Genomic DNA, 72,089 nt, shown 5'->3' with positions numbered 1-72,089 from the left:
CTTTGCTGATCTTGGCTGGGCTTTCTCACCTGCCTGGGGCCTGGCCCCATTCTCTGTTCTCTCATTCTCCAGCTGTCTGTCCTGGCTTGTTCACAGGGTGGCGGCAAGCTTCCAATAGTGAGACTGCAGGCTCATAACGCTTCTTGAGGCTTAGGCTGGGCCTGGCATGCCATCCTTTTCACTGCATACAATTAGCCAAAGCAATCCAGGCCAGCCCAGATTCAAGGGCAAGGAAAAGAGATTGTATGTCTTGAAGGATGAAGTGCCAAGTTACATTGCAAAGGGTGTAGTAGAGAACCATTTCTACAAGCAACATCCAATAAAAGTTTAGGATGTTTAGAATGTTATTGAAGACACACTTTGTTAAAAGAGGGCAGAGTCATTGTAAGGAACAGGCCTGTCTTTCACAGTCTTTCTCTCTCTAGTTTGTTGGCAACAGGACTGAGGCTGGCTGGGTAACAGTACTTGTTTCTTTCTTTTTCTCTTTCTAGGTAAGTTCCAAGGTCTAGATTTGGGAAGAGAGAATGCTCCACTTTGACCTCAAATTTCATCCAACTTCTTTAATTTGCCTGATACCAGCGAGTTCTGAATTTGGTGGCCTATTGGGTCTTTCCTAGCCATTGACAATGTGAATACTTTGGATTTCATTTGTTTCATTGCCCCCCATCTTGAGAGCCCAAATGAGAGAGTGGATGATTCTTGGGCCCTTACCCCCAAATGTTATTAAAATTGTTTATCATCTGTCTTATCTCATCTGTAAGGACAGGAACCACATCTGCCTTGATTACCGCTATATCCCCAGCACCTAGCATACAGTGGTTGCTCAATAAATATATGCTAACTAATAAACATACTTGGCCAAAAATGTATGCTCCGATTTTGTTTTCCCTCTCAACAGTGACACATTGACAAACAGTAGAGGCAAAGTGGAAATCAAAGCCATACCTTGCTTCTGCCAAAAATATTTTGCAAAGCTTCCCTTGCCAGAGAACCCCATGTGGGAGTTTTCTCACAAAGCAATAAATAACAATTTACAGCCAGCCTCCGCAGGCACATTTCATTTTACTGGCTAAATATAAATGGGTAACCACAGACTTCTTCAAGGAGAACCACGCTGTGCCTTTCCATCTTCCCTGAGCTGGGCTCTGCCCCCTGCTCTTCCTGCCTCCTCCTTCCCCAGAAACAGCCCCCACGGGACCAACCACCCAGAGTCCTGGGGCTGAGGAAGGAGTAGTTCTGTCAACTGTTAATATGCTGTTGCTTTATCGCATCTTGAGGATAACATCATTCCTTAAGAGAAGGGTTATGTCTCAGAGGATCCCTCAGGGATGCCTGAAATTCTAAGGCCCCAGAAATTATGCAGAGCAGAAGATTAGCATTGCCCATAAGACACCATTGCTACATAGTGAAAAGAAAACTCCTGTTGCAGCTTTGCTGACTACTCCTCTCCTGTCACCTCCTGAAAGCATCTCCTTTGTCTTTCAGATTTTAGCTTTGGAGATTTCTCTTTAGGGAAGTTCCCCATGACCACCCGTTTCCCCATGTGGGGAAGCATCATGTGCACCCCTTTGCCCAAGACCTTGACACATGACTCTTAGAATTTGTGGTGGGGTGGGCCGGGTGCAGTGGCTCACGCCTGTAATCCCAGCACTTTGGGAGGCCGAGGCAGGCAGATCATGAGGTCAGGAGATCAAGACCATCCTGGCTAACACAGTGAAACCCCATCTCCACTAAAAATACAAAAAATTAGCCGGGCATGGAGGCGGGCGCCTGTAGTCCCAGCTACTCGGGAGGCTGAGGCAGGAGAATGGTGTGAATCCGGGTGGCAGAGATTGCAGTGAGCCGAGATCATGCCACTGCACTCCAGCCTGGGCAACAGAGTGAGACTCCGTCTCAAAAAAAAAAAAAAAGAATTTGTGGTGGGGTGTTTGTATCCCCCACCAGGCTTTGAGAACATCATGGGAAGTCATGTGTTATTTACCTTTGGACTGCCAGAGCCTAACACATAGCAGACCCTCCGCAAACTGTTCTGAATGAATGAATGAATGCACAAATGAATGAATACCTTGCCTCATGTTCTTTGTCCCCATCATGTTGTTTAGTTATCACTGCAAGTCTACAAATAAGAATGGTTACCCCCATGTATAGAAAACAACTGAGATCAAAGATAGCAGTTCAAGTTCACCCAGCAAGTCATTGGCAAGGCTGGGATTTGAGCCCTGAGTAGTCTCACTTTGAAACCCATCCTTCTTCCCATCCCTCAAGAGATCTTCAAGCCAATTAAAAGTGTTATGGCCCCAAATCGCACCCAGTAGACAGTTTTATGGCCCCAAATCCCACCCAGTAGACAGTATTGGTCTGCTATGGTGTTGCCTGAAAATCTGTTGGAAAAACCAGAAAGAAGCGAAGAAGATGGGGAGGGATTATAGATAGGTGAGGACTTACAGATAGGTGAGGACTAAGTTCTCTCACTACTTGTAAGTTTATGTTAAAATACAAATCTTGAGTGGCCTAAAAGAAAGCTAATTATTAAAGCACAGCCAGCCACAGTGACTGATCTTATTCCCACAGACTCCTTCCACATAGTCTGCAAGCACCATGACATCTCAAGAGCATGAGCCAAAATTCTGAGGAATAATAGCAAAACCTAGTGTAGACCAAGTAGACCCCTGCCACTTCTCCCTCCCTTGCCTATGGCAGACATCTCTAATTGATCACAGCACTGACCTTGGATGAGGCCTCAGAACCCTTCTCAATACAATGCTTTAAGCAGACTCTGCTCATCTGCTAGAATATCATGCCAGACAAAATCTTCCTGCCACTCCTGCAGTGAAACACACATTGTCTTAAGAATTCAGGTGTCTGACCTAAGTGTCTATCAACGGATGATTGAATAAAGATAATGTGGTATATATACACAATGCAATACTATTCAGCCATAAAAACAGACTGAAATTGACCAGGCAGAGTGGCTCACACTGTAATCCCAGCACTCTGGGAGGCTGAGATGGGAGGAACACTTGAACCCAAGAGTTCAAGACCAGCCTGGGAAACATAGTGAGACCTCATCTCTACAAAATTAGCCAGGTGTGGTGGTATGCACCTGTAGTCCCAGCTACTTGAGAGGCTGAGGTGGGAGGATCAATTGAGCCCAGGGGGTTGAGGCTGCAGTGAGTCAAAGTCACAACACTGCATTCCATGCTGGGTGACAGAACAAGACCCTGTCTCAAAAATTAAAAAAAAAAATGAAATTATATATTTTCCAGCAACATGGATGAAAACTGGATGTCATTATCTTAAGTAAAATAAGCCAGAACCAGAAAGACACATATCACATGTTCTGACTCATAAGTGAGTACTAAAAAACAAATGTGTATGCATGGACAGAGTGGAATGATAGAAAATGGAGACTTGGAAGGGTGAGGGGTTAAGGGAAGAGATATTGAGAAATTACCTAATGGGTGTTATTCAGATGATGGATACCCTAAGAGCCCTGACTTGACCACTATGCAATCTATGCCTGCAACAAAATTGCACTGTATCCTCATAAATTTATAGAAAAAAATTTTAAGAATTGAGGTGTCTCCTGTCCCATGACTGCATGATCAGAGACAAGTAACTTACCCTATCTGGCATCATTGTTTTCATACGTAAAATGGAGTTTATAATATCTGCGCCAAAATTGATTCAGGGAAGTAGATGGCCTCAAACTGCAGAAAATGACCATGTATGCAAGGTTAAATGAGTCTATAGTATTCTGGAAAAGGAGACTGACATCATTTGCATAAAACATTGACTAGAAAGTTGATAATGGTATCGAATCTACAAAGAAAAAAAGATGGGAAGAAATATCAAAAACACAAGCAGGGGAAAAACTGCTAGAGAAGTAGAAGTTCTAGGGACCGCCAGGCTGAGATTAACAGACAAAAGGAGTGAGTGAGGGTTCTGAGGGTCCAGAAGAATTTGCCAGTTATTGGGGCACAGGTCATATTTGGGGGCAGGTCACATTTGGGGACAGGCCATATTTGGGGGACAGGTCGTATTTGGGGGACAGGTCATATTTGGGGGACAGGTCGTATTTGGGGGACAGGTCGTATTTGGCGGGGAAGTAGAATTTGTTTGCTAGTGCTGCTGTAACAACGTACCATAACCTGGGGGGCTTAAACCACAGAAATTTTTCATCTCTCAGTTCTGGGGGCTAGAGGTTCAAGATCAAAGTATCAGCAGGGTTGGTTCCATCTGAGGGCTGTGAGGAAGAATCTGTTCCATGTTTCTCCCCTGGCTTCTGGTGTTTTGCCAGCAACTTTTGGCCTTCCTTGGCTTGTAAAAGCATCGCCCACATCTTTATCTTTACTTGACATTCTCCATGTGTGTATCTGTGTCCAAATTTCCCCTTTCTATAAGGACATCAGACATATTGCATTAGGGCCAACCCTAATGACCTCGTCTTAATTTGATTGTATCTGCAAAGACCCTATTTCCAAATCAAGTGATATTCCAAGGTACTGAAGGTTAGGACTTCAACATATGAATTAGAGAGTGTATTAGTCAGGGTTCTCTAGTGGAACAGGACTGCTAGGGTAGAGGTATATATGAAGGGGAGTTTATTAAGAGAATTGACTCACACGATCACAAGGTAAAGTCCCACAATAGGCCATCTGCAAGCTGAGGAGCAAGGAAGCCAGTTTGGGTCCTAAAACCTCAAAAGTAGGGAAGCCAACAGTGCAGGCTTCAGTCTGTGGCCGAAGGCCCAAGAGGCCCTGGCAAACCACTGGCATAAGTCCCAGAGTCCAAAAGCTGAAGAAGTTGGAGTCTGATGTTCGAGGGCAGGAAGTATCCAACACAGGAGAAGGATGAAGGCTGGAAGACTCAGTAAGTCCATTTTTCTCACCTCTTCTGCTTGCTTTATTCTAGCCATGCTGGTGATTGATTACATGGTGCCCACCTACACTGAGTGAGAGTGGGTCTGCCTCTTCCAGTCCACTGACTCAAACGTTAATCTCCTTTGGAAACACCCTCGCAAACACACCCAGAAACAATACTTTGCATCCTTCAATCCAATCAAGTTGACACTCAATATTAACCATCATGGAGGGAACACAGTTCAACCCATATCAGGGGACTGTAGACAGAACCATTTAGCATTTGGACCCTCCTTTTCCCCTGTCTGTGCCAAGTACCAGGAAAAGGCAACTACACCTGAACCAAAGCAGGAAATTGCACATGAGAGTCAGAGAAACACAAAGGCCCAGGTGGCTACTGACTCCTCAGAGGAAGGGGAGAGGCCCACTCTCATGAAACAAACTTTGGCACATTCCACACAGAAATGAATCCAATCTGCCTTAACCCACTATCACCAGTGGAAGCCTATTAATCACAGGAACCATTTTAGAAAATTAAAACCAGCCGTTTAATATTAATAATGGATTCGGATAAGCAGGGATTACTCCAGGCATGCAATGATATTTCAACAGTTGAAAATCTATTAATGTAATTACATAATATACTAAGAGTAGGAGAGAGTATCTATAGATATCTCAGTAGATGCATGTGATCAGTTGCATTCTTCCCAGTTTTTCATTCTCACCCCATCCACCCTTTTTGCTACATCCTTTGAGTTTCTTCCAACAGAAGCAGAGTAACCTCCCCCAATTTCACTGTTGTTGGGCTTAGCCACGGAACTTGCTTTAGCCTGTGGAAATTGGAACTAAGAGTGTCAGTGTGCCAGTTCCAAGCCTCGGCTTCATGGGATATCATTTGCTTCCACTTGTTCCCTCTTGTACTTCTATCACTCCCCGTCTTGACAACTGGTCCAAGGAAGATGAGACATTTGAAACAGCCCTAGATTCAACCTAAACTTAGAATCAAGCTAGATTAGCCAAACCTAGCCACACTACAAAAGTATGAGTGAGAAAAATAATTATTGTATCAAACCTGAATGTAGGCGATATGGTTTGCATCTGTGTCCCTGCCCAAATATCATGTCCATTTGTAATCCCCAATGTTGAAGGTGGGGCCTGGTGGGAGGTGATTGGATCATGGGCGTGGTTTCTAATGCTGTTCCCCATAGCTGTTCTCCTGATAGAGTTCTCATGAGATATGGTTGTTTTCAAGTGTGTAGTACCTACCCCTCGCTCTCCCTCCTGCTCCAGCCATGTGAAGTGACTCACTCCCACTTAGCCTTCCACCATGATTGTAAGTTCTCTGAGGCCTCCACAGAAGCCTAGCAGACCCTGCCATGCTTTCTGTACAGCCTGTGGAAACCAGGAACCAATTAAGCCTCTTTTCTTGATAAATTACCCAGTCTCCACTATTTTATAGTAATGTGAGAATGGACTAGTACAGAAGTGGTCATTACAAAATATTATGGTGACAATAGTTGACTGATGCAATGAAAACACATTTGGTAAAATTCAATGCCTGCATGACTTAAAACACTGTCATACAACTACTGGCAAACTGTGGTAAGCTACTAGTAGGAAAATGCTTCCTTAATTTAAAAAAGAAAAAAGTTTCTGCAAGAAACCTGAAGCAAGCATCATACTGGAAGGTAAAACATTAGAATTAGTCACATAAAAGTCAGGAACAAGACCAAGATGCCCACTTCCAGGGATATATTTTTCAAAAATAAGTCCTAGGCAATGAATAAAATAAGAAAAAATAAGAGGTATAAATATTAGAAGAAAAGAGACAAAAACGTTCTGATTTACAGGCATACAACTCAACCAAAAAAGCAGAGCCTGAACAAGCTTGGGTGCAGGTGGTTTATTTTGGAGGGGATCCCAGGAAACAGGACTTGGGAAGAAGGAGGATGGGTTTGGGAAGAAAGAAAAGCCACATAAATTTGTGTCCTGGTGTTGAGGTTGATCTTGTGGGAAGGGGACTCCCTTCCACCAGGACCCTGACACACATGCAGAAATCTCCCAGACTGTCCACCCAAAGGACAGGAGGTAGGAGCACTACGCTTTCAGTTTCTGATCCCTGCTGGTCAAAGGTTACTCTGGGGAACCCTGACTCCCCTGAACATCTGGGTTGCTCTTGCCCATGGGATAAGGGGTTTCCAAGGTTCTGTCAAAAGTCAGCATGAATGAATGTTTTAGGAAATGTTCCTGAGGGGCTGCAACACAGCCCGGAGAAGTTTGCACAGGGCCTGGGAACAGGAATTAAGGCAGTGAGAGCATGCACAGGAGCCTAAGCCACAGGGGGACCCTGGGGAGCAGGGCTCAGGCAGCTGGGGAAACAGTGAAGAAAGAGGATGTTTGGGAGAATGGAGCAGGGAGAAGGGCAAGCCCCTAGAAACGAGAAAGGCCACAGAGACTGCCTCTGGCATCTTCTTCTTCTGTCCACTCTGGTCCTCCTGCCCTCCTGCCCCACCCCCACCCCCTGCTGAGGCTCAGACATTTGGCCAAAATTCCCACCCTCTCCCCTTCTGGCTCCCACTTCACCTCACATTCCAACAAGAGCTCAGTCTGGTACAGAAATGCAATCCTCGCTTTTGGGCACAGGTATCGCAAAATCAGAGGCCTCCTCTAAAAACCTCAAATTTGTGTTTTGATTTGTTGACAAAGATAACTGGAGTTCCCCTGCAGCCAACATAAACTAACAGCAAGCCCTCCTGGAGGGAAATCCTTCCCTAATCCCCCAAGCCCAGTCTCAGCGGTTCTCATGCAGCCTTCCCGGAGAAAGGTCTTGGGCGGAGAGTCCTGGGTTCTAGCCCCAGCTGCAAACGGCCTCTTGGCTTGGTGACCCAGGGATAGTTACTTATCCTCCCTTGGCCACCATTTCCCAGCTGTGAAGTGAGAATAAGAATAAGACAACGCAGGCCAGCCCCTTCCTGTCCCACAGGGCTTGTGCAAAAGTACACAGTCCTGGAGTTTGAAAGCAAAGTGCTCAATGGGAAACCACAGCTTATTTCAATCACCTTTTTCAATTCAAAAACATTGACTGGTGCCTACCTTATGTTAGGTTATGTGCTAGGCATTGTGGGAGATTCTCACCCAACCAGGAGTCTGTCAACTCCCCTCTTTTCACCTGAACAGTTACCTTCATCCTCACTCAACCTCCACCCACCCCCATCCTTGCTACTAGCTCTAATCTGCATGCTCGACTGCATTCTGCCCCACCCCCATCAGAAACTCGCCCTGCCTTTCTTTCCATGAGTGTCTCCCTCTGTACCAGCTCTTACCTTTTACCCCTCAACTCTCATATTTTTCTCATTCTGGAGAAAAAGACAGCTTTGTCTTAGTCAAGTATCTCCCCAGCATTGTCAATCAAGTCACACTTTCAGTTCTCAACTTGATATGAACAATGAGACTTTTTCTGCTTTTTCTGTAAGGGGTCAGATAGTAAATACTTGAGGCTTTGCAGGCCATATGTTCTCCGCCACAACTACTCAACTCTGTCATTGTGGTGTGTATTAGTAAGGGTTCTCTAGAGGGACAGAACTAACAGGATAGATGTATATATAAAGGGAGTTTATTAAGGAGTATTGACTCACACGATCACAAAGCGTGAGGTTCCACAATAGGCCGTCTGCAAGCTGAGGAGCAAGGAAGCCAGTATGAGTCCCAACACCTCAAAAGTAGGGAAGCCGACAGTGCAGGCTTCAGTCTGTGGTCAAAGGTCCAAGAGTCCCAAAGCCAAAGAACTTGGAGTCCGATGTTCGAGGGCAGGAAGCAACCAGCACGGGAGAAAGATGGAGGCCAGAAGACTCAGCCAGTCTAGTCTTTCCGTGTTCTTCTGTCTGCTTTTTATTCTGGTCATGCCAGCAGCTGATTAGATGGTGCCCACCCAAAATTGAGGGTGGGTCTGCCTCTCCCAGTCCACTGACTCAAATGTTAATCTCCTTTGGCAACACCCTCACAGACACACGCAGGAACAATACTTCGCATCCTTCAATCCAATCAAATTCACACTCAATATTAACCACTACATAGTGCAAATGCAGCCACTGACAATTCATAAACACATAAACATGCTGTGTTCCAACAAAGCTTTACAAACACAGGCTGGATTTGGCCCACAGGCTGTAGTTTGGGGATCTCTGATCTAGGAAGTGCCTCTGAAACATTAATGTACACACAACTCACCTGGGGATCTTGTTAAAATGCAGTCTCTGATTCAATAGGTCTGGAGTGGCACCTATAATCTGCATTTCTAAGAAGCTCCAGGTGATGCTTGTGCCAGTGGTTTAAGGAGCAAGAAATCTTGATGACTTCTGTGATAGGCACATCTAACTCAGCTGCCAACCCAAACCTCTCCTCCCCTGCTGTCTTCTAATATAGAGGATGTAGAAGCCAAATAAGGGCTCTCTCATCTTCCCTTGCAGCCAAGCAGCCAGGTAAACCAGTTCTCATCAATATAATGAAAGCGAAACACTAAGGGTCTCTCAAGAGGTTCACCGTTGCACCCTTCTCCCCTTCCTGACTTCTCAATGATTTGGGAATTAAGAAAAAGGAGTGGCATTTGAGGCCCTAAATTTCACCCTTATTATTATAAAGGCTAAATTAATGGAGAGCATAGTTTATTATGAAATAGGCCTGTTAAATGAATCATAAGAGAAGGCAGATTTACCCATTCCAGGTTGACTGGGACAGGTCTCCCCATCTGGGTAGAGAGACGGGGTAAGACTTATGGCCCAAAATGGCAGAAGAGAACTGACACCTGCAAGTAGGCTATCTCTTAGAGGAAAACTCAAGTTGCTGAGCTTGGCAGGTTCAGTTTATTCTTCCCAAATTTAGCAGCCAGCTACATCACTCCACCTCCCCTGAGACAGAGTAAATAAAGGAGCAGAACAAAACTGGAGGTGAAGCAGAAGGAAGGGACCCATCATAAGTGGGACAGTCATATCACCATCCCACAAAGATCTCTAGCTTTTAGTTTCTTAACATATTGGACTTAAATTATCAAACTGGTCAAGAGGAGGTTTGCAGTCTGATAAAGAAGTCTCACACTCATGTTCATGAGACTGCAACACTACATTTTTGCCTTTTATATTTTCCTGGGAACACAAGTGAGCAATTTTCATTTTCCCCAACAAGGGTCTGAAAGGTCAGAAGAGTACATTAATTAAGCCTCAAGGTTATTCTGAACCCAAGGCCCGAAATTCATTCATCTATATTATTTATTTCCCAAATTATATCCAGCATGCTGTCCACATAACTAATCAGAGGATGTGAATGAATGATTAATTTGTTCAACAAATATTTAATGAGCATCTACTTTGTTCCAGGTATTGTTCTGAATGCTAAAGATGCAACAGTGAACCAAAAACACGAACATTTCTGCCCTCATGCAGCTCATATTCCAGTGGGGACAGGTAGACAAGAAACAATCATCATAATAAACAAGTCGTAGTTTTGAAGGTGATAAGCATCGTGGAAAAGAGAAAAAGTACAGCAGGGAGGTGGGATAAGGAGCACTGGGAGGAAGGGGGCATGTGGCACTTATCTTATAAAGGGGGGTGAGATAGATCTCTTCAGGAAGGGTGCCTTAAGCAGTGACTTGGAGTGAAGAGTTATCAGCGTAGATAATTGGAGAAATGTATCCCATGCACAGGACACAATCATTGCAAAAGCCCTGAGGTACAGGTGGGCTTGGTCTGTTCAATGAAGAATAGATTGGCTGGAGTGGAGTGAAAAAAAGGGTAGGCAGCTCAGGTAGGTAATGCAGGGCCAGTTAAAAAGGGGACTGTAACAGCCTACTCTTGCATTGCTATAAAGAAATACCCGAGACTGGGTAATTTATAAGAAAAGAGGTTTAATTGGCTCATAGCTCTGTAGGCTGTACAGGAAGCATAGCACCAGCATCTGCTTTTGGGGAAGCCTCAGGAAGCTTTTACTCATGGCAGAAGATGAAATGGGAGCAGGCACATCACATGGCTAGAGCAGGAGCAAGGGGTCGGGGAGGTGCCACACACGTTTAAATGATCAGATCTCATGAGAACTCACTCACTATTGCAAAGACAACACCAAGCCATGAAAGATCTGACCATATGACCCAAACACGTCCCACCAGACCCCACCTCCAGCACTGGGGATTACAATTCAATTTGGGTAGGGACAAATATCCAAACTACATCAGGGACCGTCTAGAGGAATGGATTTATGACTTGTGCTTTTATAGGATCACTCTGGCTGCTGTGTCAAGAACAGAAAGCAGGAGAGAAAGGGTGGAAACAAGAACCCCAAGGAAGAGGCTCTTGCAAGTGAGAGGAGACAGTGGCTCTGACCAGGTGACAGCAGTGGAGCAGGTGAGAAGGGTTTGAATACTAGACAAATTTCCAACATAGCACTAACAGGATTTCTTGGACAGTTGGACACAAAAAAGAAAAAGAGTCAAGTATTTCATGGTCGTTCTTGCATTGAGATTAAATGATAATAAGACACTTCATCTTGGGGACCTCAAGAATGTGAAAGTGAATAGGTTGGCATATTCTTTCCACAGAAAAACAAGAATTTAAGCAGCAAAAATGATTTTTTGAAAACATCACTTATAGTCTTTAGAATTGTTCTAAAGGCATACATAAGATGGAGAAATACTCATTCAAAGAAAGTCTACTAAATTTCAGCAAGGATGGCAAGAGTCTGTGGTATTTCAGTCATGAAGACAGAGGCTTCCTTTTCCCCCAGTTTAAAGCCTAGGGCTACACTTTCACCCTTGAGAGGGGCAGAGCTCCGTTGTTTCTCATGCCCTTCTAGCCCTATGTTGCAGAAGCTCTATTCTGAGTAGGTATGGATAAAAGGTCTGAGGACCCCTGCCCCTACTGAACCCCTATGGTGGAAGCCCTAGCCTAGATGCTGCAGGCTGAGCATACTGAGGCTCCAATCATCTTGGCCCCAGCTCATTCATCAAGTAGAGGTTTCACGCTTGCAGAGAAAGGCTGAGAAGAGGTTACCACTCCTTCCAATACTTGCTTGCAGAGGAAGGGAGAAACAGTCCACTGCCCCAACTCCAGGTCCTGTACAGTGGTGCAGATATTCTTCCCAGGGGAAGTGATAAGTCATAAGGATGAAGAACTCCACAACATTGTCTGGTGAAACTGACTTTTTTTGGAACTGAATGTGGAAAATTCCATGCCTAAGGGTGTTATTGAAAACAAGGAGATGTTGGTGAAGGGTAATCGAGAGGGTGCTGGTATCTCCATGATTATGGTAGCAACAGTATCAGTGAAATGGCAGAATGTCCAGAAGTTTGACAGAAACAAACAGCATGAAAGATAGCCAAGAAGAACCCTCTTGGGATCATAGCAATCCCTGAGGATCAAGAAGATTGTGCACATGCACTATGCACGCTCAGGAGCAATCAAACTGGAGATGGGCCAGACTTGTAAGCATTCCCCACACAACACACAGATTTATCAACAAAGAACAGCGGCCTCATAGACACAAGGAGTTTAAGCACAACCTCTGATAAAACACTGGCTAAACAATAAGCTACTATAACCCAGGGGAACTCTTAGAAAACTGGGCTTAAAAATAAATCCACACACATCCCTGGAAGTCTGGAAAAATGCATGTAAGCCCAGGACCATGCCCTTTCAGGAGTGATTGGAAAAGGAACCTCCAAGCTAGTCCCTGGCTGAATGTGGGGCCAAAACATAAACTCCCGGGACTGTAATAGCAACCTCTAAGCCCCCCCAAAAGAGAGAGGAGGCAAGAATCTATCAGGCTAAAGTAATGTAAGCACAACATCTGACCAATAAGTACCACCTGTGGATTCAAGGGTGATTCCTAGGTAGCCAGACTAAAAAATAAAAACAAGAAATGCAAATCAGAACATAAACATGAGAGGCTGCACAATGCAAGGAAAATAGACTTAACAAAGTTAGCTTAGCAAAGTTACCAAACAAAGAAACAAATTGCCAAACAAGCAACAACAGTAACATCAACCCCAGGGCAAGGAGAAAAGGAAATCAGTATCCAGAGCTGCTACAACATATTTTCTAAAATGTTCATTTTTCAACAAAAAAATTATGAACTATGCCAAGAAACAGAAAAGCATGACCTTGACCTTATACCTAGGGAAGAAAGCAGCAAAAAACAGAAATTACCTTTTAAAAAACCCAGATAATGAACATAGCAAACAAAGGCTTCAAAGTAGCTATTATAAATATGTTCAAACAACTTAAGAAAGCTATATTTAAAGAACTAAGGAAATTAAGATTGAAAAAAAGTCTCATTAAATAGAAAATATCAATTAAAATCAGATTTTTTTTTTTTTAAAACAGAGTCTCGCTCTGTCACCAGGCTGGAGTGCAATGTAGTGATCTCAGCTCACTGCAACCTCCACCTCCTGGGTTCAAGCAATTCTCCTGCCTCAGCCTCCCAAGTAGCTGGGATTACAGGTGCCCATCACCACGCCCGGCTAATTTTTGTATTTTTAGTAGAGACAGGGTTTCACCATGTTGGCCAGGATAGTCTCTATCTCCTGACTTTGTGATCTACCCACCTCCACCTCCCAAGCTGCTGGGGTTACAGGCATGAGCCACCGTGCCTGGCCCAGAAATTTTTAAAGAACCAAATGGAAAATATAGAGGGGAAAATGGACAAAATGAAAAATTCACTAGAGGGGCTCAACAGTAGATTTGAGCTGACAAAATAAAGAATCAGTGAACCTGAAGGTAGATCAATAGACACTATGCAATCTGGAGAAGAGAGGAAAAAGAATGAAAAGTGAACAGAGACTCAGAAAACTGTAGTACACCATTAAGTGCCCCAACATATGTGTAACAGGAGTAATGGAGTACCAGAAGGGGAGTAATGGAGTACCAGAAGAAGAGTAAAAAGAAAAGAGAAGAAAAAAATGTTCAGGGAAATAATGGCTGAATACTTCCCAAATTTGGTGAAAGACATTAATCTACACATCCAAAATGAACTACATATAGGATAAACAGAAAGAGATCCTTTCTCAGATACATCATAGTCAAAATATTGAAAACCAAATACAAAAGAAAAACTCAAAAACACTAAAAGAAAACCAATTCATCACATTCAAAGGACTTTCAATAAGATTAACAGCTTATTTCTCATTAGAAACAATGAAGGCAAGAAGCAGTAGAATGACATATTGAAACTCCTGGAAAAAAAAAAAACTGTCAACTAATAATTTTATATCTAGCAAAAATATCTTTCAAAAACAAAAGTAAAAGAAAGACATTCCCAGGTAAACAAAAGATGAAAGAGTTCATGGATAGCAGACCTGCATTATTAGAAATAATAGGCCAGGCACGGTGGCTCATGCCTGTAATCCCAGCACTTTGGGAGGCTGAGGCAGGCAGATCATGAGGTCAGGAGATCGAGGCCATCCTGGTTAACATGGTGAAACCCCGTCTCTACTAAAAATACAAAAAAAATGAGCCAGGCGTGGTGGTGGGCACCTATATTCCCAGCTACTTGGGAGGCTGAGGCAGGAGACTGGCGTGAACCTGGGAGGTGGAGTTTGCAGTGAGCCGAGATCGTGCCACTGCACTCCAGCCTAGGTGACAGAGCGAGACTCCCTCTCAAAAAAAAAAAAAAAAAGAAATAATATAGAAATTCTTTAGGCTAAGGCTAGTGACACTAGACAGTAATTCAAATCGATATGAAAAAACAAATTTCTAACAAAGGTAATTATATAGGTAATTATTAAAAGGCTGTATAATAACATATTTCTTCTATCTTTCTTTAACTGATATAAAAAGAAATCACATAAAAAATGATATGTATATAATTATATTGTTGGGCTTCTAATGTATAGAAATGCAATGTATTTGATGATAACAGCACAAAGCGGGCAGGTGGGACTAAATATATTTTTGAATAAAGAAATTAAACAAATGGTAACTGGGGTTCATAGGAAGAAATTAAAAAACAGAAATGGAAAATTAAAAGGCTAAGATAACAAATTCTATATTTAGATATTTGTTTTTCTTTCTTAGCTTATGTAAAAGACACAGATTTATTTTATTTATTTTTAATTTAACTTTTAAGTTAAAGGGTACATGTTCAGTTTCATTATATAGTTAAACTCATGTCACAGGGGTTTGTTGTACAGATTATTTTATCACTCAGGTGTTAAGCCTAGTACCCATTAATAATTTTTCCTTATCCTCCCTCCCCGATCCTCCACCCTCAGAAAGGCCCCAGTGTCTGTTGTTTCCCTCTGTGTATTCATGTGTTCTCACCATTTAGCTCCCACTTATAAGTGAGAACATGCAGTATTTGGTCTTCTGTTCCTGCATTACTTTCCTAAGGATAATGGCCTCCAGCTCCAACCATGTTCCTGCAAAGTTCATAACCTCATTCTTTTTTATAGATTCACAGTATTCCATGCTGTATATGTACCACATTTTTTTATCCAGTCTGCCACTACGGGCATTTAGGTTGATTTCATGTCTTTATTAGATATAATATATACAATAATAATAACATTAAAAGGGGGAAAGAAATGGAGCTATACAGGAGTAAAATTTCTGTATTTCATTGGTTATGTTACTGAAATCTGAAATCAATTTGATAATTTAAGCTGCATATTGTAAGACCTAGAGCAAGCATAATAATAATATATATAATAAAGATAATAATGATGATAATAATTTTTAAATACTATTAATCATTGACAACATGAAAATACCAGTCTTAAAAAATATACCCTTAATACAAAAGAAGGCAATAAAGGAGGAACAGAGGAATAAAAATAGACATATAGAAAACAAAAGCTAAATTGCATATGTAAATGTAGCCATGTTAATAATAACATTAAGTGTGAGTAAATTAAACTATCAAATCAAAAGGAGGAGACTGTGGGAGGGAAAAATTAATATCAACTATTGGCCATCTACAAAAGGCATACTTAACATTCAAAGGCACAAATAGGTTGAAAGTAAAAGGATGGAAAAGAGATGTATGATGCAAACTGCAGCCATAAGATAGCTGGAGTAGTTATACTATTATCAGACAAAATAGACTTTAAAACAGAAATTGCTACTGGAGACCAAAAAAACAGCTTATAAAGCATCAAGTTATCAGGAAGATATAACAATTAAAAACATATATGCACCTAACAATAAAGTACAAAAATACACGAAGCAAAAGCTGACAGAAATAAAGGGAGAAATAGACAATTCCACAATGATAATTAAAACTTTAACATATGACTTTGAATAATAGACAGACCAACCAAAAAAGATAAACAAGGAAAAAGAAGACTTACATAACACTATAAATCAACTAGACCTAACAGATAGCTATAAAATACTACATCCAACATGGCAGAATACACATTTTTCTCAAATGCACATGAGACAGTCTCTGGGATAGACTATATCCTATGTTATAAAAAAAATTTCAGGCCAGGCGCAGTGGCTCACGCCTGTAATCCCAACACTTTGGGAGGCCGAGGCAGGTGGATCAGGAGGTCAGGAGATCAAGATCATCCTGGCTAACACGGTGAAACCCCATCTCTACTAAAAATACAAAAAAATTAGCCAGGCGTGGTGGTGGGCACCTGTAGTCCCAGCAACTCGGGAGGCTGAGGCAGGAGAATGGCGTGAACCCAGGAGGCAGAGCTTGCAGTGAGCCAAGATTGCGCCTCTGCACTCCAGCCTGGGCGACAGTGCAAGACTCGGTCTCAAAAAAAAAAAATTTTTTTTCAATAAAGTTAAAAAGATTAAAATCATCCAAAATATGTTCTCTAACTATAATGAAATAATATTAGAAAGCCATAACAGAAGAACATCTGGGAAATTTGCTAATGTGAAAATTAAACAGCACACTCTTAAATAAACAATGGGTCAAAGAAGAAATCACAAAGAAAATCAGAAAATACTTCAAGATGAACAAAAATGAAACTATGACATACCAAAACCTATAAGATGCAGGTAAAGTAGTGCTCAGGGGAAAATTTGTAGCAATAAATGCCACTACTAAAACTCATCTCAAATAAATATCCTAGTCTTTTATTATAAGAAACACAAAATTAATAGAAAATAAAACCCAAAGCAAGCAGAAGGAAAAAATAATGAAGTTTATAGTGAAAATAAGTGGGAGAGATTACAGAAAAACAGAGAAAATCAAAGCAACAAAAAGGTGGTTCCTTGAAAGAGAACAAAATTGGCAAATCTCTAGCTAAATTGACCAAAAAAAAAAGAAACTCAAATTACAAAAATCATAATGAAAGAGGACACATTATAACCGACCTCACAGAAATGAAAAAGATTATAAGGGAAAATTAGGAACAACTGTTTATATCCAAAAATTCCACAACCTTGATGAAATAGATATTTCCTAGAAAGATACAAACTGCTAAAAAAAAAACTTAAGAAATAAAAAATCTGATAATTCAGGTGATTAAATTAATAACTTAAAACATTTCACAAAGTAAATCTCAAAGCAGATGACTTCAATGATGAATTCTACCAAATAGTTAGGAAATAATTAATATAAAAATTGGAAAGGATTCAAGGTTGGAAAAGATCAATTGAGGTCAGGAGCTCAAGACCAGCCTGGACAACACAGCAAGACCCTGCCTCTACAAAAATAATTTTTTGGTAATTAGCCAGGCATAGCGTTGCATGCCTGTGATCCTAACTATTTGGGTGGCTGAGGCAGGAGGATCTCTTGAGCCTAGGAGTTTGAGGTTACAGTGATCTATGACCACACCACTATACTCCAGCCTGGGTGATAGAGCAAGACCCATCTCTATAAAATAATAAAATAAAGTACATTTTAAAAATAAAAACCAAAGCAGAGAAAATATTTTCAAATTCATCCTACAAGGCCAGTTTTACTCTGATACCAAAATCATCACAAGAAAACCACAGACCAACATCCATTATGAATATTGATGCAAAAATCCTCAATAAAATGCAAACAAATCACATCCAGCAACATATAAAAGGAATTATAAGCCATAGCAGAGTGAGATGTATCTCAGGAAGACAAGGTTGTCTTGACATCTAAAAATCAATTAATGCAACATTGTATTAATAGGATGAAGAACAAAACCACATGATTATCTTTATAGACAGAGACAAAGCATTGAGAAAGCCCAACACTTTTCATAATAAAAAGAAAACACTCAACAAACTAGAAATAGAAGGAAACTTCCTCAACCTACCAAGTCGCATCTACAAGAAACCCATAGCTAACATCATATTTAAAGATGAAATGCTTTCTCCCTAAGGGAAGATCAGGAACAGAATAAGAATAGCTACTTTCATAACTTCTGTTCAACATTGTTGTATAAAGTCTAGCCAGGACAATTTGGCAAGAAAAAGAAATAAAGACATCCAGATTGAACAGGGAAAAGTAAAACTATACAGATGGTCTTGCATATTGAAAATGCTAAGTAACACACAGACACACACACACACACACATACACACACACACCATTAATTAGAACTAATAAATGAGTTCAGCAAAGTGAAAAAATAAAAGACCAATATACCAAAATCAATGGTATGGGCTTCCAATTTCTGATCTGGCATGTAAGAAACTTGGAAGTAACCACTCCCTCCTAACAACAAGTTAAAAACTAAACAAACTAAAAAAATCAACAACTTTTCTTAGACTTCTTTAACAGAAGTGAGGTCACAGGGCAAATTGCTTCCCCCAAAATTGAAAAGACAGACAGGGAAAAACCAAGAATCACAACTTACCAGAGCAGAAAACCATAAGCAAAAACCACCAAAGGAACCAGTGCCAAGATAAAAATGCCTGAACTGGAATTGTAGAATTCCTGGATGCTTAATGTGAACAAGTCTGAGAGTTTAAAATTCCAGGGGGCACCAAGCAGTGGGGTGGGGGGGGCACACTTTTGTGACCAATAGCTTGACCTGATTCTCAAAGTGAATATTAGAGAAAATTTCTCTCCCACTTTCAGAAAGGTGAAGGGAAAATGAACAATTTTTAAACATGCCAGAATATTCTCTTCTTAGATATGTTCTCAGGAGAAACTGTTAACCAGAGTCCAATCTTTTGGGGTTTGATTAGACCCTAACTGACTTATGGGAAGAGAAATATTCAACTCCAGCAACTCTAACCTTCGATATGGAAGATGAAAAATGCCCAGCTCAAGCCTACTCTAGCAATTCTGCGCCATTTAAGAGGGAGAAAGAGGAATTGAGAGGCATTTGTCAAGTCCAGAGGCCCAGGCAATAAAGATTGAGACCTATTATAGGACTATAGAATGCTTTCCTTCTACACAACTTACCATATTAACAAAGGCCTATATACAGAAGTTCCCTATATACACCACACCACATCTAGCTATCAAGAGAAAATTACAAGGCATATTAAAAGACAACACAGTTTGAAGAGACAGAACCATACTCGGGTATGGCAAGGATGTTGAAATGATCAGACTGGGAATCTAAAACAACTACAGTTAATATTCTAAGGGCTCTAATGAGTCAAGTAGACAGCATACAAGAACAGATGGGCAATGTGAACAGACTGATGAAAATTCTAAGAAAAAGCAATAAAGAAATGCTAGATATCAAAAACACTGTAACAGATATAGAGTGCTTTTGATGGGCTTATTAGTAGACAGGATACAGATGAGGAAAGAAGCTCTGAGCCTGAGAATAGCACAATAAAAATCTCCCAAACTGAAAAGCACAGAGAAAAAAATACCGAAAAAAATAGAATGGAATGATGTGACAACTACAAAAGGTGCAAATACACATAGTGGGAATATAGGAAGGAGGAGTAAGAAAGGAACAGAAGAAATATTTAAAACAAGAATAATTGATAACTTTCCCCCAAATTAAAGTCAGATAACAAACCACAGATCCAGAAAACTCAAAGAATACCAAGCAGGATAAATGCCAAAAAAAAAATACACCTAGGCATATCATATTCAAATTACAGACAATCAAAGATAAAGAATAAATTCTAAAAGAAGCCAAAGTGGGGCGGGGGGCGGGGGTCACCTTTATTAAGTGTCGTTGAGAGAAAGAACCTAGAATTCTGTACCTGATGAAATTATCTTCCAAAAGTGAAAGAAAAATAAAGACTTTATCCAGGCTAGGTACGGTGGCTTATGCCTGTAATCCCAGCAATTTGGGAGGCCAAGGCAGGCAGATCACTTGAGGCCAGGAGTTCAAGACCAGCCTGGGCCATATGGCAAAACCCCCTCTTTACTGAAAGTACAAAAATTAGCCGGGCATGGTGATGCATGCCTGTAATCCCAGCTACTCGAGTGACTGAGGCATGAGAATCGCTTGAACCCAGGAGGCAGAGGTTGCAGTGAGCCGAGATTGTGCCACTGCATTCCAGCCTGGGTGACACAGCAAGACTTTGTCTCAAAAAAAAAAAAAAAAAAGTTTCATGATTTTATGACGGAGATACAAAACCTGAAAAGCAATTTAAAAATGGAGGTACTGTATTGTCAGTAGACCTGCCTTACAAGAAATGTTTAAAGAAGTTCTTTAAAGAGAAGGACAATAATATAATTCAGAAATTTGGATCTACATAAAGAAAAGAAGAACATTAGAGAAGAAATAAGTAAAAGCAAAGCAAAACTTTTATTTTTCTTAGTCTTAATTGATCGAACAGATAACAGTTTGCTCAAAATAATAACAGTAATAATGGATTTGATTATGTATAAGTGAAACAAATGACAGCAATGTCACAAGGGATGGGAGGAAGGAATTGGGATAATTTTGTTATAAAGTATTTGTAATTCTCATAAAGTAGTATCATGAAATTTGAAAGAGAATTGGATTCATTGTAAATGTATATGGAAAACTCTAGGATAACAACTTAAAAAAGTAAAAGAAGAAATAAGTTTTAAAAAAGAAGTATAACATATTCTTTTTTTTTCATAGGTTATTGGTGTTTGGTTACATGAGTAAGTCCTTTAGTGGTGATTTGTGAGATTTTGGTGCACCCATCACCCAAGCACTATACACTGCACCCTATTTGTAGTCTTTTATCCCTCACCCCCCTCCCGTTCTTTCCCCCAAGTCCACAAAGTCAATTGTCTGATATTCTTTTAAAAAGAAAGATAACAGAATTATAAAATGTTCAATTAAAACCACAAAAAGAAGGAAAAGAGTGGAAGACAAATATAGGAACAAAGAATAATGGCAATAAATGGAAAACAGTAACAAATATGGTAGATATTAACCCCAACTATATCAATAATCATGTCAAACATTAATGGTCTGAACATATCAATTAAAAGATGGAGATTATCAGAGTGAGAAAAACAAGACTCAACTATATGTTATGTACAAGAAACTCTTTTTAAGTATAAAGACACATATAGATTAAAACTAAAGGGATGGAAAAACATATACCATGCTAACACCAATCAAAAGAAGGTGGGAGTAGCTAAATTAATTTCAGACAGAGTAGACTCCAGAGCAAGGAAAGTTATCAGAGATGAAGAAGAGACATTACAAAATGATAAAGGAGTCAACTCTCGTAGAAATTATAAGAATCCTTAACATCACTGCACCTAGCAAAAGGGCATCAAAAGGCCAGGTGCGGTGGCTCACACCTGTAATCCCAGCACTTTAGGAGGCTGAGGCAGGCAGATCATGAGGTCAGAAGATCGAGACCATCCTGGCTAACATGGTGAAACCCCATATCTACTAAAAATACGAAAAATTAGCCAGACGTGGTGGTGGGTGCCTGTAGTCCCAGCTACCAGAGAGGCTGAGGCAGGAGAATGGTGTGAACCTGGGAGGCAGAGCTTGCAGTGAGCTGAGATCATGCCACTGCACTCCAGCCTGGGCAACAGAGCGAGACTCTGTCAAAAAAAAAAAAAAAAAAGAGCATCAAAATACTTGAGGCAAAAACTTATAGAGCTGCAAGGAGAAATAGATAAATTTACTTTTATACTTGAAGACTTCAATACCTCTCTAGTAGAAATGGACATATCCAGCAGGCAAAAAAAATCAGTAAGGGCATTGTTTAATTCACACCACCACCAATCAATTAGACATAATGTACATCTATAGACTACTTCAGACAACAACAGCAAAACACTAATTCTTCTCAAATTCATATGGAACATTCACCAAGATAGACCACATTCTGGGCCACAAAACACCTCTTAATGAATTTAAGAGAATAAAAATCATACCACGTCTGCTTTCATTCTATACCAAATGGAATTAAAGTAGAAATCAATAAAAGAAGGATAGCTAAGAAATCTCAAAACAATTAAAGATTAAACAACACACTTCCAAATAACACGTAGGTCAAAAAAGAAGTCTCAAGAGAAATTTAAAAGTACTTTGAACAAAATGAAAATGAAAACACCACTTAAAATTTGTAAGATGTGGTAAAAGAAGTGCTTAGATAGTAATTTATAGCACTGAATACATATATTAGAAGAGAATAAAAACCTGAAATCCATAATCTAAGCTTCTACCTTAGAAAAAAGAAAAAAACAGCAAATTAAATCCAAAGTAGGCAAAAGAAAAGAAATAGTAAAATCAAAGTAGAAATCGATGAAATTGAGAACAGAACATCAATAAGGAAAAGCAATGAAACCAAAAGCTGTCTATTTTTAAATATCAATAAAATTCTTTAGCCCTTAGAATAAGAACAAAGAAAGAGGACACAAATTTATAATATCAGAAATGAAAGACGAAACATCACTGCAGATCCCTTAGACATTAAAAGAAGAAAATCTGACTGAAACTAATCCTTGACAAAAGAGTAAAGGCAATACAATGAAGAAAAGAGTGTTTTCAACAAATGATGCTAACACAACTGGCCATTCATTACCAAAAAAAAAAAAACATGAAGCTAGAGACAGACCTTATACCTGTCACAAAAATTAACTCAGAATTGATCACAGACCTAAATATAAAATGCAAAACTATAAAACTCCTAGAAGATAACATAGGAGAACATCTAGATGATGTCTGATGATGACTTTTTGATAAACACCAAAGGCACAATCCATTGAAAAAAAGAATTGATATGCTAAATTTTATTAAAATTAAAAACTTGTACACTATGAAAGACACTGCCCAGTTGAAAGATTGGTAAGAGATTTGAAAGACATTTCTCCAAAGAAGATATGCAAATGAACAATACGTATGTACAAAAGATGCTCAACATCATTAGTCATTAGAGAAATGAAAAATTAAAACTATAATGAGATATCATTCATGCCCACTAGGCTAGCTATAATCGAAGAGATTGGTAATAACAAGTGTTGGCAAAGATGTGGAGAAATTGGAATGCTTTTGTACTGTTGGAGGGAATGTAAAATGGTGCAGCCACTGTGGAAACAGTTTGACAGTTCCCCAAAATGCTAAGCATAGAGTAACCATATCCCCCACAATTTTACTCCAAGTATATACCCAAGAGAAATAAAAATATACATCCCTGCCAAAATTTGTTCATGAATGATTATAGCAGCATTATTCATAATATCCAAAAACTAGAAACAGGCCAAATGTCCATTAACTGATGAACAGATTAAACAAAATACAGTTTACCCATACAATAAAACATTATTTGGCAATAAATAGGAATTAAGTACAATCCACACTAAGTGAAAGAAAACATGCTTGAAAACCATGTACGTCCTTGAAAACACGCCAAGTGAAAGAAGCCAGTCACAAAATACTGCATAATGTATGATTCTATTTAAATGAAATGTGCAGAATAGGCAAATCTATAGACACAGAAAGATTTGTGGTTGCCTTAGACTGGGGAGAGGTTGTAGGGGAATGGGGAATGACTGTTAATGGGCATGAAGTTTTTTGGGGGGGTGATGAATATGTTCTAAGCTTACATTGCATTGATGGTTGCACAACCTTGTGAATATACCGAAAATCACTCAATTGTACACTTTCAGTGGGTGAAATTTATGGTACATGTATTGCATTTCAGAAAAGAGGTTTTTAAATGTTTATATTAAGATACTCCAATAATGAAATGCATAGACAGTCCAGCAGTAAAATGCTAACATACCCCAAATTTGAAAATAAGTCCACTTTCTTCAAATATTACTTATATCCATCCCTGACCCCTTCCCAAATCCCAGCTTACATTTTCTACTGCCTATGGAGCCCCCACCTGGATTTCCTGTTGGCCCCTATGCTCACAAATTGCCCTCAATCTCAGCCTTCTTTTAGGTGCCTCTTGCTGATGGTAGCCCCATTGTTTTTGCAATCTAGATCGAAAAACTCAGGACCATCTCTAAATCCTACATCTCCTTTGTTCATAAACCCAGGTGACTCTACCTCTAACCAAGTTTACTCATTCCTCTCTTCCCCTCCATGCCCACTGCTGCTGCTGCTCCCTCAGTCCAGACCATCGGTTTTCTTCCTGAATTAATGACATCCTCTAGCTTCTCCCATCAACCCTCACCCACGCCAGATTAACAGTCCCTGGAAAAGCACAGGTTACATCACACCAAAGCTCAACAACTGTAGGTGGCTGCCTGTGCTTATTGAATAAAGTCCAAGTTCTTTCATCTGGAAATTCAGGACTTCTATGATTTTGTTTTTTTTTATTTCCAAATCTGCCCCCCAATGATTCCCTTTACAAATGCTTTATACTGAAAACCATCTATTGGCCGGGTGCAGTGGCTCGCGCCTGTAATCCCAGCACTTTGGAAGGCCAAGGTGGGTGGATCACCTGAGGTCAGGACTTTGAAACCAGCCTGGCCAACACGGTGAAATGAAACCTCGTCCCTATTAAAAATACAAAAAGTAGTGGTGCGTGGTGGCGGGTGCCTGTAATCCAGCTACTCAGGAGGCTGAGGCAGGTGAACCGCTTGGACCCGGGAGGCAGAGGTTGCAGTGAGCTGAGGTCATGCCATTGCACTCCAGCCTGGGTGACAAGAGTGAAACTCCATCTCAAAAAAACGAAACTAACAAACAAAAAAGCCATCTATTGTTCCCTTTGAGTTTCACTAAACTCCCAATTCCTTGCTATCTTCTACCTAATACATCATTTCTCCTTGTCTATGAATGTCCAAATTCACGCTCAGGATCAGCCATGAATCTGAAGCAATACCCTCTTCTTTTAAGGTATCTTATACCAGTCATAACACAGAGCACTGTCCAGATATTTTAACTTTATGCACATTTATATATTTTATTGCTATCTCTAACCCGAGTTCTTTAGTCTTCATTCTGTCCCCTCTCTTCAATATGCATCCAAAATATAAAAATAAATAAATAAACATTTTTTAAAAGAAAAATTTTTTTTCCTAAGAGGGGGCCAAAAATATTTTTTTAAAAAGAAAAAACATTGCATCCAATCTTTGCTATGGGATTCTTGAGAGTCTAAACCGTGCTTGATTTGTAATTCTCAGAGTCTCTTGCACAGTGCCAGGCACTCAGTAGGTATTTAATAAAGGTTCATTAAAAACAAAGGAGGGAAGAAAAACAGAAGATATGCTTCCTGGCCTTGAGGAACATATAATCTCATGTGGAATCTGGGTGGAACTTACTCAGATGCAAACAGAATAAGGGAAGTATAACAATAAACGTGTCTCCAAGTGCTAGGTAGCACAACAGTGACATTTAATACAACTGTGGGGAACTGGAAGAGGCTACTGATTTGGGTGGGATTTTAATAGATAGATTTGGGGTGAAGAACAGTCCAGGTTGAGAGACTAACATCAACAAAACCCCAGGTAGAAAAGTGTCAAACATATTTGCAAGAAGTGAACCGTGGGATATGATTGATGAGTAGGCTCATGCTTGGGTGAAGGGAGACAGGGTTCTGTAAGTAGAGATAAGCCCTGAAAAGCATGTTGGAGACAGATCACAGAAACGGTTGAATCCCAGGATGGAAAGTTTGGACTTTATTTTGTGGGCAGTGAGGATCCCTGAAGATATTAGCTGAGCAACGAAAGAGCCCAAAAGTCAAAGGAGCCTGAAGGGCAGTTTCCTGTAAAGCAAAGAAAGCTGTGTTTTAGTGAATACTCAGCTGCTGATTTACCTGATTGGGTATTCAGCTGTGAGTGCCTCAAGAAATGGGGGTGGGGGAAGGTAATAGCGATTAAGTTTTGAAGGGACTTCAAAGAGTTCAGCTTACTTTTTTTTTTTTTTTAATTCTGAAAACCTCTGTTTTCTTAAAGTACACATAAGTTAACCAAAGATTCCAGGATAAGTTTCTGTTTGGATAATGTTTATTTTGGTACCTTGAAAGCTTGGCAGTTGCTTAGAAATTCAATTACAACTTGCCTTTAAACAAAACCACCCTTGGGAATGGTGGGTTTGAGCTGATCTCAATATATTAACTTGACATTATGAGGCAGTTATGCTGCAGGTTCAGAGGTTTGATTAAATCTTAAAGTGAACACAGAACAGGCGCCGAAAGCACACATTTTGTTTAATTGGCTCCTTTAGTAGAAGAGACAAAGGGAAAGAAACAGCAACATAAATGGAGGCTATTTTTATTGTCGTTTAAAGGGAGGCCTCCTCTGTGTCAAATGGGAAAACCTAGCGCCAGTGCCCAGGGCTTTTCTTCAAGACTGTGGATACACAGAGAAAACCACAGATTGACAGGGCTAGAAGGACACGGAGGCTCCAAGCCACAAATAAGCCTGTGGGGGAAGAGAGGAATGTTAAATGCTGACAAAGTGCTCAATCAAAACTTCAGCATGCTGTAGCAATTAGTCATTGTATACAACTCTTTAAATGAATTCAAATATTAACCCCAATAAGTGGCAGAGACATTTATTGCCCACTTGTAATAATAAAATGCTTTTCCACATTTTCCAGGCTGTCTGGTAGTTAGGTAGAAACCATGGGACTAGTTCTGGCCAAGGGACTAAGAGCAGAAATGAGGGATGTCAGTCGTAAGCATTTAGAAGTCAGCATTTAGGAGTTGGTGTTCTGCCTCATGTCCTCCTCTCTTCCCCTCTTACAGCTGTCTTGAAGGCCCCGTGTTCCAGCAATCAGCTGAGGGATGGTGAAGCACCTGTCAACTGAGGTTCCTGAGTGAGAAATAAACCTTAGTTGGGTCAAGACACTGAGATATTAGGGTTTATATGGACCACAGCATAGCCTAATCCATTATTACTAATTCATCCCCCAAATCCACTTTCTCCACTATGTTAGATCCCCTAAGTTTTGGCTGGACACACGGCTACCCAGAATAAAGACTGTATTTTTCCAACCTGCCTAGTGGCTGAGAGAAGGAATATGTTTAAAATCCAGCCAATGGGACATAAGTGGAAATATTGCCCCTTCCTTAAAGGAGCAGCAGTAATACATCTTTTGCTGCTCTTTCTCTCTTTTTTTTTTTTTTTTTTAAACACAAAGTCTCACTCTGTCACCCAGGCTGGAGTGCAGTGGTGTGATTTTGGCTCACTGCAACCTCCACCTCCTGGGCTCAAGTGATCCTCCCATCTCAGCCTCCCAAGTAGCTGGGACTACACTAGCTAATTTTTATATTTTTTGTAGAAATGGGGTTTTGCCATGTTGCCTAGGCTGGTCTCAAACTCCTGGGCACAAGCAATCCACCCGCCTCAGCCTCCCAAAGTGCTGGGATAACAGGCGTGAGCCTCCGCACCCAGCCTCTCCTCTTCTTTATCCTGCAACCTGGAATGTAGATGCTGCCATCTTTGACTAGCAGCCCAGGTCACAAATGGAAGAAGCAACAAGGTAGAAGAAACCAGAGTCCCTGATACCACAGAGCACCACCACCACTGTGGGCAGCCGGCTCAAAGTTTTACGTGAACAAGAAATAAATTTCTACCTTGTCTAAGTCATTGCTGTTTAGAATTTTCCATATATTCAGACATCTACCTAGCAGACTGCCTGGCTTTTTCACATCTTCTGCAAATATCTTGGGATGAGTGCCAAACAAGGTCAGAATCAACACTAGGACTACCCAGTAGAGTGGATAGTTTAGATGGATCACCAAGGCTTCCGATGAGTGCTTAACAACTCTTCAAGGAAAAGGATCCTGGAAGAAGCAGAAGATGTTTGAGGATGTGTGTATAGTTAGCAACAGAGGAGAATCTCTGACTTGCTTAGAAAATCAGTCCTACCTAGGAGGAAGAGACTGTAATTGTCCATTAAAATTTGAAATCTATTTCTCTTTCTCTTCTTGGCCCTTAGAAAAACTCCTAAGAGAAAAGCCACTCCCTCCCCCTGATTTGACTTCATTGTTACAGTTTTAGGTTTCCCACTTGGTGGTAGATGGAATTCTTTCCCCATTTTGAATGAAACTCATTGCTACTTATTTCCCAGGCTGTCATTCATTCCTTATGTTTTCTCTTCACAGTAAATAGTTCTTTCTAGAGAGTAAAGTCTCAGTGAGTGTGACCTTTCCTTATTCTTTGTGTCACTTTTGCTCTCATAATCCATGGTTTGATGCTGAGAACCCTCTTCTGCTATGGAATGAGATGATGCCTATATCTAGCGAATGACTACTAGAAGAAAAGCTCTATGAAGGCAGAGTTTTGTATCGATGTGTCTCTAGTATCTATAAAAGCACCTTGCATACAGTAGGAAATATATATATATATAATTTGCTGAATTTAATTGAGTTAATCTATAATAGCCTTCCCTACTTAACCTCACCAACATCCCACCACTTACCCTTGAGTCACCTCAGTTTGTGTGTGTCCAATGTACAGTAATATCTCAAGTGGCCAACAGCCAGAATCTGGAAAAAATAAATATTAAACTTAAATAAACTAATAGCCATCTCTTTTTTAAAGCAAACTTCTTATGCAGAATTTTAAGCAATGGGTAAATTAAGACAAGTTTATTACAAACCATAAAGCCTTGAAAATATGATGCTTCTTGTATACTAGTCAGCTCTATCTACAATCATGGTGCAATAAAAACCATCTCCCAAATTCAGTGGCACAGAATAACAAGCATTGATTCTCCGGCTAACACAAGTGCAAGTTGGCTGGCTTGTCTAATCTAATCCAGGCTCAGCTGGACTTTGTTCCAAGGTATAGGCCAGACCCAGATCTGCTCTTTCTGTCTCCATATTTTCCTTGTCCAGCAGTTACCCAGGGGATATTCTCATGGCAAAAAGCAAGAGCACAAGAAGATAAATCCAACACACAAGTATATTTCAAGCCTTGGTTTATGTCCTATCTGCTAACATCTCATCGGCCAAAGAAGGTCATATAATTGTGCTCAAAGTCAAGGGATTAGGGAGTACACTCTACCCAACATAACGCCATAATAAAGGAATGAATGTGCAAAACAGGAAGGGGAGAATTGAGACCAATGATTCACTTTATCACACTAGGTTTGAAAAATATCAGATATAAAATCAGGTCATTTTCTGTTATCAGTAAAACTCTATTAAACATTGTAAACTTTATAAGAAAACGAAATGGGGTATGAAGTCCCCAAACCTTAATAGTCCTTAAGTCTGGAATATATTCCTCTGTTTTTGAATGAACAATACATGTTGGGTAAAGGTGGTGAAGATGTGCCTTAGGTTCACATCCTCTCCCAACATGGTAGCACATTCTAGACTTCAGTTCTAACTTCGTCCTTACCCAAAGCTTTTAATTCTGCCCCTTGGTAAACCCTCCCAATAGAACAGTTCTCTGGGATAATAGTAGCAAATGGCAGAAAAGACAACTTGAGGCGTTTTATTTAAAACCTTCTTCCTGCAAAGGACACGAACTCATTCCTTTTTATGGCTGCATAGTATTCCACAGTGTGTATGTGCCACATTTCCTTTATCCAGTCTCTCACTGATGAGCATTTGAGTTGGTTCCAAGTCTTTGCTATGGATGAAGCTAGAAACCATCATTCTCAGCAAACTAACACTGGAATAGAAAACCAAACACCACATGTTCTCACTCGTAAGTGGGAGTTGAACAATGAGAACACATGGACACAGGGAGGGGAACATCACACACCGGAGCCTGTCAGGGGGTGAGAGGCAAGGGGAGGGATAGCATTAGGAGAAATACCTAATGTAGATGATAGGTTGATGGGTGCAGCAAACCACTGTGGCACATGTACTCATATGTAACAAAGCTGCACATTCTGCACAGGTATCCCAGAACTTTAAGTATAATAATAAAAAAAGAAAAAAACAAAAAACAAAAAGCTTCTTCCTGGTTGGGATGATGGTTTTGTGTCAGATTAAAATGAAAGTTCCTTGAATGCCAGAGGAAGGATTATAAAGTTATGGAGGGTTGGGGAATGTTAGAGACTCCCGACCCCGCCCCCCCATTGCATGAGCCCTTTGACATCTGACCCAACAAGTGGTCTTCAGCCTTGTTGGCTGCCAACTCCCTACTATAGTCACTCCAGGGATCTTTATGCTGGTATCCTCAGGCTGAATGTAGATAGAATTTAGGGAATCTTTGAACCTGGTGAGAAAAAGTTAACTAACATTTAACTAAACTAATATTTAGTTAACTAATGTGAACCAACACTTAACACCTCCTTCAGTTATGTGAGTAATGTAAGTAACAAACCACAGTGGTGTTAGCAATACCTGCAGCTTTGTTACATATAGAAATCAATCACACTTTTTTTCATATTTCATGACACTCATAGATATCTTTCGTAGGTGTCATTTGTGTTCAGGACGACTCTGAAAATGCAATAGTTATTTGATACACTGCTAGATCTGATTCTTTAATGTGTCATTAAAGAAACACATAGAGTACTACATCACAAATTTAGTTTTCTAATATATTTATATATCTATAATTGTAATCTAAGTATTTTGTTTCATGCATTGTTTCAATGAGAGAAGAGCAAGGCTCAGTACACTCTATGCAATGTGAAAAACTCAGAAGAGCCGTCCCAGCACCAAAGCTCCATGTAGGGAGATCTGAGGCCTTTATTGGGATTCCATTGCAGCCCAGTTTCTCCCAATGCCCCAGGATTCAATCCCCAGATCTCCAATAAATCCACATGCTAAACCTCATCTCAGATTCCACTTCTAGGGGACCCCAACCTGTAACACCCCCTCACTCCATTCCAGGGCCCTAAGCTACCAGACCTTAAACACAGCACTCTCTGATCTCCTGTTGACTGTCATATTTCAGCATCTACCACAGGGCCTGGCACAGAGGAGAAATTTAATAAATGTTTAATAAATGGAATTTAATCTGCGAATCTGACCAGCCTGCCAACAGTACCCTTCTTCAAGTCTCTAATAAGAATCTTGGCAGTCTGTAGGCTGTTTGCCAATGAGTTGAGCTAAAGAACTTGCTACCTGTTAGGAACAAAAGCCACCTGGGGATGCTTTCTGAGAGCAGTTAAAGGTCTTGGCAAGGATCTCAAGACACACAGTCAAGTACCAGATGGCCAATGTCAAGAGCTTTCTGCCCTGGCGATCGTGTCACCCCCAAATCCCAAGCCTCAGTGGAACCCAGTTAGAAGGATCTTGCACTCATAGGCACTCAGGCCAGGACACTGCTCTCATCAATGCACAGAGGGCTGCCCAAGGGACTTCTCCCTGAGGCTGATTCTTAGCGTTTAACCTTATTTTGCTTTATCATTAAATCTTCTAGTTTTTCATCATTTTGTTATTTTGCAGGTGCATGAAATCGCCATTTCGTTAGGTCACATGAGATCAAATATTGGCTATTTCATATATTCGACCTAAGAGTATACGGTAGCTTAATTTTTAATCATAAACATTCATCTTATTGTATCAAATATGTCCTATTTGCTTTTTAATTATATCAAGTTATACCATTTTACCATTTTATCACTTTATCCTTTAAAAATTTTTTCTTTTTAGCTTATTGAAGATATCCAGAACTTTATCCTTTTAATCTTTTTATTTTAGCTCGATTTGCCATTTTATTAATTAATTAAAAGGATTAGCATATTCTTTTAATTTACTATCATTTGCTATCAGCACAGCAATCCTAAAGCTGGGCTTCTACCCAGTTGTCCCCAGAGCCTTTGAGGGCTGCTTGGAATGTGACAATTGGTGTCCCCCTTAGGAAGGGGTTGTGCTTTCCTCCTGTCCACCTCTGTGCAGGCTCAAGTACTCTAAATAGGAAAAGATCAGATATTAATATATTAGCTTGGTGCTCTGTTTTAGAACAGTGGTTCTTAACTTTAGCTATATACTCAAAACACCTGAAAATTTTATAAAATACCAATGCCCAGTCATTCTCAATTACATGAGAATCTTGGGGTAACTCCAGACATCAATATCTTTTAAGCTCCCCAGGTTATTCCAATAGCAATCAACTTTCAAATCCATTGGTCTATAACTTTGCTATTCTAAATTGGTCTGTGGGCCAGTGACACCTGGGAACTTGTGAAAGCTACAGAACCTCAGGTTTCACTACAGTCTTGTTGAATCAGAGCCTACATTTAGCAAGATCCTCAGGGGATTTGTGTGCATGTTGAACTTTGAGAAGCATTGGTTTAAAACACATTTTGATAGGCTTTGCATGTTAACTCTTCTTTTTTTTTTCTTTGATGATTTGAGGATTCTGCATCTCAGATATTTGTAAAGTTAATCATTTCTATTCTTTTTAAATCTCCTATCAATAGGAAGAGATGATTTGGCTAATTCATGATAAAATATCTCTTTCCCAGGTAGGCTGAATTGTCTCTAGCATAGGAGATGGAGAGAGTTGAATTTACCAGAAGTCCTCCAGGAGAACATTATGTTTGTTTAGGTTTGCCTGAAGAAGCCTGCTGGGCCAGAACAGAGCCCCATGGGCAGAGTGACAGCAGATGCCAAGACTGGAGAGGAGGAAAAGCACTTCACTAAAACAAGGAAAGGAATTATTGGCTACCGAGAGGGGGCAGGAAAAAGAGAGAGAGAAGGGAGTGGGAGAGAGAGAGGCAGGGGAAGGAGGGGAGCTTTCAAAATTAGTTGAAGATGGTGCATGATCCCTCAAGCCTTCCATAAGAGTAATAAACTTTATGGGATGCATGGTGTGATGCATTTTGGAGAAAAAAACAGTGAAAGGTCTGCGTGTGTCCAGGTTTTTTACATAGGGACAAGATAGACATTTGGTGTTTGGATGCAGAAACCAGGACCAAGAGCACCATGAGGAAAACAGCCATCAATAATCCACAGAAATCACTTAGGAGATGCTTCATCAGAGGCCGTGAAACTGGGAGTTGAGTCCAGTTTATTTTGATGTATAGGGGCAGGGACACCTCAGCCAACGAGTGAGATAAATGTCCTACTTAATCCAGATTGCTGGAGATGAGATAGGTCCCCACTACTGCCAAAGGCCAAAGGCTGCCTAGAAATTGCAGGCTGGCTTCACTTGGGTTTGTTTTGGAAAAACAGGCAATTCCCGGCTTCTCCCAGAAACTCTTATCTCCAAATAATATTTCCAACCATGTTTCTAATTCCCAGAGGTCCCTGAGGACAGTGAGGGCTCTGCTCCATCTGACCTCCAGCTCCCTAAAAGCAGGCGCCATGCTTGCTCTTAAGGCCTTGGCTGAGAAGGGCCAGGGCTTCCACCCATCGATGGAATGCTGTACCTAGGGAGGGGTGTGTGTCTTCCTCTGAAGGGGAAAACCCAAGGTGAGGACTTGTTTCCCCTCACTGGGAGGAAGTTGGACAGTGTCTCCAACTTCTGAACCTCCTCCTGGCTTTGTCACTCAAACAAACTGATCATGCCCTTGCTGCAAGATGTGGTAGCAAGAAAGCCTTCTTCCTCCTCCTCTGCTCAGGGCTAGCCTGACCTTCATATCAGCGTGCTTCTCTTCAGACTGCTCATGCCTGGCCAAAACCCATCAGCAGCAAGCTCACCACTCTGGAGCCAGAAGGGGTGTTTAAAAAATTGTCCAGATGCTTAATTCTCTTCTTCCAGAAAAGTCCTTCTGTCTAATCCAGGTTATGAATTTGTTTCAGAACCCTGGTCTTGAAAATCTTTAAAGAATACTTATCAACATCACCCAGAAGTTTTCCCCTTACTCACCCACTCTCCAAACCCTCAACAATTATGCTATTCTAGGTTGGTTTTAGGGTGAGTTTGTAATAATACATAGATATTTTCTTTTATATTTTTTCCTTTCTTTTTTTCTCTTTTTTTATATGCTTTTATTTTTCCGTGATTTCAAACACAACTGAATTTCAAATGCACAAAGTAAGAATTATACGGGGGAAAAAAATCAGATACGATCATATATATATCACCTTTTCAAGGCTATTTCCATCCAGAATAACCTTGGTTTGCCAGGGCCAATAGAAAGAAGTCACAAAATCGCCTTTAGTCAAATTTGTGTGTTTGCTTTCTTCTATAATTCTAATACCTCCACCATCAAAGACTTGAGATAGCTGCCAAGGTGTTATATAATCAGTGCCAGTGTCTTCATTCATTCTACAACGAAGGCTGTCACTTCACCCTTGGAAGGTTGAACAGCAGCCAGGCAGAGGCGCTTCTCACTTCCCAGACAGGGCGGCCGGGCAGAGGCGCTCCTCACGTCCCAGACGATGGGGGGCCAGGCAGAGGCGCTCCTTACCTCCCAGACGGGGCAGCCAGGCAGAGGCGCTCCTCACTTCCTAGATGGGGTGGCGGCCGAGCAGAGGCGCTCCTCACATCCCAGACGGGGCGGCCGGGTAGAGACGCTCCTCACTTCCCAGACGGGGCGGCTGGGCAGAGACGCTCCTCACTTCCCAGACAGGGCGGCTGGGCAGAGGCGCTCCTCACTTCCTAGACGGGGTGGTGGCCGGGCAGAGGCGCTCCTCACGTCCCAGACGGGGCGGCCGGGCAGAGGCGCTCCTCACTTCCTAGATGGGGTGGTGGCCAGGCAGAGGCGCTCCTCACTTCCTAGATGGGGTGGCGGCAGGGCAGAGGCGCTCCTCACATCCCAGACGATGGGCAGCCGGGCAGAGGTGCTCCTCACATCCCAGACGGGGTGGCCAGGTAGAGATGCTCCTCACTTCCCAGACGGGGCGGCCAGGCAGAGATGCTCCTCACTTCCCAGACGGGGCGGCCAGGCAAAGGCGCTCCTCACTTCCTAGACGGGGTAGCCAGGCAGAGGCGCTCCTCACTTCCCAGACGGGGCTGCCGGGCAGAGGCGCTCCTCGCATTCCAGATGATGGGCGGCCGGGCAGAGGCGCTCCTCACTTCCCAGACGATGGGTGGCCGGGCAGAGGCGCTCCTCACATCCCAGATGATGGGCGGCCAGGCAGAGACGCTCCTCACTTCCTAGACGGGGTGGCAGCCGGGCAGAGGCTGTAATCTTAGCACTTTGGGAGGCCAAGGCAGGCGGCTGGGAGGTGGAGGTTGTAGCGAGCCGAGATCACACCACTGCACTCCAGCTTGGGCAACATTGAGCATCGAGTGAGCAAGACTCCGTCTGTAATCCCAGCACTTCGGGAGGCCAAGGCAGGCAGATCACTCGAGGTCAGGAGTTGGTGACCAGCCCAGCCAACACGGCGAAACCCCGTCTCCACCAAAAACACAAAAACCAGCTAGGCGTGGTGGTGTGCGCCTGCAATCCCAGGCACTCAGCAGGCCGAGGCAGGAGAATCATGGTAGCCCGAGGCAGGAAGGTTGCAGTGAGCTGAGACCATGCCACCTCACTCCAGCCTGGGCAAGAGAGGGAGACCGTCCCAACGAAAAAAGAAAGAGAGAAAGAGAGAGAGAGAGGAGAGAGAGAGGAGAGAGAGAGGAGAGAGACTATTTTTTCATTTCTTAATTGTGGTAACAATACACATTCCACACAATTTGACATTTTTAAGTGTAAGTTCAGTGGCATTAATGTTCTGGGCTGTGATTTGGAGTATTCTGTGTCCTATTTCCAGCAACTGCCTGCTTTGTTGCATTCCTCTAATTGACCAGAATGATACCTTTTTTTTTTTTTTTTGAGACAGAGTTTGCCCAGGCTGGAGTGCAGTGGTGTGATCTCAGCTCACCACAACCTCCACCTCCCAGGTTCAAGCAATTCTCCTGCCTCAGCCTCCCAAATAGCTAGGATTACAGGCATGCACCACCACACCCAGCTAATTTTTTGTATTTTTAGTAGAGACGGGGTTTCACCACGTTGGCCAGGCTGGTCCCAAACTCCTGACCTCAGGTGATCCACCTACCTCAGCCTCCCGAAGTGCTGGGATTACAGGTGTGAGCCACCACGCCCGGCCCAGAATGATTCTTTCTAATGAAAAGTTTACCTTCTAATAATGAAAAGTTTACCTTCTAATCTGACTTAGGCTCAACATCTTCTCTGCTGTCTTCATGTGTCCAGCCCTGACAGGGAAATATGTGCATCTCAGAGAATGCTCAATTATCTTTGGCTCTCTCTCTCTCTCTCTGTCTCTCTCAACAGGACCTGAGAGCTCAGCACTGACTCCTGCAATTTGATTCCTAGTCTGAATAGTTCTCTAAAGCATGTAGTATCTGCTTAAGTAGAGAAGGAAAGAAAGGTATTCCTGGCAGGCACATCATGAGGTAGAACACAGTGGCAGCTAACTACAAATTTAGTGCTCGAGGCACACTGTCTGGAATAGGACATAAAAGAGCTCTGAAACACAAATCTAAAGAGGGAAATTGGGATTGAAAATGAAGGTGCCAGAATAAGAGAACTAAGTGTTATCTTGAAGAAAATGAGGAGCCGTGAGAGGTATAAAATCAGTCTAAATCAGTCTGAATAGGGAAGAGTGTGTTCATAAAGACTTGCTGCGGTCTGAGTTTGAGACCCCTTGGGTCTAGGCTATCAGAGGTTACAGCAGGAGAGGAGGGACCCAGGGAGATTGTGGGTAAAACCCAGTGAAAGCTCAATCTAAAGAAGATGACTAGTGACTGGGTATGGAGGAGAAGCAAAGACTTTAAAGAAATCAAGGTCCAGACACAGAGAGACTGAGAGAATGGCAGGGAGCAAGTCACACAAAGGGACATCCAGCTGAAGAATTGGTGTGTACAATGGAGCAGATATTTGCCAGTGCCTGTCCATCTCTCCACACCAAAGGCTGCTCCTTAAAAGCCCCTGCAGCTCACTGCCTGGAGGCTTTCCTGAGTCAGGGAGCCCGCTCAGCCTACATACAGGGCAAACTTGGAGTGCTTGAGAGTTAACGTTCCCAGCCACACCCTTCAAACCATCATGGACAGGGAATGGTGGATAAATACCCCACTCCCTCCCCACTCACATGGGAAAACTCTAAGGTGTGTGTCCTATACTGGCTTCCAGAGTTCTCCAACAGCCTCAAGCCCCAGTTGCCCACATGGTAACTGACTTAATAGCACATTCTTCATTGGCTATCTTCCTTTCTCTGTCTACTGGAGTTTCCTCCATCTCCCAAATTAACCACTTACACCCTAATCTTTGTCTCTGGCCTGTTACTGGGAACCCAACCCAAGGGAAGGCTTGGTTGAGAACATAATCATCCTGTACTCCCCACCCCTCCCCCAACAATCTTCCAGAGTCTCTTGGCTTCCCCTCAGGGTGTAATCAGAGCCACTGGGCATCTACTAGAGTTGTCCAACACCAGGAGGCTAGGCCCGTCTCTTTCCCACTCCCAAGTTACTCTTCCTAGTCTAGTTAGCCAGCCAGAATCAAAAAAGATGCTACAGGTTTGGGCACTGAAGGGCTCCCACTGGGAGAGGCAGATGGCATTCTCTTATTAACTTGTCATGATGCCAAGATTGATTCGTTTCTTTTCATCAGACTGGAGTCTTTGAGGATGGTCTGTTCACCACCACAACAGCACTCCCCACTTCCCAACTCTAACGCATAGAAGAAAGAATATATTGTTTTGATTAGAGGAAAAGGGGGGTGATGTTGGTGCTGCTGGTGACAGTGCTGTGGCCTCCAGCTCCCCAGCCAGAATCACAGAGATGAATGGCCAGGGTTTGTTCATTAACTTAATTTGTTGCTGAGAAAAATAACACGTGACCTATTTGGCTCCTCTCTAAATCAGCCATTGAGGGGAATTAATGCTGACTCCAGGGGCTTATGGGAAATTAGTAAGGTGAAGAGAGGTCGGTCTGGATGCAAAGAAGAAATGCCAGACCAGTGGGACATGGTAACTAAGCTCAATCTCAGTCACTCCCAGGCTGAGTCAGGCCCTGAAGTTGGAGGTGCCACCACAGGGAAGCTGCCTTAGCTGTTGAAGGGGGTGGGTTGCAGGCTCTTGGAAGAGGTTCAACCATTCACTCAATCTGGTCCCTGACTTTGGGCTACCCATTCCTCAGCTTCTGTCAGGGATGATGACAGAACGTCCCCTTGCTTGGCATCATGGTGACTCCCCGGCTGGCATGCTGCCTCGCAGTCCCTTCCCTGCCCCTCTCTAGGGACCATAGGCATATTCCTGGTTCTCCTCTAATCCCTACAGGGTCCACAAGAGGCTAGAATAGGGCTGGGCAGAGATAGTTCAGGGCCTCTCAGCATAACCATAACTCAACACTACTTCTACCCCATCATGATCTTTCCCTGCTTATACAAGCCACTCTGGAGTCCTCTGCCAAGTGGGCAACAGGGCACTCCCCTCTGCTCAGGAGTTTCCAGGTGTCTCCATCAGCTGCACACATCTACAACCATCTGGATTTTTATCTAGAGGGCAGCCAGGAAGCAGGGAGCATTCTAAGCCACGACTTAGAATGGGATGCCATGGAACCTTCCCAATAAGTAAAGAAAAGCTTTGGGGAATTTAGAAAGCCCTTTTATAGCCCAACAACGCTTAGCTCTGGCAAGCACAAATCCTTGCCTTCCGCTATTGCTCTGAAAAGGGCTTTCTAGATAGCTTATACTGAGTGTGGAAGGCTAAACTCTAAGTCTTCTGTCCTCCCTGGGTTCTGTCTTCACCTGTGAATCATGGAATGGAGGCTTAGGAACAGCTAGAACTATCAGTGACAAGGATTACATCCTTGTGTGGAAGGGTTAGCATCATGTCTGGGCTGATGTAGGCTTGGGAATGACCTTGACCTTTCTCTTCTTATTGCCCTGTTTCTGCAGAGCTACAAGATAAATATAAAATCTTGAGTTGGCATTCAGGCCCTAGGCCTCACTGACTCAAGCAGTGTAGAAAGAGGGCAGAAAGCAAAGGCTGTGGTTGCTCTGTGTCAAGGTGACCCAAAAGCCCTGGGGCTCCTTGAGGCCAAGGAGGCTGTGCAGTTGGGTAATGCTGGCCTTGCTGAGGAGAACACGACATTGAGCTCCCTGTATCTCCTTTTCTGTATCCCTCTGTAAAGCTAAGTAACTGCCATGACTTAAATGTCCCCTCTAAAACTCATGCCGAAACTTAATCCCCAATGTGGCAGTATTGGGAAGTATGGCCTTTAAGAAGCTCTGCTCTCGGCCGGGCTTAGTAGCTCACACCTGTAATCCCCAGCACTTTGGGAGGCCGAGGTAGGTGGATCACGAGGTCAAGAGATCGAGACCATCCTGGCTAACACAGTGAAACCCTGTCTCTATTAAAAATATAAAAAATTAGCTGGGCGAGTGGTGGATGCCTATAGTCCCAGCTACTCAGGAGGCTGAGGCCGAAGAATGTCATGAACCCGGGAGGTGGAGCTTGCAGTGAGCCGAGATTGCTCCACTGCACTCCAGCCTGGGTGAGAGAGCGAGACTCCATCTCAAAAAAAAAAAAAAAAAAAAGAAGAAGAAGCTCTGCTCTCATGAATGGATCAATCCATTTATAAATTAATGGATTAATGGGTCATCGTAGGAGGGGAACTGGTAGCTTTATAAGAAGGAGGAGAGAAACCTGAGCTAGCACACTCAACCCCTCAACACGTGATGCTCTGCAGAGAGAGTCCCCATCAGCAAGAAGGCTCTCACCAGTTATGGCCCCCAACTTTGGACTTCAGTCCCCATAACTGTAAGAAATAAATTCCTTTTCTTTATAAATTACCCAGTTTCAGGTGTTCTAAGAAACAGAAAATGAACTAAAACAGTAACTACAGTAAACACAAGCCAATTGCATCTTGCGAGTCTCATTGCCAACTTGAATCATAACCATAATCATAGCCAATAGCATCACCATCTGAACACAATCAGGGCTGGTTCTCTAAGTGCTAAGCTGCTCCAAGGGAGGCACCATAGTCCAAGAAGAGGTTGTTTCTTCCCCACCTGACCACTGGCATCTACAGCCCCGCCAGCAGCTATACAGGGAGACTTTTGCCAGCTTTTTTCCCAGAGGAGAGTTCCCTGAAGTGAGTCCCATGTCTCTTGTTTTCCTTGCAGACTATACAGAGCCAAGCCTGGGAATGGGCACCCAGCCTCTCACTGACTGCCAAAGAGACACCCCTGGCTGATTTGGTCTTAGGAAGAGTTCTGCAGAAGGTACAACCTCCACTCACTGAGAAGACAGCAAATCTGTTGTGGTCTTAAAAATGAACATCTTCACTTACATATGCTCAGCACTTCACAGTTTGCAAAGCACTTTTACATTCATCATCAATGTGATCCATCATAAAAAATGTGAGGCATCTTTGTTCTGGTCTCTATTGTTGCCTTAGGCAGCCAAGGAGGGGGTTTTCCAGGCCTCTCTTGCTGGTTGCTCTAAGTCACTGCACTTGCTCAAGCTGGCATGGACACGTAGGAGGTCATGGTGAGGTTTGGAGGCTCCCTGAAGCTCCTGGTCTCCAACCTCAAAAATGTTCCAGGCTGCCAGCTCAATCTTGAGGGGAGAGAGACAAACCAAGCCCCAGTGTCACTAAGCTGACATCTAAAAGGGCAGGATGGCTACGATAGTCTACAGCCTTGAGAAATGAACTTAGCTCATGTTGTTATCAAGAAATGCCACAAGCGGACCCTGGAAATTTCAGCAGTAGTTCAGCCTCTCAGCTGGCAAGACAGCATCTAGGGAGTCTGGACCTCTCTCTGCTGAGTGCCATCAGAGCCAAAAAGACAATGGGAGTAGCACAGACACAACTGTGATTGTGTATGTTTGTGCCTGTGTGCATACACAAACATGCACACAATTATGTGTGTTTATGCTTATAAGTGAGCCTGAGTGTATATATAAGCATGTGTGTATGCAAGTTTGTGTGTGAATATATGTGTAAGCATGTGTGAGATGTGTGTATGTGTACGTGTGTGTGTGTGCAGGGGTCTCCAAAGGCCAACTTCAAACACACCTGAGACTTGAAAATCCAGTTGGTATTAGTGATAAGGAAAGTAAGAGACGGTCTCTCCCACCTCTAAAGGAGCAGACGAGGCCCTTGGTGAGACCCTCAGCTCATGCCAAGATCAAGCCTGCAGCCCTTGCTCTTGGAGACCATCAACCCTGTGGGGGAGGTGGATACACACCAAATAACTCAGATCCTAGGACTTCATGGGGACTGTTTCAGTTCAGAAACTGAATCAGGGTGAAGGAAGAACTTCCACAGGCGAGACTGTCCATGTGGCTGTCGGCCTGAGCCAGAGCTAATAGAATGTGGGAGAAGTCATCCTGCTTGCCAGGGACCTCTGACTGCTGCTGAGTCAGCCCATGAGATAGCAAACAGGACAGAGATCAGGAGCACGAAAGGGTCCAAGCCAGGTTTTATGTGAGAGAGAATAAGAATAAGGCTCGGTGAGGGCTAGGAAGGCAGGCACATGCTGGCGGGAGGACTGGCAAGCAACTCCCAACTCCTGTGGACTCAGCCCCTCCAAGAGGTAGTGTGCCAGGGCTGGTAGATCTGCTGTCTGTGGGCAGCAGTGACTACAGAGCCAGGGTTCTCAGCCTCCACCTCCCTGATTTCCATCAGTCACAGCCTGGCAGGAAAAACCATAGGCCCTGAGGCAAAATCGTCCCTAAATTTGTGGGGCGGTAATACTGAGAGGTGACAGCGTGCTGGCCGTCCTCATAGCCCTCTCTTGCTCTCGGTGCCTCCTCTGCCTGGGCTCCCACTTTGGCGGCACTTGAGGAGCCCTTCAGCCCACCGCTGCACTGTGGGAGCCCCTTTCTGGGCTGGCCAAGGCCGGAGCCTACTCCCTCAGGTTGCAGGGAGGTGTGGAGGGAGAGGTGCAAGCGGGAACCGGGGCTGCGTGTGGCGCTTGCGGGTCAGCTGGAGTTCTGGGTGGGCGTGGGCTTGGCGGGCCCTCCCCACTCAAAGCGGCCGGCCGGCCCTGCCGGCCCCGGGCAATGAGGGACTTAGCACCCGGACCAGTGGCTGCGGAGGGTGTACTGGGTCCCCCAGCAGTGCCAGCCCACCGGCGCTGCGCTTGATTTCTCACCAGGCCTTAGCTGCCTTCCTGCGGGGCAGGGCTCGGGACCTGCAGCCTGCCATGCCTGAGCCTCCCACCCCCTTCATGGGCTCCTGTGCAGCCGGAGCCTCCCCGACGAGCACCACCCCCTGCTCCACGGCGCCCAGTCCCATCGACCACCCAAGGGCTGAGGAGTGCGAGCGCACCGCGCGGGACTGGCAGGCAGCTCCACCTGCAGCCCTGGTGCAGGATCCACTGGGTGAAGCCAGCTGGGCCTCTGAGTCTGGTGGAGATGTGGAGAACCTTTATGTCTAGCTCAGGGATTGTAAATACACCAATCAGCACCCTGTGTCTAGCTCAAGGTCTGTGAATGCACCAATCGACACTCTGTATCTAGCTACTCTGGTGGAGCCTTGGAAAACCTTTATGTCTAGCTCAAGGATTGTAAATACACCAATCGGCACTCTGTATCTAGCTCAAGGTTTGCAAACACACCAATCAGCACCCTGTGTCTAGCTCAGGGTTTGTGAGTGCACCAATCGACACTCTGTATCTAGCTGCTCTGATGGGGCCTTGGAGAACCTTCGTGTCCATACTCTGTATCTAACTGATCTGATGGGGACGTGGAGAACTTTTATGTCTAGCTCAGGGATGGTAAACACACCAATCAGCGCCCTGTCAGAACAGACCACTCGGCTCTACCAATCAGCAGGACGTGGGTGGGGCCAGATAAGAGAATAAAACCAGGCTGCCCGAACCAGCAGCGGGAACCGGCTCCGGTCCTCTTCCACACTGTGGAAGCTTTGTTCTTTCACTCTTTGCAATAAATCTTGCTACTGCTCACTCTTTGGGTCCACACTGCTTCTATGAGCTAGAACACTCACCGCGAACGTCTGCAGCTTCACTCCTGAAGCCAGCGAGACCACGAATCCACCAGAAGGAAGAAACTCCGAACACATCTGAACATCAGAAGGAACAAACTCCAGACGCGCCACCTTAAGAGCTGTAACACTCACCGCGAGGGTTCACGGCTTCATTCTTGAAGTCAGTGAGACCAAGAACCCACCAATTCCGGACACAATACAAGAGTTCAGGGCCTCCTCCTGGACTTGCAGCCCACCCTCTTCTAGCACAAGGCTCCATCCACACCATAAAGGGGCCTCACACGCACATGTGCTGACCACTGAGCCTTCAAGTCCAAGCTCTGTTCACAAACTCTCCTTCCTAGGAACGCTTACCAGTGGCTCACTTTGAGAGGACAACCCCAGAGGAGATGCCCGTACAGGACATGGAAGTGGGCTGAGGCCTTTAAACAGAGAATTTCCGAGTCCTGCATACCCTAAGCATGGCTGGGGTGGGGAATGGAGGCAGCAGGGTGGCCTGAACTCCTGGTGGGCAGTTCTCCTTGGCACAGTGCAGGAGGGAGAAGGGAGGTCCCTCTAAAGCAGAGCTGCTCAGATGGAATCCACAAAGCAGCACCAGTCCAAGAGCTGTTTGTTACGGGCCCCAGACAAGATTAGCACAGAAATTGACAGGAAGTGTTTAGGAAGTGTGTAGCAACTTGACTGCCTAATTTTATGTCTTTTGAATCTAATTTTTAAAAAACTCACCCGGGCTTTATTTTGTACATTTTTTTTTTACATTTCATTTTCTAGTAATTCATTTTTCTTGCATTTTACCAGAGCATCAGTCCACAACAGATTGGAAGTTGTAAAACCTGGTCCTTCAGCATGGACCAGGTTTTCCGCGGAGCAGCTCTGACTCTGAAGCACTGGACAAGGTCAGAGGCCCCAGCTGCCCGGGTCTAAGAGCAGCACTTTCCAGAGGTGTGTCTGGGGAACATGCAGTCCAATCCCCACCTGTCGGTGTGCAGAGGCTTGCTCTGGGTCAGCCAGTCCCTCAGAGCAAGCACAGCAGGCCAATGGACCTGTGTCCTGCACCCTCCCAAAAGAACCATCTGGGGCAAAAAGCTATCACAGAGAGAATAAGAAAGAACACTGCTGAAGACAGCCTCTGTACATTCCAGAGTCCTCTATGGCCTTGGGTCTCTGCTGAGCCACTTGCCAGTTGGGTGACCTTGAGCAAGACACGTTCTTTCTCTGAGCCCCAGTTTTTTCATGTGTGAAATGGTAGTAACAATAAACAGGATAAACCATGCAAAGCATTCAGCTCACCATGATGAAGGCTTTGAGGCTGTGAACTCAGAACCTGGCTTCCCAGCTGTGTTCACACCCAGGGAAACAGGAGAGATACTCAGGCACTGGGGTAAGCAGACATCAGCAGGCCAGGTTCTGAACCGCAGGTCCTCTACCTGCAAACCTGATCTGTGGTGGCACCTTGGCCCTACCAGCTTCCTGGGTCCCTATAGCCACAGGATCTGCTCAGCAACTCTGCAGGGAGAACTCGTACCCAGTGGGGCCTGAGTCACTGCCCAGGGACCCTGTGAGTCCCAAGAGAGGCAGGGAAGGTAGCCATAGTCCTGCTGGAAATATAGACACTAATATTGCCCATATGGTGAGCTTAGGCGCAACATTAGAAATGTTACTCGGGCTCCATGAAGCACCATATCCAGAAATAGCAAAGAGGAGTGGGACTGAACTGGCAAGAGCAATAAACTTGGAGATCAGATCTGGAGTCCAGTTCTAATCACATAGTTCATAAGCTGTGTGACTTCAAGCTAATACTATGTAGGATTTGTCTGGAGTCAGGTTTCCCATAAGCAGAGCCTTAGACAGGGATTCAGGTGCACATGGTTTATTGGGTGGAGGAGGAGGCTCTTGGGTAAATGGGAGTGAGGGATGCAGAGGAGGGCAGGGGATGGAGCTGAGCTAGGATGTGGGCCTCCCACAAGGAGCCCTGGAGCGCAAATGGCAAAATAAAGTTGTCTCTCCCAGAGGCGAGGAGCTAAGCTGTTACACCCCCAAATCAGTAAGTCATTAACTAAATAATGCCCCCAGGTATGGTCATAATCTCCCAGGCTTATTTCAGAGGCAGCTGTCATCAATCAAGGGAAGTCTTCCAAAGAAGATCCCAAGGGTAAGCTATCAGCTGCCAAGGCCTGCAGCATGGGATGTGTCCATGGCCTGGACACTAATAGCATCCACCACAGAGTTGTAGGAATTAAATGAGGTGATACACTTGAGGACAGTGATGCCTACACACACTCAGTGCTCAATAAATGCTGGGTGCATTGTGTTGCTAGATCAAGATTCCAACATTGACTGTGCTACATACTGCTCTGGTACCTCTGCCAAGTTCTTTTATCGCCCCCATCCCTCCCTCTTGATCAAAAATTCCCTGTAAAAGGAGAGGGTTCTCACTGTTATCTAAGACTCCTTCCAACTATCAAGTTCATAATTTGAGGTTCTTTGTGCTTCTGGTCTAAGATACTGTTTTAGGACCGATCCCCCAGATTTAGTATACCAAGAAATGCAGTGAAACTTTCAGATAATACAAGAGGCCGCGCAGAATGCCACCCACCCCAACCTACTTGCACCAAATTGCATTTGCTCTTGTGGGCCACCCCATGTGTTAATTTTCCATTATTCTGAACAGCTTTACTGTCTTTGTTAGGTCTGAGCCATCCATGTTTATTTGTATTTCCAATGCCCTTGGGAAGGATAGTATATTCAGTATGTGATGGCTCCATGACTTAAAAAAAAAAAAGTGGAAATCAATAGGCTTGTCTATGAACAAAGGGTCCAGGGAACCACTGACAGAGAATCAAACAGGGTTGGGAGTGCTCTTGACAGGGAGGCCCAGGCTGAGAGGAGGAGACAGCGGGGTCCAGGACGGGGGGCAAATAAGAGTCATGGAATATTCTCAGCACTGTTCCCACTACATTGTACCAGCAGTGCTGCTCTGCTGGGCCCAGGCATTCCTCTGACCTCTGCTTCTTTGCTTTCAATCCTTTTCCCTGCACCAAAACTTATTTCCCCAATGTCCCATCTCTCAACCACTCAAGGTTCTCTCTCTCTGCCGGTGACTGATGGTAAAGGATGCAAAAGGCCTAACCCAAGATACTGTATGATCAGCAGTGTAGGGCAATGACAGAGCACTGGGCACTGGACTTGGGGAGCCACAGCAGAGCTCTATTCCCTCCCCTCCAATGGCCTGGTGGGCCACTGTACTGTTTGTAACTGTGGTAGATTGCAAAAAGGACCAAAAGTTGTGCCCCTCCTTGTATCAACACCCTTGCAAAGTCACTTCGCTGCTCCTTCTATTGAGAGGTAAAGTCTTCCTCCAGCTGTTGAATCTGAGCTTAGCTGTTTGACTTGCTTGACTAACAGGATAGTAATAAATGTGATGCAAGAAGTGACATGAAAAGTGTTCATGCATTAGACTTTTCTTTCTTGCTGGTCTTGGGAAACCCACAGCTACCACTCTGTGAATAAGCCTAGGCTAGCCCTGTAGAGAATAAGAGATCATGTAGTTCAGCCATGCCCATCACACCAGCCAACAGCCAGCCAATCACATCATGTGAGTGGGGCCATCAAATATTAGTGACAAATATGAGTGACTGAAGACATAGGAATGAGTCCAGGTGAGATTAGAATAAGAATTACTCAGCTAAGCCTGGCTAATTATCGACTCATAGAAATTATGAACTAAGTAAATAGTTGTTGTTTTAATCCACTAAGTTCTGGGGAGGTTTGTTATGTGGCAATAGCTAACTGATACAGTGACAAACTTGCACTATCAATTGGAAAGGCAGAGAAGCATGGAGGCAGAGTCCTTGGATTGAACTTTCCATTACTCATGTGGATGATTCACTAACCCCTCAACCCACTCCCCTCACACTTTAATTTCCTCATCTGTAAAATTGAGGCAGAGTAACTGACTTTCCCCGATTGTGTTGCCTGTTCTTATGTGACCTCAGGGCGTTGTCTGTCCTCAATCGTTCAGGTTTCCTGTCTTGCAGCAGAAACTCCCTTGCCCCTACCGCCACTTGATCCCATGGGACTCCAAGAGGATGTGCGATTTCATCACAGCCCAAGCACCCCGGCTCCGTGGCCATTCTGGAAAAGGGGGGATCAGAGGAGCTTGGTATTTAGTGGTTGTGAGTGTGGGAACAGTTTATATAAATTTAGAAAAAGCAAAACACAAACTTCTCCCCTGGGAAAGAGTAAGAAGGCAACACTCAGCTTCAGTTGAAAGAGAAGTTTTTGAAGCAGGAACGTTTATTTAGAGAATAACTAAGCCCCTGAATCAACAAATTGGGAGCCTTATCTCTGAGTGTATGGGTCATTCTGACTCTCTGCTCTGCTGGCCACCCTTGGCCAGGCTGGACCTCAGGGCAGAGGCCTTGAGTCAAAGGTGGTGGAGGAGGCTGGAGAACAAGGCCCTAGGGACCGAGCTGTGGGTCCTGCATGTGCTGAGAGCCACGGGTGAAGAGGAGAGGTGCCAGGGAGAAGGACGCTGCTGCTGCCCCACTGGCTTTTATTTTTAAAACTCCTTATCATTTCTCTGGAGCATATTTTTGAAAAACAGAAAGAAAAGAGAAGAAAATGCCTAGGGTTGAGTGGTGAAGCAGGCCTAGGCTGTGGGCCACTTTCATCCTTCTTTGTCTCCTGGGACCTCCGCCCCTGCACGTCATTGCTCTGTACAGGCAGAAGACAGCATATTTTCTACTCTAGTTTACAGATTTTTTGGGCCTGGCCAAATGCAAGTAGGAGTCCTTGAAGCAAAACCTTGTATTGTAGAAGTTAGATTAACTCAAATGGTAAACGCAGGGTAATTATACCACTTTCTGAGGAATTTATTGTTTGACCAAGGGACCAGGTATTTTGCCTCTTTAATGGGATGACTACAAGAGCACCACATTAGACACTGAAGATTTTACTAAGATGAATCTACTTTTTGGAGCCTATCTTGGGGACCCAAAGCAAGAGTGTCAGCTGGCAGCAGCACACAGGGACAACAGCTAAGAGGCACTAGGGGTCTATAAGACCCATCTCCAGGGAAAAGTTTAGTGGGCTCTGGCAAGAACCCTCTGTCTATAAATCCCTTCCCAGCCTGCTTCCTAAACCACCCTCTAAGAGACTTGCCATCCTACTTACAGGGAAAGACCTCTCTGTCTTACTTAGGCTCCACCAAAAGCAAACCCCAAGACAAGGAGTTTAGAGCAAGTTATTTATTGAAAGTTATTCTGGTAAATACTGATAGGGAAGTGGGGAAGTGAAATGGAGAACAGAAGAGAAAGTAGTGAACACAGTGTGCTAACCAGAAAGTTATTGCTATTGGGCAACTGGAGGCCAAATACACTGGGGAACTCTGAGGATAATGTAGAACATGACTGACAGCTCTCCCACCCAAAGGGATAGGGAGCTGGGGTATTTATAGACCAAATTCCACTTGCCATTGTTGAGAATTACTCTGGTAGGGTGGGAGTTAATTCTCCAGTACTTCCAGCTGCAGAGGATGAATGTATCTCAGCTCCCAAAGAAAGCCCTTAGGCAAAAAGATTCAGGAGCTGGCAGCTAAAAGTTGTAGGGCCTGCATGCACTGCAATGGTATGACCCACAATCATGGACAGCGCACCAGCAGTGTCTGTCACATCCCACTTCCTTAGAGAATTCAAGGGAGAAAGAGAGACAAGGATGGGAGAACATATAGAGCCCAAAAGTGAGGCGGCTAAAGATGAATGTTGGCCCCTTCCCAGTGTTCTTGTAAAGCTAATGCCTGTCCAAAGCTGAATCTATGGAACACAAAATCACTAAAAGATTTTTCTGTGCCATCAGCAGTAAGATATTAAAATATAAGTAAAGCATTCAAAGCCACAGACCAACCCCACCCACCCCACCTACTGAAGGGAGAGATTTATTCTAGAGAATTGTTACTGAACACCAGGGCTTCAGTCTAGGTCCCATTGTTTGCCACACAGAAAGCCAATCACTGAGACAATGGTATTGTCAGGGAAGAAGGGATTATTATATCACAAGTGATGTCAGACAGACAGGAGCCAAACCTCAAATCCATCCCTCCTCCCTGACTCAACTTAAGGGTTTATACACCCAGAAAGGAAAACAGAAGGGCAAGGAAGAGGAGTTGGCCAACAGGGAGCAGGTAGGTTTCATTGTTCAAATGTAAGTTTCTCAAGCTTCAGTTCTATAGGCTTTAGTCTTATGGGTTTCAGTTCTATGGCTTGCTGGAAAATTGGGCCAGTTTCAGAATAAGGCAGGGAAGGATGAGGACACTGAAAACAGAAATGTCACTTTGGTGCAGGAGGAAGAGCACTAGACTAAAAGGCAAAGGCCCTGGGTTCCAGTTCTGACCCTTTTGTTACCTTACTTTGTTCTCTTTCTGCACCTCAGCATCCTCATCTGTGAAATGAACCCACTAGACGAGAATCAGTTGATCTTTCAATTCTGCAAACACTGTGTAGTCAGAGATCAATTGCAGAAAATGGGAGCTATTTGAACTGCATTAAGTGAAAATGGATCCAATCCAAGAAAATAAGAAAACTTTTGGAAAGGTCGAAAGAGCCATGACACCAAAAACAAGACTCAGCAAAATGCCCGAAACAACAATTCCGCAAGACAGTTGCTTCCTATGCCACAAACACAGGGACACATCACTTTACTGGTGTCGGGGTCAGAAGTTTCCTGTGCAACCACCTGTTTAGAGCAAGGTCACACTCTGTAGACATCCACCAAAAAAAACATGGAACATGGTTGTTCTCTCAGCACCTATGAAACCAATGACCACCTACTAGAATGCACTGCAGGAAACTCAATGTTTCCATGGGCAACACCTGCTTATCAGCAGAACCAGTGAAAGCAACAGAAAGTTAGCCTTAATCCCCTTCAGAACCCTGGCTTCAGGGGAGTCTGGCGCATATGGATTTTTATTTTCCAGCCCTTTCATGTTAAAACATCACTAGAAGGAAGTTGGAATGGATGGTGAGTCCAGTGCACTGTGTCTACCCCAGGTGCTTTGTGCCAGGCACTCTACAGGGCACCAGAGATTCAAAGAAGCCCTAGACTCCAAGGAGCTTAGGGCCTAACTGTGTAGTCTAGAAGTGCAATACACTGGTGCTATTGAGAGTTAAAAGTCAGAACTCATGATGGAGGGAAGATGGTCAGGAAAGAGCCCAAGGCAGGCAGTTGCCCCCAGAATGACAAGACAAAGTAAAGAGAGAAAAAGTAGCTTGAAGTTACTCTTGAAAAGTCAGTCAGGGAGAGACGCAATCTAAGAGGAAAGAAGAGCAGGAACAAAGGTTCTGCTCTTGCAGAACCTCTTGCAGAACAGAGGAATCTGTAGTAATTTGAGAAACAGAGCAGAGCTGCATGATGTGCAGGGCCAAGACAGGGGTGCATGGGATAGGGGGAGTTACGAGCTGCAGAGGGGAGAGAGGTAGATTAAGCATGGTTTTGCAAGCTATGCTGAAGATCTTAGAAGGGCCAAGGGACAACAGTGAAAGATTTTAAGCAGGAAAGAAATATGGACACCATCAGACTGGTGTCAGAAACCCTGTAAAGGGAAACTAGAATTCCAGAAATCCAAAAACAAAGCCAGGAGATTCTAAAGAGAGAGAGACTAAGAAGAACAAGAAGAAGTGGGTAGAGCCGTAGTGAACTAGGGCCACACATGACACTTCAGTGAAAGCGTGGAGGTTCACCAAGCACAGCTACTCTTAGTGGTTCATGTAGGTGAGTCAGAGTGAGAAGCTACTGGTCAAAAGTCAGTGCCCAGTGCAGTGTCACTGAGCAAGAACAGCCTCATAACAGCTCCCTTCATGGAACCCCTGCCGCACCTAAAATGAATGGAAATTTCTACAGGTGAGGAGCAAATCTGGAAAGAGAGGATGGAGAAAGGGGACAAGAAAAATGGGGGAAAGGCAAAAATTGGTGACTATGTGTTTTCCCAAACCACACTGACTTGCATCAAAATACAGTCTCAACTCAGACCCCAGTCCACGTCCCTACTATAAAAACCGACCATGGCCCCTCAAATCATGAGTGGTTTTCCATGATCCCCTTGGACTTGCATGGAGACCTTTGTTAGTGACTTTCATGCTACCCCTTGCCCTCAGTCTTTGGGAATTTTATTTCCACCATTGAAAAAAAAACTGCCTCCCTTTTTCATCTCCCCCATCCCACTATGCAGGAAACTTGTCCTTCCTTAGCAAAACACTTCCCCAAGCCCGCAAAAGAAAGTGCAGGCACCCCGGAAGCGGAGTCTGAGACAGATTTGGATGCACTTAATTTATTGAAAGAGGGATATCAGGAGAAAGGAAGTGAGAGGAGCAGACAGGGCAGAGGAAGGGCCTGACCAAGGATTTGGTTAGGGAGTTCTGAGCACGAATTGACCCATCCTGAGAAAAGAGGGCCAGTCTTTTGTACCACCATGTCAGTCATTGGCTGAAGGCTGCCCTTCTTCAGCAAGAACAGATAACCTCCCAGAGAAGGTGGCTCCCCCTCAACTAATGGCAATTTTGAGGAGAAGAAGCCCCCTCTAGCAGCCAACACATACAGCAGATGGATAAATGGTTCTCCTTCCTGGGAAAGGGCATCTGGGAAGGGCACCAACAGCATCTAGGGCAGGGGAAATGCTCATTTCATCAAGCTTGTTGCACTGGATCAGTTTTTCCTCTCTATGCCTGTCTTCCAGAAGACTCCCTGCAAGAGCTGAAGGAGCCCTGAACTTGGGGTGAATAAGTGAAGGCAGAATTGGTCCCACTCATCTCTTTCACATGGCCATGGGTATGCCATGAATCCAAGCAGGTCTTCTGGGACACAACTTCTCCAAGCAGTGAGCTCACCACTCCCCGAGCCTCCACTCTCTGGCTGAGCCCAGGGATCCATGCTCTGGCTGAGTCTAGGCCCCATGAACCTGCACTCCCACAGCTTCTTCTCCACAGCGGAGCCCAGTGGCCCCACTGATGTTTGTCTTGGCTGCCCCAAGGACTAGCAGAGACGTTCCTCCCAAGTCGATAGGGTCCTTTTAGACAACTTTGCATGAGCACGGTTCTTCTAGCTGAGCTGCAAGCAGCCATATGAACTGCTTCTCCAGCTCAAGAGATGACATGAGCATATCTTGTTTCATACTATTTTAACTGATCATTCATGTCCTGCTATGGGAAGTTCAGCATCTCTCTGAAGGATGCTCCTCCTCACCAATTTTCTAAGAACTGCAGAGCCTGAATCAGTTTACACGGGCATCATTGCCACTTCCAAATGCAAATAAAAGGGAGAATTGGAGTGCCACCAATTTCTGAGGCTATAACTTTTCATTTTTGTCAGTGTCAAAGACTGGGCCAATACATCTTTGTCCCCTGCTAATGAATGTCCTTGGCCCAGTTGCAGTGATGGCCCCATGTTTGAGATACCAGGTTGGTTTACAAGGCCACATGCACTAATCATATCCCAAAGACTACTGTGATAGAGGGCTCCCAGCCACACACATGTCAGACCAGAGCAAATTCTCCCTCACCAAGGTCCCTAGGTCTTCATGCTTAACCCGATCCTCAGCCTAGTTAATTCCAATCCTGGAACCTCATTGTCCTTCCCGACCCCTGGGCTTGGTTCACACCAACAGATTTCCCTAACTCTGAATATCCAGAACAGCCGTTGGAATCTTTATGCCTTCTCTCTCAGAGGATCCTGAGGCCCATATGCAAATAAGTTGTTCCACTCACCCAAAGATCTCTATACCAAGAGGAAGCTTCCCCTCAGCCTCGAAAAACAAAAGACATGACAGACACTTTATGGTTGTCTTCTATGCTGTTCATGAAATATTTCTGGTTCTTCCTTCTTTCTGGTACAAATAGAATTGCACTTCTCTGCCCATTTGTGGTTGGGGTGTGGCAATGTGACCAGGTCTGGTCAATGAGGTGGAAGTACAAGTGACACATATCACTGGGCTGGCTATATAATTTACAGAGCCAGCTCGCGCAATGGCTTTCACTTGTAATCCCAGTATTTTAGGAAGCTGAGGCAGACGGATCACTTGAGTCAGAGAGTTCAAGACCAGCCTGGGAAACATGGCAAAACCCCATCTCTCCAAAAAATTGTTTAAAGATTAGCCAGGCATGGTGGTGCATATAGTCCCAGCTACTCAAAATGTTGAGGTGGGAGGATCGCTGGAGCCCAGGAGGCAGAGGTTGCAATGATTCGTGATCACATCACTGTACTCCAATCTGGGCAACAGAGCAAGACCTTATCTCAAAAAAAATATATATATATAGATATTTCTGATTAAGAAAGTAGGACACAAGTGAAAAACAACAACAAATTAGTTTTTCAATATAACCCACAGCCTCACAGAAAAAAAAAAAAAAACTTAAAAAATAAATTTACAGAGTCCAGTGCAAAATGAAAGTAAGAATCTTCTTGTTCAAAAATGTATTAATAATTTTGAGATGGCAACAGCAGAGCATTAAAACAAGCTTCTGGGCCTGGTGCGGTGGCTCACGCCTGTAATCCCAGCACTTTGGGAGGCTGAGGCGGGCAGATCACGAGGTCAGGAGATCGAAACTATCCTGGCTAACATAGTGAAACCCCGTCTCTACTAAAAATACAGAAAATTAGCCAGGCGTGGTGGCAGGCGCCTGTAGTCCCAGCTACTTGGGAGGCTGAGGCAGGAGAATGGCATGAACCTGGGAGGCAGAGCTTGCAGTGAGCCAAGATTGCGCCACTGCACTCCAACCTGGGTGACAGAGCAAGACTCCGTCTCAAAAAAAAAAAAAAAAAAAAAAGCTTCTGAGAATGGAGCCCTGTGTGACTGCCCAAGAGTTGTTGCATGCCCATGAAGCTGGCTCTGCATATCGCTTCTGGGGTGGTGCATTTCATTACCTGCATAACACAGTTCTGAGATTTTCCCTTTCCTTTGGCAAGGAAACCAGCAACATTTGAGATTGTGGCTTCTCCATCAACCAAGGTCCGTGAGAGATGCAATGAGCAGAGCCCACCTACTCGCCCACCCATGATGGACTTGCAGTGTAGCAGGAAATAAACCTTTGTTGTTGGAGTTGTTTGTTATTGCAGCATAAAGTTACCCATCCTGACTGATGCATGCCCTAACCCAGGACAAGAAGCTCCTCTTTGCCACATGTTTACCCAACAAAACAACCACACACACACACTTTCCAAGACGAAAAAAATAATGTCTATCCCTTCCTGTCAATCTGATAAGCAACTAGTTCCATCTCTGCATAAAAATCTGGACTTGATTATGAACCACTTGTATAACTTTGGTGTTCCACAGAGTGTCTGACCCAGAAAAATTGGAATTCTAGCCATTCTAAGTATTTTGAAGTTTGCCATTAAAAAATCCATGGACTTTTATTACATCCTACATGAGAAATCCCAACACAAAGAGTCCTAAATAAGAAGGAAATGTGTTAACTCATAACTGGAAAGACAGAGGTAGGGTAAGCTGTGACTTCATTTCTTGGAGATTCCTTAGGCTCTGCCTCCTCTGTGAAGACTTTTTTCTTATGCTTTTAAGGGTGGCAAGAGGGTGCCCAGCAGCAAGTGGGGTAGTGTCCTTTGTTCAAAGTCTGGAGGACACAGAGAACCTTTCATCTGACAATTAAAGTCCTTCCCTTCAGCCTCATTGGACCGAACTAGGTCATATCTCTACTCTCAGACAAATAACAGTTGCTAGGGGAATGCCAAGGGCTGATTGCTCCATTCATCAACATTTAATGAGCATTTATTGAGTGTGAGATGTTATTCTAAGCTCTGTGATGGCAGGAACTTAAATATGTGTTCTGCAGACATATATTGAGAAAGAAAGGATAGGTTTTCTGTGAGTGGCTTAGACTAGTCAGAACCACCCCACTCCCTTCCTGTCCCCAGCTAAGTCTGGGATGTGCGTCCTTTACTTACTTACATGGACTGAGTGGAGGAGGAAGGGAGGATACCAGCACAGTGTTGGGGTTCTGCCAGGAAATGGAAAGGGTGGTGGATATTGGGTGGACAATCAACAGTGCCTACTCTATTCCTCTTTCTAACAAGACATTTTTCAAAGCAGTGAAATCTAATTTTTCTCAAATCTGCTAACAAGTTGCCATAGCTCTCTCCTCGATCAAAGCCAACTCCCCTCCTTAATAGACTGTCACCTTTCACTGTTCAGCCACTCCCACCTGCACCAGCCAAGCCCTTGAGACCTGTGTACTCCTTCTTCCTAACTCTCTGCCTTGACCCAAAACAACCTCTTCGGACCTACCTCTTTCAAGGTTTGGCCATAACACCAGGCTCAAGATACAAGACCCTCTGCCCTCCACTTCCAATTACTGATTTTAATAATTATTTAACTGTAAAACTAATACCCACTCATTATAGAAAATCTGAAAAGACAGAGCAGTTAAATTACTAAAAATAATTATTCTCACCCAATAAATCTTTAGCCTATATTCTTCCAATCTCATTTCTATGTATTTTTACAAAGTCAAGATCATGATGCATATATAATCCTATAGCTTGACTTTTGCTATTCATACAGTATTTATATAATATAGTGTTTCCCCATATTACAAATATATATAAATATTTTATAGATTAACACTCATCTATTCTCAGATAGTTTATAATTTTATTCAATCTTTCTTTTTCTGTTGAACATTTATTTCCAGTTTCTTGCTATTATGATAATGACAAACATTTTTACACAAGGGCTGCTTTCATTACATTAAATTGTCTCCTTAAAATAGATTCCCAGACATGGAATCACTAAATCATTAGATATGAAATTTCCATAGTTTTCATACATATTATGAAAACGTTGCAGAAGATGTTGCATTGTTGACACTCCCATTTGCAATGCATGAGAAAGGCTGTTTTACTGCATGTATTAGTTTCCAATTGCTGCTGTAACAAATTACCATAAATTTGGGGGCTTAAAAATCACACAGATTTATTCTTTTATGGCTTCTAGAAGCAAGAAATTCAAAATCAGTTTCACTGGGATAAAGTCAAGGTGTCACGGGGTGGTTCCTTCTGAAAGTTCTGAGAATCTATTTCCTTGCCATTTCTAAATTCTGGAGGCCATTTGCATTCCTTGGCTGGTGACCCCTTCCTTGCATTACTCCAACATCTTGCTTCCATCATCACATCTCCTGCCATTCTTCTGTAGACAAATCTCTCTCTGCCTCCCTCTTATAAGGACACTGTAATTACATTGAGGACCTGCCTAGATAATCCAGGATATCTCCCTATCCCTGAATCCTTAACTTAATCACATCTGCAGCATCCCTTTTGTCTTATAAAATACCTGCTGTGGTTTGAATGTGTCCCCCAAAGCTCATGTGTTGGAAACTTAATTCCTAATAAAACAGCGTTGAGAGGTGGACCTTTAAGAGGTAATTCGGTCATGAGGGCTCTGACTTCATGACTGGATTGATGCTTTCATATTAGAATAAATTAGTTATTGCAGGAGTGAGTTTCTGATAAAAGGATGAGTTCAGCCCCCTTCCCCTCCCCCTTTCACACTGTCTTCCCTTTCTTCCTTCCACCATGGGATGACACAGCAAGAAAGCTACAAGATAATGCAGCAAGAAGACCAGATGCTGGTACCTTCATATACCAGCTTCCAGAACTTTCAAAGAATAAATTTATTTTCTTTATAAGTTACCCAGTCTTTGGTATTCATTTATAGCAATATAAAATGAACTAAGACAGAAATTTTCATAGCTTCCAGACATTAGGACATGAATATCTTTTGAGGCCATTAGCCTACTGCAGTACACCCTCATCTACATCAGGAATTATCATTATTCTTTTATTTTGGACTAATTTGATGGGAGGGACATAAAACACCAATGACAAGAGAATTTGCATTTTATTATTTTAGACAACTAAATGTTCTCTTTTGTGACTTGTCTGCTCATCTATATGCCTGTTGGGATATTAATATCATGCTTGCCAAATCAAGCATCAGTTTTATGTATCAAAAGCATCAACCTTTAGTTTGTTGTGCATATTTCAAATACTTTTCTCCCAGTTGATTGATTGGTATTTTAATGTTCATGTGTTTTCAGCAGCTATTTTTCTTTTATGTCCTTTTTGTGATTTATTTTTTAACTTATGTAAAGTTTTCACTTTTACAGTTCTATGAGTGTTGACAAATGCATAGAGTTAATAGAACTGTTCTGTCTTTCAATTGTGGTAGTGTTTATACTCTTTCATAACTATTTTGATTTTTGTTGGGTAGACACAGGAAGAGCTACAGACAGAAATTTTAAATGTTATTTAATAAAATTTGTAACTTTTATTTTATGATTTTGTTCAACTCTTTTAACCTTACCAAGTATTCCCCAGTAGAGATTTTTTTGTGCTTTTATAGTCTTTTTTATATCATTTTGGTTCTTTAGTCCATTAAAATTTATTTTAGTGTACAGTAAGATGAGACTCTAAATTGATTTCTTTTCCAAATTGCTAAACTATCTTTCCAGCACCATTTATTGAATAATGCATTTCTTCCCCACTGTTCTATGATTCTTCCCCTGGGAGACATTTAAAGGTACAATTTCAGAAGGCTAAATAAACTCTTGTAGTTTTCTAAACACTAAATTTTCTTGTTCTAAAGTATAAAAAAATTACTAAGTTAGAGTCTTTATTATTAATTTTTAACATAACCTGAAACTTTGTGCCAAAAATAAATTAGAAGCATTTGCTCTTTTATTTTTTTTTTTTGAGATGGAGTCTTGCTTTGTTGCCCAGGCTGGAGTGCAGTGGTGCAATCTCGGCTCACTGCAAGCTCCACCTCCCAGGTTCATGCCATTCTCCTGCCTCAGCCTCCCGAGTAGCTGGGACTACAGGCGCCCACCACCACACCTGGCTAATTTTTTGTGTTTTTAGTAGAGACGGGGTTTCACTGTGTTAGCCAGGATGGTCTCGATCTCTTGACCTCATGATCCCCCCACCTCGGCCTCCCAAAGTGCTGAGATTACAGGCATGAGCCACTGCGCCCTGCCACATTTGCTCTTTTTTAATGTCATCGTTTTCTTTTTCTAGCTCTATAGTGGAGCTAAGTGAAAAGTAACAAGTTTAGTTAATCATCTAGCGGTTATCCATGGGACTTCAAATAACTTCTGTGCCAAATCTTTTAATTGGTGATGAATGGTGTGTGGGTGCACATGTGTGTGCATGAGCGTGTGTGTGTGGTGTTTGTTCAGGCCCTTGCTTCTCAAAGTGTGGTCCACCAACCCAGCAGCATCAGCCTCAGGTGGGAGCTTTTAGAAATTGGAATCTCAAGCCCCACCCCAATTTACTGAATTGGAAAGTGCATTTTAACAAGATCCCCAAGTGAACTGTATGCACATTCAAATCCTAGAAGCACTGACTTAAGCGTGGCCTTACTGATTGATTTGGCTAGAGATCCCATTTTGGTAAATTTCCTATGCAAAGCAAGTTCTTTTAATCATCGCAAAGGGATAGAGATCCATTGAAAAGGACTGAGAGGCAGCTTCAGGAACTGAGTTGTATGGTGATCACCTCAACACAAAGATTTCGCCACCATTGATGTAACTCAGTCTCTCATTTGGTCTCTGCTTCTCTCATTCCTTTTATCTTCCTATTTTTTCCCTTACTATTTATTGGCTGTTTTTTCTCTGACTTCCTGGTGACATTCTATGGAGAGATTGTTAGATTGCCCTAATTATTCACCTCATTTCATTAAGCAGAGCCTCATGCACACATTTTCTCATGACCAGCCTGTACATTGTCTACGCTTGGGTCTGTTGGCGCCTGTATCTCTTATCACCGATAGTGATACAATCTCCCTTAAAAGGGCCCATGGGCATGGAAGACCTGATCGTTTTATGCATACTCTTCTCATACTTAAAGAAGATATCACGGTAATTCATTACAGCATGAGATCCAAGCTCTGTCCCCAGAAATGGAAATGAATTTGCTGAACCACTTACAACCTCTATCAAATGTACTTTTGTGTGTGATTGGTAAAGACTTGACTGTACTTAGAAATAAGAGGTCACTGAGTACTCAGGAAGCACCATAAATGTACTACTCCACTCATAAATCAAACCCAGTCTAGTCCACAATAGTTCATCAGTTGTCCAATAAAACCAACAAGCTAGGCTGGGTGCAGTGGCTCACGCCTGTAATCCCAGCACTCTGGGAGGCTGAAGCAGGTGGATCAAGAGGTCAGGAGATTGAGACCATCCTGGCTATCACTATGATCTCTACTAGAAATACAAAAAATTAGCCGGGTGTGGTGGGACACCCCTGTAGTCCCAGCTACTCCAGAGGCTGAGGCAGGAGAATCTCTTGAACCTGGGAGGCAGAGGTTGCAGTGAGCCGAGATTGCGCCACTGCACTCCAGCCTAGCTTACAGAGCAAGACTCCATCTCATCAAAAAAAAAAAAAACCCAAGCTGAACTTTTTGCCTGTTTTCTCTTCTGGCCCTGTGTGTTTGATTCTTAAGCAGGTCCCTGGACTCTCCTGCCTTCACCCCACTTGTATGTTAGCACATCACCACTGCAAGCTGCTTCCATATCAAAGACACAAGCACAAGATTTTGAGGTGGCTAGGGTGGAAGCTGTCCCCACAGTCCAACTCCCAATAGCTCATCTCAGGCCTGGCCTGTGCTCTCTCCACACCAGCATTCAGAAGTCATTTTGGCCAAATAGGACATACAGTAGTTGGTGACCATTTATTCAGCATCTGACAAGCTGAGGGCGAGATAGGAGGAGATCTAGTCTCCTTGGAAATCCCACCACATGCTAAGAAGATAACAAACCCACAGTATGAGAAAAGCAGATATAGGCTACCAGGGACTTTTACCTAGAGGTGGTAAGAGGAGAGATCAGGAAGTCTGGCCAGAGACAGTGTTTACCTTAATATTACAAAGCTGACAAGTAAACTGGCAAATTTCTATCCATCAGCTTGCTCATTTGTTTGTTCATTCATTCATTCAACATTGAGCACTCGGTGTCATTTAATCATCATGATATTGAACAGCAGATATTAATTTTCCCATTTTGCAGATGAAGAAATGAAGCCTAGAAAGACAAAATTACTTCCTGAGATAAGACACACGCAAATAAAGAACAGACTCTCGGGGATGTGTGGAACAAAAACAAAAGATTTAAGATTGATGTCATCAGTGTCCCACTAGGCAAGCAGAAAGTGGGTAGGATTTACAAAGTATTCAAAGAAATAATGGCTGAAAATATCCTGAATTTGGCAAACAACATAAACATACAAATTCAAGAAGATAAGAGAACACCAAACAGGACAAATCCAAAGAAATCCACAGCATGATGCATAATATTCAAACTTCTGAAAACTAAAGACAAAGAAAAAAATCTTGAAAGCAGCCAGACAGAAGTCATTCATTGCTTACAGGGGAAAAACAATTCACATGACAGTAGATTTCCTATCAGAAATGAGGAAGGCCAGAAGGAAGGTACACAACGTTTTCCAAGTGCTGAAGAAAAGAATTGTCAACCCAGAACTCTATAATCAGTGATATTTCCTTCAAGAATGAAGGAGAAATCAGGACATTTTCAGACAAAAGAAAACTAACGGAATTTTTTTGCCAGCGGATCCACCCTAAAAGAATAGCTAAAGGAAGTTCTCTAAACAGAAAGGAACTGATAAATGAAGAAATTTTGGAATATCAGGAATGAATAAAGGACATAAGAGCAAAAATTTGGGTAAATACAATAGACTTTTCTTCTCAAGTTTTCTAAAGTATCTTTGATAGTTGAAGTAAAAATTATAACTTTAATATGATTCTCAAAGAATGTAGAGGAAATATTTAAGATGATTATAAGTGGGAGAAGGTAATGGGACATATAAGGTAAGATTGCTGTACTCATTCAAGCTGGTAAAATGTTGACAGTGGTAAACTGTTATAATCATGTATATATAATGTAATACCTGTAAGAATTAAAGAAAAAGGAAAGAAACACGAAAGGTGGATTGCCAGTTAAGACAGGTTTATTTTAGAGAAAACAAACCTGAGAGGGGCATTTGGCAGAGTTAGGTCAGAGGCACACTTTTTTACAGACTAAGAGTTTTTAAGGATTTAGGGTGGGAGAGTTTATTAGAGGCTTGGACTGCTTCTGTGTTTCTTTGTTGCGCTTATTTGGGAGGGAGAGTTGTGTGTCTGTTCCCATACATCTTTCTGCAGCTGCAGGCATATCCCCTGAGTCTCTTAGCTTCCCTATCTTAGTGCACATGAAAGGAAAACAATGTACTTATAAGGCCCACTGTTTTACTGGGGCCCATTGTATGAGGGTGAAGTTTGGCAGTTACCCAAGAGACTTTTCCCACACCTCTTTCTGTGTCCAAGCTGTCTTATCTGTGTTTTACTGTCTGCTCTTTCTGGCTGCTTGTTGTTAGAAGAGAAGTGATTTCCTTGAAATGCATGAGGCTAGTAAGGGAGCTGGAACTTAAAGTGGCGATGTTTGTCTGAGATGACGGTGCTCCTTCTCTGTCAATACCTAGAGCAAGAACTAAGATCTACACAAAAAGATACACTCAACAGTATAGATAAAACAAATTGAATTCTTTAAAAATGTTCGAATACCTTAAAGGAAGGCAAGAAAAAAAAAAACACAAGCAAAAAGCCAAGAGAACAAACAGAAAACAAAAAAATAAAATGGCAGACATAAGCCATAACATATCAAAAATTACATTAAATGTAAGTGGTCTAAATATACCAGTTAAAACACAGACAATAACAGAATGCATTTTTAAATGACCTAACTCTATGCTGTCTATATGAAATTTACTTCAAATATAATAAAGTATTTCAAATAAAAATACCCCTCAAATTACCTCCTTCTCAGGATCCTTCTGGGATTTTATGAGGCAATGGGTGAATGTGTGGTTAGCACAGTGCCTGCCATCTAGCAAGTGCTCAATAAATGGTAGGAGGGAGTACGGAGGAGCATAGCAGGCAGAACTGTGTGTTTATCTGCAAGGAAAGCAGCCATTTAAAAGCAGCCACTTTCTGCTTTCCTAAATGGAGCAGATATTTGGGAAGAATTCCTCACATGGCCTCTCTTGCTTATGTAAATATCAGAAAAATCACCACCATTTGCCCAAGAAAAAGGGAACCACAAGAGAGTTTGGTGGCCTGACAAAGGCTCTTCCTTACAAAACCCTAGAGGATGTAGAGCTATTGCTTGGTGGTAGGACCAAGGGGATCTAGGGACCAACCCAAGCCTAGACCCCTAGATACAGCAGGCATAATTTGGAAACATGCAAGTCTCAACTGTAACCTATAATATCGGGACCCGAAATGGAGGAAACTCATCCATGCCCAAGACTGAGGAAGCAACACAACTTTTCCTCATCAGGACTCCAGACCCATGATGACATGGGGACACCAGAGCTGAGTGTAATACCAACAAGAGAGGCCCCAGTTCTTCTGATTCCACAGCATGTGGCCTTGCAGTGATGGTCAAAGGGACCTTGGACTGTCAGAGGTGTTTCAACCAGAGCAACTCCATCTTGAGTAGGGACTAGGTAAAATGAGGCTGAGACATGCTGGGTTGCATTCTCAGGAGGTTAAGGCATTCTTAGTCACAGGATGAGATAGGAGGTCAGCACAAGATACAGGTCATAAAGACCTTGCTGATACAACAGGTTGCAGTAAAGAAGCTGGCCAAAAACCACCAAAACCAAGATGGCAACGAAAGTGACCTCTGGTCGTCCTCACTGCTACACTCCCACCAGCGTCATGACAGTTTACAAATGCCATGGCAACGTCAGAAAGTTACCCTATATAGTCTAAACAAGGGGAGGCATGAATAATCCACTCCTTGTCTAGCATATAATCTAGAAATAACCATAAAAATGGGCAACCAGCAGCCCTTAGGGCTGCTCTATCTATGGAGTAGCCATGCTTTTATTACTTTACTTTCTTAAAAAATTTGCTTTCACTTTGCACTGTGGACTCACCTTGAATTCTTTCTCACTCAAGATCCAAGAACCCTCTCTTGGGGTCTAAATTGGGACCCCTTTCCCATAACAGGACCATGTCAGGCTACCTCTTTTCAATGGCACCATCTGTGTGGCAGCTGTAGGATCAAGGGCATTGGGATACAGAAGTCTGCTAGTGACTAATCAGATCCTCTGTTCTCTCTGTAGGGGTTCTGGAAGCAGGACAGGCTCCATTGGACTGAGTAAATCCCTGGTGCTCAGTCATAATTCAGCCCAAAGAGAAATACTAGATCATCATTAGTCTGGGTAGGTTAGAGCTAAAGATTAAATACTAAAGAGACATGGCCTCACTTGTGGCTCCGGGTCAAGTAATGGGCCTTACCATCATCATCACTATTATAATATTTTTTTAAATTTCTGCAGATCAAGGCTCAGGAGTAGCCCTGGGAGGCCCACACTTTCTCAAAGTTGAAATTCACTTATTTATTCATTCAGCAAGTATTTCTATAACGTCTGCTATGTGTTTGGCACTAGAGTTAAAATATTAGAAGAGAAAAAACCAAAAAGTCCTTGATCTCAAGAAGTTTATATGCTGGTAGGGGGAGACAATAATGGTAGATGCCAGGAGGGAGTCTGTGTGTGTGTGTGTGTGTGTGTGTGTGTGTGTGTGTGTGTGTGTGAGAGAGAGAGAGAGAGAGAGAGATACTAGGTGGAGGAATAAAGCAGAGTAAAGTATCAGAGAGTGAGAGTGGAAAGTGCATTTTACATGAATGGTCAAGGAATGTGTTTCTGAGCAGGGATCCCAAGTAAGTGGGGAAGTCATATTGACATCTAAGGAAAAGCATTTTAGGCAGAGGGAACACCAGGTGCAACATCCCCCAAGTGTAAGCTTGCTTGGCAGTTTCAAAAATAATAAGAGGGCCAAGCACTATGGCTCACACCTGCAATCCCAGCACTCTGGGAGGCCAAGGCAGGTGGATTGTTTGAGGCCAGGGGTTCAAGACCAGCCTGGCCAACATGGTGAAGCCCTGTTTCTACTAAAAATACAAAAAAAATTAGCCAGGCATGATGACACACATCTGTAGTCCCAGGTACTTGGGAGGCTAAGGCACGAGAATCACTTGAACCCAGGAAGCAGAGGTTGCAGTAAGCAAAGATCACGTCACTGTGCTCCAGCCTAGGCGACAGAGCAGGACTCTAACTCAGAACAAAAATAAACAAACAATAATAGGGGAGTGTGGCTGGATCAGAGTGAGCAAAAGGAAGAACAGTAGAAGCTAAAGTCAAAGTGGTGGTGGAGGCCAACCATGGTCTTACCTGCCATGGAAACGGTCCGTATTTCACTCCGAATAAGATAGGAACTTCTGGAGGGCTTTGAAGCAAAGAAGAGTTCACAGACTGAAATGACACACAATTTTAGAAAGATAAATGTGCCTCCTGTGTGGAAAATGATGTTGGCAACAGACACCTGCCAGGAGACTATTGCACTAAACAAGACAAGAGGTGACTGTGGCTCAAACCAAGGTGTGGCAGTGGAGAAGGTGAGAGGTGCTCAGATTTGGGATGTATTGTGAACGTTGAGCCAGTAAGTTTTGCTGCCATATTGGAGAGAGAGGAGTCAAGGATAAAGTCAAGGTCAAGCTAGATTTCAGTTTTTAAGAAGAGAACATTTTTGTTCACTCCAATTTCCAAAGATCCCTGGAGAAGGTTGGCCAGCCTGGCAGGCCTCTCACCAAGGGAGAAGCAATCAGGACCGAACTGGAGTCAAGGGCTTGAGGGTATCATACAGTGAGAAGGATCAAAGGAAGGATTGATTCATTAACTCAAAGAGGCATGGCCTCGGTAGTATGGGAGATGGCTGGGAGGTGAGTGATGTGATTATTTCCACAGTTTTCCAAACCTTCCCTCAAATTGCCAAGCTTTCAAAATGCTGTGTGTGATCAAATTTCCATGGATGTGGACTTTATGCCCAGTTCATTGTTGGGAATTTGAAAAGATCAATAAGAAGTCTCTGGACTCTCAGGAACCATAAAATTGGGGATTCTGGCCACATTTAGCCAGATATCCCCAGAGCAGGGCCCCTGCCTGCCAACATCAGAGTTCTAAGATATATTTACTCTCATATTTTATCTAGCTCTCTGATATAGTTTGGATATTGGCCCCCCAAAATCTCATGTTGAAATGTAATCCCCAATGTTGGAGGTGGGGCCTGGTGGGAGGTGATTGGATCATGGAGGCAGAGTTCTCATGAACAGTTTAGTGCCATCCCCTTGGTGCTGTCCTCACCATAGTGAGTGAGTTCATGCAATATCTTGCTGTTTAAAAGTGTGTAGCACCTCCCTCCTCTCTGTTGCTCCTGCTTTCACCACGTGAGATGCTTGCTCCTGCTTCACCTTCTGCCATGAGTAAAAGCTCCTTGAGGTCTCCCCAGAAGCAGAGCAGGTGCTGGCGCCATGCTTCCTGTACAGCCTGCAGAATCATGAACTAATTAAATCTTTTTCTTTATAAATTATAAATTACCCAGCACTCAAAATGACTATGTGAATTTCATTCATTTCTTTATAAACTACCCAGACTCAGGTATTTATAGTAATTCAAGAATGGCCTAACACAGTCTCCTCACCAAACTGGTAGGCCTCTTGAAGACAGAGAAGGCTTTATACTTTTTTAGACCCGCAAGGACTTATAAAATCTCCATACAGAACCCTCCACCTGAACCTGATTGGATTAGATTAACTTGGATTTTATAATGTTTGTGGAAATTTTAGTTTGTAGTCCAGTTCCTTCATTAGGAGTTTCTCATTAGTTTGAAGTTTCCTAGAAGCAGATCCCGAGACAAGAATTAACATGCAAGTAGTTTATTTGGGAGATGATCTCAGAAAGCACAGGAGGGGAGTGGGAAAGGGAGCCAGTACAGGAGCATGCATGAGCACGGTGCCGCTTCAGATAATTGGAAGCTGAGTTCTGGGGGCAGGTGTCCCATAGGAGGGAGAGGAAGCTGGAGCATATACACATGGATTCCCACCTGTCATTAGTTCTGGGATACTCCCTAGACTCTTAAGTCCTGGCACTCCAGCTTGCCCTGTACATTGGCCAAGAAAATTCAAAGAATGTCCTCAAACAGAGTCACAGGTGCTTGTAGGAGTGAGGGAATAGTGTACCAAGGGAATGGTGTATCAGGGCATCAAGAGCAACTGCTAAACGAATTTTCTTCCCCTCTTGTTTTTAAGCGATAAAGAAAATGCTGGCCCCACAGAATAACTAAAAGGAAGGCTGCATCAATTCTTATTCTCTGTTTTTTTTCCTTTTCCTTCTCCTTCTCCTCCTCCTCTTCCTCTTCCTTTTCCTCTTCCTCTTCTTCTTCTCCTTGTCCTACACCATGCATCCCCCCTCCACTTTCCTTGGTGTTTGCCTTATGTCTGAGCAGCTTTTCATGTCTTCATGGATCAATGGCAACAAGGCCACCAACACAATTTCAGCCTTACATCGTCTTCATCTTCAGCAATCCCAGAAGAAAGAGCTTTGCTTTCCCAAAAGCTTCAACAAATGTCTCATTAAACCAGTCTAAAATACTCACCTATGCCTGGTAGGGGCCATGGAGGTGAAATAAGCTGATTTGAAAGTCTGGGAATATGTGCCCATCCCAGAGCCTTGGAGCTTGGAGTTAACTCCACAGTAACAACATAGGCAAGGCCAACAGCAAAGAAAATTTAATGAAAAAAATCATCCATCACAGTAATGCAAGAACTGCAACTACTAAACCAAGGCCCAACCGGAAGGTTTTCAACCAAATGAATTCCTCAGCACACCTTCAGATTCCCTTTTAGCCAGTCCCAAGCAAATCTTAATTGCTTCCGTATTTCAGTTTATTGGAGACTGGAGTCGCATGGTCTCTCATTCTTACTAGTGCGCGAAGGCAGCTTCCCAGTTGGACCCAGATCATTTCTCTAGCATCTCCTTCTGTCTTCCCTGCTCTAGTTGGGAGGTGGCTGCCAAGAACCCAGCCTCCCTTTTCACCAGCTCTTTCTCTTCTGGGAGTACCTTGGGCCAAATGTTCTTTGAGTCTTTGGCCAGTCTTACTGAACTCTTTCCAACTCCTGTTTAATTCCTTCAATGGGTAAAAGTGTTCCAGATTCAGGATGAACAGATGGATGCTTGAGAAATGAAATTCACATAGTCATTATGGGCACTTGATACTCATTGCAAGGTCAGTTTACAGCATCAGGCTATAGGAGACCCCCTGCCCTACACAAGATTTGGGGGATCATGGCCCTCAGGGCTCCAGCTATGGGTAGGCTGCTCCTGGGGACCCACTTTCTCATTGCTGGCCTCCTTGAGGCAATGGCACCTGTTTCTGGAATATTTGACATTAGACGTATAGGTTAATCTAATGGCCAGAGTGGTAAAATTAGTCTATGACCAGAGTGAGGTGCCCCTGAGATCAGGAGGTCAGTCTAAGATGCTGTCAGAGTTCCATGCATAGCCCCAAGGGATGGGGAAAGATTTGGCTCATAACCAACAATCTAATTTCTCTCACTGGGAAGAAGATCAAGTACTGCAGCAGGACAGAAGTATGCAGATGTGGGTTTTTGCTGGTGGCAGTGGCACTTTCTCCCAATATCCAAACCACTTTGTAGTAAACTTTCAAGTCAAGGCACATCTTTTGGCAATGGTCAGTGCCTAACTAGCTTCAGGGTCTCTCCAAGTTCATTTCAATTGTTCTCCTCTTTAGCCAAAGAGCTCTCCAGGCCCACTTGTCCCTTCCCTTGGTCTCAGGCCTACCTCCAAGTCCAGGACCTCAGGTGCACTTGACCCTCTACATTCACTGGCTCCCAGCCCTCATCATGGGCACAGTGAGCCCCAACCATGTCACCGTGCTCTGGAACCCTAAGCCCACTGGTTCTCATGTCAGGGTCATCCAGATTCATACACCAAGACAAGGACTTGAGTGCAATTTTAACTGGGGGCTAGAGGGTAGTGATAGCAGAAAACATCATGAGAGTATTGGAAATTGAAAAGGAAAGAGAAGGAGGCCAACAAAGAGGTGGGTTATTAAGCAAGTTACCACTGCAGGCAGCTGGATATTAACCCTCACAGAGCAAACTTCAGAGTTGCCTCACCTGAGGGTAAGGAAGCTCATCCTTCACTGTCAGGTCTGTTTCCTTCTCAGTAGCTCTCAGCACTTGATTGCTCTGCACACAGGGCATACCAGCTCCCCACTCAGAAAAGGAGCCCCCAGGCAGAGAATCACAATCGTTCATTGTAATCAGCTTTGGGTACAGAGATGAATGCTGCAGAGATGTGGGCAGAGCACCCACAGCATCTGCTACAGTCCTCATGATCAATATCACCAACACCCATTATGCACTGAGGACTGATCAAGGACTTGGCCCCTATAGAGGGCTGTGCCATGGGGACAGGAAGAAGACTCTGGCCCCAGTCTGGAGCAATTTGCTCCCATGATGGATAGACAAAGCTCACACATGCAGCAAGAGTGAGACTCTATTGGACGGCCAACAGTGCCTGGCCTAACAAGTGGCCCTTACAGACACTGGCTATAAGAGACCAAGGATGGGAAGGAAATCCAATGGAGGTGCAACCACAACTGGGCCTTGAGTAATTTGCAGAAATTGGACAAGCTTCAGGAAAACAGTGGAACAGAGGCACACTCTGCAAGAGTGAGGGGTGAGCAAGGCCAAGGAGTGGGTTGAGCAGGCCAAGCCAGCATACAGCTAGCTGAATGTAGGGCTGGCAAGACAAGTCGAAAACAATTTATTCCACAGCCAAATGTCATTAGATCCCACTCCACACAGTGCTGAAAGTTTGGGTGTTGGTTTGATTAATTATGCATTCTGTTATAGTTATAATTATTTACAGATTAGAGGGTAAAGAAGTATCAGGCAGTGATGGAATGGCAGGGATTCAGGAAGTTAGATCTGATGAAATAAGTGATGGGGAGCCAATGAAGCTTGTTGAGCAGGAGAGTGGCATGATGAAAGAGAATGCGATTTTGCCCCTGCCAGGAGGAAATAAAATATCTTCCAATGCCCTTTTATTCCTAGCAAGGCATATCCTTCTTTCCCCCAGTGAGCACTCACAGTTGGTTCCCTCACCCCACCTCTGCATCTCTACCTGAGGCCAATATCTGACCACGAGGGACCTCCCCCAGCACAGGGCAGGCTGGAAGTGCCAGAAATGAACTCCTCAGTAGCAGCTCCCACCCAGAGAGGGCAGGAGCTGGTGGAAATGCCCCAGCTTCCTCACCCCTCCAGGGATAGTCCTAAGGCCTGATCCATACATTCACTCCAAGGCCCCCAGCAGGACTGATCCCTGGTTGCCCAGCTGCCCATTAATGCCATCTTCACCGGTTTTGCCTCCCTTCCCTGTATCACCTCCCCACTCCTTACAGGGACTCCTGGGCTTACCTCCCAAGGAAACTCCTTGGATCCAAACTGTTCTCTGGGTCAAGTAACTACGTAGTGTGCTATACAAAGATAACATGTGCATGAAGTCCAAATGTGAGAACTGCCTGGGAGCAGAAATATTCAATAACCTCTCTTCTGGATCCAGGGAGGCTGGTTGGAGGGTTTTTAGAGCAGGTTGATGGGGGCTGAAGACAGAACACTAAGAGAGGGAGTCGAATGTTTTCTCTTTTCTTTGATGCAGCAACACTGGTAAAAACAACTCAAATCCATTCATAAATCACTGTGTTAAGGGAAGAGTGTCTTAAAGTAGAACTTGTCCTGGGCACCAAACCAGTGTTAATTGAGGCAGAGCAAAAATTGCCAGACAGAGATGGCACCTGCCTCTTTTTTGTCTGTGCTCAGACTCCAATCCTCCGCCCTAGCACCCATCATGTTTTCTGCAACCTGAGCAGTTCTCACACTATCTGCAGCCACACTCCACTGTGCCCCACAGGCAATCAACATTTACCATCCTCTCCCCAGGAATCCACACATGATGTTCTTGCGAGAGAAGGCCTGGAAGCCAGGTCATCCTGGTCTGACCTGCTGCAACACCTTTGAAACAGAGGCTGACGGTGCCTGTCCACACCCTTATCTTGCTATTCAAACATCCCCATTGCCAGCTGCCAGTTGCCAGCACCCACCTCTCTGGCCACCAGAATCTGCTTTGCTGCCTGCAATACAGGTTACGAGTGCCATATGCCCTGGGATCCACTCTCAACTAATGACGCTAAGAATCGGTGGATAAATATGCAGCTCCCTCTTTGTTCAGATGGGATAGCTTTGAGGCACGTGCTCCACACTGTGTCCCAGGGTGTCCCCATCACACTGAGCCCCTGTTGCCCACATGGGAGTTGGACTGACATGTCCTGTGTAGACTGAATTCCTTTCCCTGCCTCACTTTCCCACTCCCAAGCCAGTGTGTCCTGGAATCACCTCTTAAGTAAAGTACTTGCACTCACACCCTGGCCTCAGTAACTGCTTCTTTAGGAGCCTAAGACAAGAGTGCTCAGGTCCCCTCTCTTCTCAAAGCTTCTAGTTCAACATATAATATCGCCTGTGCTCTCAAATGAAGGTGCATGAGACAAGATGAGGTTCAAATTCCTTAATGTGACATTCACACTTGTATATTAGGAAAACAATCAAGATTGATTTGATGATGATGAGGGTAATACCATGTTCTGAAAGTTAAAAAGTCAATACATGTGGGAACATCATAGCTATTATTTCTGAAGAGTTTTGTACAGGTCAGGAGTTTATTATTCTGATTTGATCTGTGTGCCTCCCCAAGGGGACAGGATTTATCCCAACTGAAAGATGAGGATTTTGAGGTTGAAAGTTTGAGGAATTTGCATGAGGTCACCAAGAAAGTAATTGATGAAGCCAGGATTTAAATCCCATAGATCCCAAATTCTGTTCTCATATTCCTATGCACACTGTCTTTCTAAAAAAAAATTTTTAAGTATCATTTTTATGTCAGAGGATGGTTGTATCCTGAATTTAGAGAGAGTTGCCTTTTTCTACTTTCCTACCTTAAGAACACCTACTCACCTTCCACACTCAGCTCAGATTTCAATTCATCATAGAAGCATTCTCTGTCCCCCTCCTGGACCAGAGGCTGGGCTAAAATGCTCAGGGCCCCCACTGGGAGCCACACATGTGCCCCAAACCAAGCCCTGCTGTGATTCCCCTTTACTTAGCTGCCTACCCCTCACCTCCCCACCCAACCCTGTGTCCCTAACCCTGGAGCAGAACCTGCCTGACACATAGGACACAGAGCTTCTCTCTCAAAAAGGCTTCGGGGAGGTTCCCAGACATATCTGCCAAAGGCCTGGGATGCCTCCAGACACCACATAGCAAAAGTAATAATAAAAATGTCTCAATAAACCAAGAACAAACTACCATGAACACACAGTGTCACCTTGCACATCTCAGTGAGGAGAAAAAGAGTAACAATCAGCCATAAGCCCCTTCTCTTTTCTGGGTCACAGTTTCTTCACCTGGTAGAAATGAGGGTATTGATCTCAATGACTTCCAAAGCCCCACACCCCTGGCAAGGAGTGATTCTAGGGATGTCCCATCACCTCTGGACATCTTAGAGGGAGAAAATAGAGTGTAAGCTGTCTTTTTTACCCTCTAGGGACTTACACTGAAATTGGGACAGCAAGGCTCACAGACATGACCCAAAACAACAGTATAAGCCCAGCTGATTCCAACTAGAGGAAGTCAGAAAAAAAGAATAAAGCAGAGCTTTATCTCCCCTTAAGATGGGGATTCCTGTGAATGTCATTTATTAGCAATGTTCCCAGACGGGGGAAATGTAGGGGAGTAGGAAGGAAAGAAGGGCAGGCAAGGGTGTGAGATCAGCCAAAGGGCCAGGAAGGGTAACTTTGAATCAGTACTGCAGGAGGTCTCATCCCAGAGTCATCCTGATTAGGGACAGGGAAGCTGGGGTATTTATACCCTGACACTTGTCAGTCATTAGTTAAGAGCTGCCCCCAGGGTATAGATTCCTACATACTGTACTCTTTGTGCCCAAAGTGGGTTCCAACACAAAGGAGTCTGGGAAATGTGGATCTCTGCAACACAGAGCAGAGGAGGGAAAAGGACACCAAATGGGTCTGTGAGCAAACCCATGACAGGCATGCCTAGTGCCTTAGGAGACTCAGTCTTAGAGTCATAATGCTTGAGATATGGTTTCCAATTTCCACTTCATGTTTTTAGAAGGTAACTCAGGGTTATTCAAGGAGTTCCCAGAATCTCCTGAATTTAGCTTGTATGTGTCTCC

The sequence above is a fragment of the Hylobates moloch genome, unplaced genomic scaffold (assembly GCF_009828535.3).
Source record: "Hylobates moloch isolate HMO894 unplaced genomic scaffold, HMol_V3 SCAFFOLD_21, whole genome shotgun sequence".
Taxonomy (NCBI): Eukaryota; Metazoa; Chordata; class Mammalia; order Primates; family Hylobatidae; genus Hylobates; species Hylobates moloch.
The sequence above is the reverse complement of the archived record's forward strand: the minus strand, read 5'-3'. Positions refer to the sequence as shown.